The 71,095-nt window shown below is 36.9% G+C and overlaps 5 protein-coding genes across 10 annotated transcripts; 3 read left to right on the top strand and 2 right to left on the bottom strand.

Moving 5' to 3' along the window:
- Positions 1 to 11,712: 11,712 nt before the first annotated feature.
- LOC104086280 (transcription factor TGA1) lies at positions 11,713 to 16,713 on the top strand. The gene is made up of 9 exons (XM_009590519.4): positions 11,713 to 12,060; positions 13,656 to 13,823; positions 13,909 to 13,986; positions 14,121 to 14,180; positions 14,269 to 14,346; positions 14,457 to 14,514; positions 14,911 to 15,182; positions 15,846 to 16,073; positions 16,167 to 16,713. The coding sequence occupies exons 2-9, from the start codon at positions 13,659 to 13,661 to the stop codon at positions 16,317 to 16,319; spliced, it is 1,092 nt and encodes a 363-aa protein (XP_009588814.1). The 5' UTR covers positions 11,713 to 12,060; positions 13,656 to 13,658; the 3' UTR covers positions 16,320 to 16,713.
- Positions 16,714 to 17,558: 845 nt separating this feature from the next.
- On the top strand, positions 17,559 to 24,231 carry LOC104086269 (uncharacterized). Of its 2 annotated transcripts, none has more exons than XM_009590502.4 (5): positions 17,559 to 17,986; positions 19,411 to 19,485; positions 20,786 to 20,925; positions 22,493 to 22,630; positions 23,769 to 24,231. In XM_009590502.4, exons 1-5 carry the CDS (start codon positions 17,713 to 17,715, stop codon positions 23,976 to 23,978), a joined length of 837 nt encoding a protein of 278 aa, XP_009588797.1. In that variant the 5' UTR covers positions 17,559 to 17,712; the 3' UTR covers positions 23,979 to 24,231. The 2 variants fall into 2 exon arrangements, with proteins under 2 accessions (XP_009588797.1, XP_009588804.1); XM_009590509.4 differs by lacking the exon at positions 23,769 to 24,231 and adding an exon at positions 23,111 to 23,258 and having other exon boundaries at positions 17,600 to 17,986.
- Positions 24,232 to 24,625: 394 nt separating this feature from the next.
- Positions 24,626 to 29,296, bottom strand: LOC104086248 (phosphopantothenate--cysteine ligase 2-like). Of its 5 annotated transcripts, none has more exons than XM_009590468.4 (11): positions 29,223 to 29,289; positions 28,741 to 28,853; positions 28,201 to 28,373; positions 27,959 to 28,082; positions 27,830 to 27,874; positions 27,627 to 27,712; positions 27,121 to 27,173; positions 26,981 to 27,040; positions 26,715 to 26,816; positions 26,401 to 26,520; positions 24,626 to 25,157 (listed from the first exon to the last, which is right to left on the bottom strand). In XM_009590468.4, the coding sequence occupies exons 3-11, from the start codon at positions 28,346 to 28,348 to the stop codon at positions 24,918 to 24,920; spliced, it is 978 nt and encodes a 325-aa protein (XP_009588763.1). In that variant the 5' UTR covers positions 28,349 to 28,373; positions 28,741 to 28,853; positions 29,223 to 29,289; the 3' UTR covers positions 24,626 to 24,917. The 5 variants fall into 5 exon arrangements, with proteins under 5 accessions (XP_009588763.1, XP_009588772.1, XP_009588776.1 ...); XM_009590477.3 differs by lacking the exon at positions 29,223 to 29,289 and adding an exon at positions 29,081 to 29,216; XM_009590481.4 differs by lacking the exon at positions 28,741 to 28,853 and having other exon boundaries at positions 29,223 to 29,296.
- A 25,261-nt stretch (positions 29,297 to 54,557) lies between these two features.
- LOC104086241 (ATP synthase delta chain, chloroplastic) lies at positions 54,558 to 55,582 on the bottom strand. Its single transcript, XM_009590459.4, has one exon. It carries the CDS (start codon positions 55,435 to 55,437, stop codon positions 54,691 to 54,693), a length of 747 nt encoding a protein of 248 aa, XP_009588754.1. The 5' UTR covers positions 55,438 to 55,582; the 3' UTR covers positions 54,558 to 54,690.
- A 1,893-nt stretch (positions 55,583 to 57,475) lies between these two features.
- LOC138902975 (uncharacterized protein YGR130C-like) lies at positions 57,476 to 59,469 on the top strand. Its single transcript, XM_070190882.1, has 3 exons — positions 57,476 to 57,506; positions 57,790 to 58,532; positions 58,735 to 59,469. The coding sequence occupies exons 1-3, from the start codon at positions 57,476 to 57,478 to the stop codon at positions 59,467 to 59,469; spliced, it is 1,509 nt and encodes a 502-aa protein (XP_070046983.1).
- Positions 59,470 to 71,095: the final 11,626 nt, after the last annotated feature.

Below are 71,095 nucleotides of genomic sequence, written 5' to 3'. Positions count from 1 at the left end.
CCATCAGACTTACCCGATTCAAAGCATGTTAGGCCTCGTTGAAAAGAGAGGCGGGCCCCACCGCATTCATCAGTGATTGATCCTCTTCGGTCACCAAGGACCGAAGGTAACTGGCAATCCCCATAAGGGGAGAAACAATTCGGGTATCCTCAAGCATAGAGAGCACTATCTTCCGCCTGCGGTTGGGATCGACACTCGAGGCTGGGGATTAGTCCACTTGTTTGTGAACCGATGAAGGCTCGGCAAGACCCGACCATGACGCTTTCTTTGGTATCGTCATTCCATCAAAACCGGTAACGTCCTCCGAGGCAGCTGACTCGAGCCCATCCAGAAAACCGTGAATATCGGTCGACTCCTGAATGCTTTCGTAAGACCGACCTTCCAACATGCTGGCCTCTCGAATCATGGCATCCGAAATCTGAGGGGATCCACTAATATTAACTGTCCCGAGCTCATCCCTCAAAATATCTTCTACTGCTTGAGAAATCCTACCCTCGGTCTCCCCTCCAATCATCTTAGCTCGAGAAGGGATAATCTCGGCTTTTTCTTATTCTAGGATTATGGCCAGGATTCCTTGATTTGATTCCGCTAATTCGGAAGACTATTGAATCACAACATTAGCCCGTACACAGGCTAAATCCTATTCTCCTTCTTCGGGCTCGTCCCTTAAATGGCAGACCATTTCCGAAGGCATGACACTAGAGCCCCCCTTTGGCTTGCGAGATCTCTTAGTTGGTTTTTTCTTTTCCAAGCTCGGGGAGCTCAGTACATTTTTTCTCTTCCTTTCACTAACCTACTTCGGGGCAGGAACCTCTTCATCACCAGATGGGGGCCTCATGGCTACATCCTTCCTGAGTCCTACAAAAAAAAGAGGGGAATAAGCAAATAAAGAAGAGCAAATAACAGACAAATCGAGAAAGAGACTTACCATGACTACCGGCCTCCCATCGACCCCTTGATAATTCGACCCAAGCATACTCGTAGTATGATCTCTGCAGCACCAGACCTTCAACCCATTATTTAAGATCCGGAATCGGTTCCGGCATCCGAACTACGGCTGTGATGAGAAAAGAAAAATGGATCAACAAATTGAAAGACAATCACAAAATTAAAATGAACAAAGGGAAATGTTTACTCACGGTTCATATTCCATTTCTGAGGAAACGACAAGTCATCTGCAGGGATCAGGTCCGAGGTTTTAATTCGGACAAAACGGCCCATCCAACCCCGATTGCGAGTCTCATCAATACTTGAGAATGACGCTTTATTTTCTCTGCGAGCAAGCTTGATTAACCCTCCTCGGTAAATACGGGGATTATAAAGGCGCATAAGGTAATCTAGGATGAAGACACGCCCCTCGATCTTGCTCGAGAAAAATCAGATAAGAATCACTATCCTCCAAAAGGAAGGATGGATCTGGCCAAGGGTCATATCGTACCTCTTGTAAACACTTAATAACCCTTCCACATGGGTAGTAATTGATTCGTCGTGCGATGGGATTACTACGAGCTTATTATCCCAGTTGCATTCTTGTATGACTTTCTCGAGAACTTTCTCGGTAATCGAACATCGGTACCTCAACATCGACTCACATCGGCCCGGTACCGGAGAAGGCTTTTCAATTTTAAAATCACCTACAGTTGAACACCCCAACGGAATGAATTTCTCAGGGCGAGGCTCCTCCACGCCTTCGCCACCGGCGGGTCGAGATGAAGAAGCGACCTCTTTTTGCAGAATGGTTTTAGACGCTTTTGCCATCTATAAATTCTGTGGATGAAGATCGGAAGTATTTGGTGTTTAGAGAAGGAATTTGCAGAGAAAATCATAAATTTGCAGACGAAAAACTCAGAAGATGCAAAAAGGAACTTAGGAGATCCAAAGGTCTGAAAATGAAAAATAGAGAAGATAGGGGCTATTTATAGATTGGGCAATGGCGGTTCAATATCAGCAGTGATCGACTATCGTATGACACGCATTTAATATTTTGGTAACTGAACCGACATGACATCTATCACGTACGTCATGGTCAGTCTCGATGCAAACGTTAGTATATATCTAGTCAAGTCATTGAAAAATCATATCGTTTCTCGTCACATCCTTCCCGAGAAACGAGGGGACTATCTGTATACGGTCAAACTAATTTTCGACCTTCGTATGTGTATACGGTCAAGTCGGTTTGCGACCTTCGTATGATTAGTCAAGATTAGAACATAGTGGACCGAGGAGCGTCTCTGTAATATCATGACGAGATCTGCAGCCAGGTCACCGAGCTCATGTCTGGGAACCAATCGAGTTCCGAGCTTGAAGCCATTGTCGAGTTCGAGCCAATATCGAGATATAATGTGAAACGGGGTTATCAAGCTTAAGAGCAAGAGACCAACCAATACCGAGCCCGAATCAATATCGAGCTCAAGTCAAGATCAAGCCAAGGGACAAGAGCCGTTACAGCCGCACTAGGGGAGAGAATCTCGGCGGGAATCAGGGAGAAGCTAATCTATCATGGGTTCCCCATTATGTATTTTAATTATATCCAAAGTAGGATCCCTCCACTATAAGAAGAATGGCTATTATTTCTGTAAGAGGATAGATATCATCAAGGCATTCATACAATATAACTCAGATACTATTGAGACACTCTCATTTTGGGAGATTATCCTTTTGAGCTTTATACATTGATTCATCTAGCTTATCCATAAATCATTCTCCATTTCATTCTTTACGGCCAATATTCAGTATTTCTACTTACTTTTACGATTTGTGTCAAGTTATACCACATACCCTTAGAACTACATACAAATTCAACTCTATCCGTTTTTCGAGTAATCAATCTTTTAGGTGATTTGGTTGGTAGTGCAAAAATTTATACACACTATTAGTATATGAAAGTTAAACGAGATCATCTCGAAGACATTTCATTAATAAATAAATAAAACCAAAAGAATATTCAGTACTATGCATGTGATAACTGATCAGAATCTATCCATTTTCTTTTATATCCGACACCAACCATTTGTAGTTAAGACTCATAGAATCATCAATCATGTACTCGAGAAAAACATCATCCACCACATAAATATTCCATAGTTCTATCACCCAAAAATGTCTCTACTGGCTATTTCTTAATTAAATGTGGAGCATTATTGGGTGCGTTGGGTGGGGTGGGGGGTTGGGGGGGGGGGGTTCAAGAATAGCAGTGTACGTAATTTACGTGTCACATGGAATCATGAGCCGAAATTCTTTAACTTTGATTTGAACAATTGTGTCTAAATATTCGTAAATTATGTAAGTTCATTGGGTATTAGTATCCAGAAGGTATAAGAAGATAAATGTGTAAAATTCACTACTGATCAGCGATCACCTTCGATATATTATTCAATAAATCAAATTGTTAATTACGTTTAGCAAACCCTGTCTGTCTTATTAGAGAATACAACACTTGTTCCTTATCTGTTATGTAAGGATTTCCAAAGGGGATTAATAGTCTTGAGCTATTCCACTCATTATTTAGGGTTGGATTATCAAATTCTTTTATATGGTATTGGATTCATATTTTGGTGAGCACTTTTGCACAATCGCTCTCTCATATTATCTTCTACCATTCTGGGCTTCTCTATCTCAACTCAATCCACGGAATTGCTCTTCGCTTTTTTTCACTCTCCATTTTGCCCATCAAGTCACTAGTATTGTTCTCCGTTGTTCTGATATTAAAATTTGATAGGAATAAAATGTTATTCCTTTCCTCCACAGAGAAAACCTTTCTCCCAAGTCACTCCATAAGAGTCATTTGTTATCTTTCTTTGATTCCAGATCAAAGATTAATTTCATCTTTAATTTTTATTTAGATTATATATTTATATTATATTAAGTAGATTGTAGATTTCGATATATATTTATCATATCATGACTTCATGTACTAAATATTGACTCACTCATTAGCCGTACTCTATGTATAGGCTAACTTCTATTAAGCCTAAAATCATGTTTTGAATTGGATTCTCATATTGTTTTACAAATCCCTACTTCGGCTACAAGGAAAAAATGAAAGAGAGCAAAATGAGGAGAAGTAAATTTAAGTTTTGTGGTTTAAGTGCCTTTGCCACTTTAGAAAGGCACTTTAGAATAAGGTTGTCCCACAAACGAAGTTTGTCCCACAAACGAAGAAAGCAACACGAATGGCTCAAAATGATTCGTCTCCTCTCTCCACCAAAATCAGTAACTAAGCTAGTACTTCTAGTCCAAACAGAATATGAAACCAAGAATATTTTAAAAGAGGAAATGGACGACTTAGAAGGGAGAATCACCTGTAAATTGCTCAAATTCTATACCTAACTTGGAGCAACAATGCATCCATAGATCTCTGTCACCTAGTAGCGAAGTCAGAAATTTCGATAAGAATATTTAGCAACTGAATTGAAGTCTAGCGATAAGTGTGTGTATATATATATATATATATATATATATATACTACTACTAAAAAAAATTTAGCGACTGAATTGAAGTCTATATTTTTTACCATGGCTAGCGGTAGAGGTGACCGGAGTCTTTCGGTCTTAATTGATTAATAGCAACATGAATTAGGACGTTGCTAACATGGAGTATTCTACATGGGCTGAAGTGAAAATGAAAAGAACCATGTTGATATTTGTGGTCTAGTTATTAATTAAGTGTATGTATAATATGTGTATAATCGCGTATAATATATAATTTGTATGCATCGATCAGGAGAAATAAATAATGAATCCAACCGATTATTTATGTACAAATCCCTTTGTTGATCTGTATATTCTCTCGAACTATTGTAATGGAATAGAACTCTACTTTAAAATTATGAGGGTTAGATGATGGATATTTACGAGTGTATTTTATTGATCTTTCAAGTTTCAAGTACCTTAAGCTAGATTAGTTGTCACAAAAAAAGTACTCCCTCCGTTCTAGTTTATGTGAATTTATTTCATTTTTGGTCCGTTCAAAAAAGAATGATCCCTTTCTAAATTTGAAAATAATTTTGCTTAAACTTACCATTCTACCCTTAATGAGAAGCTTTTATAACCACACAAATACTCTGGACCCCTTTTTGACTTGTTTAAGACCACAAATTCCAAAAGTCTTTATTTTTTTTTTAATTCCGTGCCGAACTGAGTGAGTAAAGCTTTTTTGCCCTAACATCTGGAGTATATTTTAAACTTTCTCGAAAATGATTCGGCGCTTTTCATCTTTATGTTTAACTCCCAAGCCAATTGACTATTCTTTTAATAATAAATTATAAAACCCTATTCACATGAATGTGGGGAAGGGTACAATGAAAGTGGGGCCACCTTATAATATACTACTAATTTAATAAAAAGCGAAACTACTAAAGATCATGAAAATAAACTAAAGAAACTACCTTGTTTTGTTGCAGAGATTCTAAAAGAAGAAAAAATAAACTTTTTTTCAAGTTGATGGAGCGTGAAAACAAACTCAAAATTGTTTTAATCGGAAAGTTTCCTCAATTATATGGCTTCAATAATTCTTTTACCTATTTTCACAAAGCTAAAGATGATGCACTTTTATCTATTTTATTATATTTTTAATACATCCTTTTACATGTAGACGCATATATATATTTTAATAATTGGTGACCGTGAGACTTAAATCTAGTACCAACTTTGATACCTTATTGAATTATGTAATTATTACCCAGACTAGTTAGTTTGTTACTGTAATGATCGTTTTGTTATTCTAGTTCTTGGGGCAACATTCAGTGTTTGTGTACTGTCCATACCTCCAATTTTGATAGTAAAGTCTAATTAATTACCCCAAAAAAGTTATAAAACAGAATATGCTATCGTTTGATAGTTAATGTATATTCAACATCCACTGATCCTTTTGTTTTAAGATATTTCAGTTAACAGTGAGATATATAGTTTAACTTTAATTAGTAACACTGAGTGGCCAACTCTTTCAGTGGTGATCTTTCAGACCAATAATGTTATGCCATTAAAAAAAAACAGGAACTGATCAAAAAATCCAAAAAAGAAAAGGAAAAAAAGTCATGCATTACTCAATAATGGTAGGCATTGAGTATTTTAATAAGACATGATAACTTGGCATTCCTTCTTTTCTTTCCCTCCCCCACCTCAGGACTTTTTAACACTTATATTTCTTGTCATATATTCATTTTTCTTTTAATATGTTATTGCTAATCTGATGCAGAAACTTTACATTAGCTCCTTTTTGAATCACCAAAGACCCTGAAAATTAAAGAAATAAGGTATTTACAATTAGGTCTAGGATATACTAGTACAGTCAAATCTCTCTATCACATTCTCGTTTGTTCCGAATATTTTTGGATGTTATAGCGAAGTACTGTTATAGAGAACATATATTATAACATAACATAAAAATTGGTTCCGAAAAAGCTTTACTTTTATAGAGAAGTGTTGTTATATAGGGATGTTGTTATAGATAAGTCTGACTGTATTTGTTTTCCGTATGATGATGTATACTGTGTATGTATTACTTCTACTATTATGCAACACGTACAAGCTTTTAGCTAGGGATTGTATTAGTGTTTTCTCCATATTTTTCGTATTTCATAGGTCCAATACTTGGATCCTGTACATAAAAAGAGTTTAGTGTATTGAGCTGCTCTTTTATCATGAATCTTTAAATCATTAAAACAAAATAGATTGACAAAAAAATAGATGAATACTACTAATACGTTTTTATATTTTTATATATACTTCCCCTTTCTTTCTTGGAGTCCTTCCTAAAGTAACGTCCAAAATATTATTAGTATATAACCTTAGGGACATTGGGGATGAAAAGATTTAGAAACCAATAGTATTATATATTTTGTTATAAAATGTTACACATAATCTTAAAAGTGCCAAGTACGTACAGATAATCACTAGCTAGTCTAATTAAGTACATAATGATCTCAATCTGATTATAAATTTCAGAGTAACTTTGGTTCTGAATGGGATAGGATCCTTATCGTAACCTTTTGGAACATGAAAGGAAAAAACAATTTTGATATGAGCTTTCGTTAGTTGTCTTTCCAAAAGGTTGGATAACTGGTTGTCAGCTCTAATAACTAGTTAATTAGGATCCACGTTTTAGTGGCTTTCTCGTATAGGAAGAGCCACCTCTCTCTATCAAAGGAAAAAGGATATTTTGAAAAATTAGATGTGGTCAATAAATCAATCATGGAGTTTTCTCAAGACCAAATATAAAAGCTAAAGAACTTGTCAGTATCCGACTTAAAAGAGTTATAACGCGTTTGCTTTAAAACTCTGAAAAATTATTTATTGTAGAAATTATTTCGTATTAAATAATTGAGAAACTTTTCTTTTTTAGTCTAGTAAAAAAGAAAAATAGTCTAACTCAACCCCGAAAGTTAACTCAAGGATTGACAACAACTCGTTCCCTCAACCAACGTGGGACAATCTAACATCCTCGAATGTCCGGTACTAATTAATTGAAGCGTGGACAACGTTACCTGCGACCCAATATTGGATAAATCAAGAGTAAAGATATTGGATCTGATTTTGATACCATATTGAAATGTTTAATCATCTCATTTAAAAGTTTAAATTGTAAAGACAATATATTTTTAAATGAGATAGTCATACACTTCATCATGCTATTGGAGCACACAGAAATCCTAGGGTTAAGTCTCACCCCACCCATTATCCACCCAAAAAGTAAATTACGTGTTTGACCCATGAAAATGATCGAAGCATGTATGTGAGGGGCACGATGATGATGCAATTAATTAAGAAACAAAAGTATAGTTTTGCTAACCGCTTAATCTTTTAGATGAAATGGTCATACACTACAAGTATTTGGTTGAAAATTAATTTTTATAAAGTATTGCTTATTTTTTTTTACGAGAACTCTTCTTTAAGCTTTTTTGTATCAACTGACATTTCAATGAATCGTGTATATTAACATATGGAGAAGAGTTGGCGCCCATGCAAAATAATGGGTTGACGAAAAGTTGGCGATGAGGTATTCACAATAATTTGAATGCTTTGCCTTTACTCTTTAGAGCGGGAGGAAAATGACAAAAGAAAGAAAGCAAGAAGAAGATGAAGGAAGAAGGAAAAGTTTCCATGAAAGATAGATTACCACGTAAAATATAATAGTATATGATTTAGGAGAGATTAAAAATATGGAATATAAAAGCAAATCTTGAGACGGAATGGAGATGTACTTCAGTTTAACTCGAAAATAGCAACAGCAATCATTGTAATTATGTTAAGAAGATCGCTCATAGATTGTAGTGCGATAGACTTCAAAAGTAATTTTAATTTGACGGGTTCAACTTTGAGAATTCTTAATACTTAATTTAATATATTTTTAAATTTATGGGTTCAAAAAATATTACGTTAGGTTGAACCAATAGCACTAAGGTTACATTCACTACTGTCAAATACCTCCAATAAATCAAAGCTTTTCGGGGCATTTTTGGCCCGTCCTTCTCATGCTCCGTGACAACGGCGGTATCCCTAATAGAGGGACCATTCTTCGTCACTAGTCATGGCGTGGCAGTCTACTTGCAATTGCAAAAACTCTCACTGTACGGCTCTGCAAGATACTAAAGCTATCCTTTTCCAAAAATCATTGTTTTCAGACTTTTCCTATTAATTATTCCATAGCTAGGAGAAGGACGTAATCTCAGCTTTGGCTGCAGTCTAGAATGGCTTACCAAAAGAGCATAAATCAACAGAATAAGCAAATGCTGCCCATTTTTAAACCAATCAAATAGTCAGAAAGAATCAGTTCCTGCCCCACAATTATCACAGCAACACATAATCAAGAAATGACAAAAGCACAATTGTAACATAATGGTCTATTTTACAAACTATAGCGCTACGGACAGTGAGACCTTGTTATACTAATTTTGGGGTTAGCTAGGACTAGCTCATCGTATAGCCCTTAAATCAACATAATTCCCTTATTTCCTTTCTTTTTTCCGTTGTTATAAGACGTAAGATTATATTATTCTCTGCCCCAAAGAGAATAGTAAGATTCGGAATGAGAGAATCAAAATTTCTTGTTTTTGTTGTGAAGTTAGACTTAATATTTATATATATATATATATATATATATATATATATATATATATAATTTTCTTGTAGTATCATCCCAGGGGACAAAGTAGAGTAGTAGCGTTGGCCGTCGAGTTCATCTGAACCCAGTACTTTCGACGCGAAGCATAAATATTCACTAAAATTGCAAGTGATAAGTCTGAACCAATAATTTCAAAATACAATAAGTTCAATGCTAATTAAGAACCTTTAAATATTAAACTCAGAGAGGACGGCTTAAATGGCCTAAAGCCAAACTCAAATGAGAAAGGCTTTTCCTATTAGTCCCTTGCTTTATCGGCCTTACCTTTCAGTCGCCCAAATCATATCAAGTAATATAGAAAGAAACTCATGAATATAAATGAAAAGGGCAACGTGGAAAAAAAAAAAAAGATTTGAAACTTCTCACTCTAACAAGAAAATCGAATTTCACAAACTAAAGAGAAGTTTGTATTAGTTTAGATATTTCATACTAAGTAGTAACTAGTAAGTAACACTATAATATCTACATCTTAATCTCACACAAATTAGAGTCAATTATATAAATTATCACTTCTTTCTTTGAGCTCAATACAATATCATCATCATACTAAATAAAAGAAAAACTACTTCAGAATAATTTAAAATAAACTAAAGATCGTATAGGTATAAGCCAAAGAAATTTTAAAATATAGCGGAGACAAGCAATTAACATGTTGGAACCTCGCTGCAATGTGCGACTCCTCCTTTAATTTTCTCTGTTTATGCAATAAGAAATGAAACATAGATTAAATTAAAAGTATATTTGAAGAGATAACTGTTGATGCTGAGTTAGTTAATAATGATTTATATTGGACCAAAAATCGCCTGTTTCTGAAAAGATTTTTTTTTTTTTTTTGTCAAAGACATTGAAGTTGATTTCACGTTGTGTCAAGTCCACCTTTTAATTCTTTTTTCATCAAATTGCCTTTGCTTTTGTCTCCTAATCGCTGTCAATCTCAGTTGATGATTTTAGTTTTACAAGTGGGATTATTCTAAAAGTTACTTTGTTAGCTTCCTGATCTTGAAATGTTAATTTTAATAATTCTTCTTTCATTAAGTTTCACTTTTTATTTGACAAAATACTACTTGATTTATTTTAAATTTAACTTCTGTAACAACTTAAAATATTTTTTATACTATCATGTCATCTAAATTACTCTATATGAATAACAGCATAGTTAAATTCTTTTTAATCTTTTCCATCTTTTTCTTGTTTTAGGTGCCGAAAGTGGTTACACCATTATTACATATGTGGAACACCTCACCATAACTATTCCCCTCGTCAACCAAGTGGTTTCTTTACTATTTCATTGGATAAGTAAAAGATTTTGAATTAGGTATGGGGTAAATCATAACCAACTTCAGTGCAACTTTATGAATATATGATACGACAAAAAATATGAGAAAGGAAAAGAAACTAACTTCTCAAATATTGTTGCTATCAATGAAGAATTGATCTACTGCTAAACAAAGCTGATTTCCAGTTGCACAAGTCCTTATACTCGTTCGAATAGAAAATTTGATATATCAGAAAAATTATCAAGATCTTTGTATAATACTCCACTTGAGTTTTGGATCATCCCATTTTCATATAATATAACCTTCATGTTTCTTAACAATTTCTTAGCAGATAAGACATCCACTTTTTTGTTATCACACCTAGACTAGATATAAGAATTTAAATTGTAATCGACCCCAACCTTGTTCAAAAAACATAAATTTTAATTAAGAAACATGATCAATAATATTTACATATCCGACTTTAACTTATTTTGGACCGAGAGTGCTATTTGTATATTATGCCCCTTTATAATTTATAATTTATGAAAATAATATTTTTAGATCTCTTATATATAAAAGACAAATCTCTTACGTGTAAAAGTAAATCTTCCATGTGTAAAAAAAAGAGGTAGGATCATAAAACTAAAAACAAACTTGTAAAGAGCCACAAGATCAATTGACCCGGACTGAGACGTGTAATTGTTTTTGTATATATATAAGAACAAGCTCTACCGCGCCACCCAGCCTAGTGGTGCAATCTTCTTTAACAAGGGCAGGAAGATGATAATAAGCCAAATGGGGTTTCTCTTTATTCCTTTAAAAATGATTTTAGATAAAAAAAAGAAAAATCTTTAGGCGAAATAAGCCATGAGAAACACCTAGCGAAACAAGGGGTTCATATTCTATGGTGGATCCAACAAGTATAACTTGGTGTTTCGAGGTCCAACCTTATCTATACGTTACTATATAAGTGTAAAAATAAGTATATATAAGGTTACATATACATTTTATAACTCAATGTTCCGGGATCGAATTTTGTATATATGTGCTAAAAAATAAGTATATGTAGAGTTAATTATATGTTTTTAAAACTTACATTTTCAATTCAGAATTCATTGCTAGGGCAGAGCTAGAGTATTAGGTAGAGTACTAAGTTTCCCCGCTAGCCATATAGTGATTGGTGCAGATTGGGGGGGTGTTTAGGTTCGTTAAAGTCTCTTGGGAAATAGTTGTCTCGCATTCTCAAAACTGTGCGTATATTAAACAGTACAATACAATCTGGATGCTTAGCGATACGAGTTTATAAATATGCCTAGTCCGTCTTCGTGGGTGTGCGTCTGTATGTATTATATTTTGATAATGATATAAAGCTTTCAGAAAATTGACAAGCATTTTCAAAAGGCAGTCTAACTTCTTTAATACTTTATTTTTTCTTTCTTTATAGTACTTTAATCTTAGTTTATAAATTATACACTATTTCATTTGTCTGTTATTGTTTCCTCTGCCTTTATCCAGCTGCCCCTAAATGCCACTTTTTTTCTTCTTTCTTGTATAACCATGATTGGTTTCTTATAGTTTCTGAAACTTTCATTAGCTTCAATTCTATAATTTGATTTGAAGATTACCTAAGAACCAGTAGCTGTTCTAATTTGCAGAGGAGTTGCTTCATATTGATGAACAGGTTGATCCTTTAATCTGTTCTAAATACAGTTCTTTCTCAATTACTTGCAGCTCATCTCTTGTACTTCTTTTTATTAGTATTGTTTTACCTGGAACAGTTGAATTCTTGGATATATATGATTGTCTCTACAGTCTCAACACACACACACACACACACAGCAGAGTGATATATAGTAATAGATGCAAGTGTAATGCATGTGTGTGCTTTTTACAATAATACTGTTATTTGTATTACTAGGTTTTTGTTGTTTTTCTTTTCTGTTCATTGATACATGAAATAATCTGGAGCATACAATTTCTTAGACGAATATTTGGTCAAGCTCTGATTTTTCTAAGTGTGTTGAGCAGCATGTTCTAATATACACTCAAGTTCTCTAATAAGAGGTTTTTTATCACGATTTCTTAAAGTGTATCTTGGTATATTTGACAATTGAGCAAATTTTTCAGCTAAATTATTGTGTTCCTATTCTAGTGTTTGAGAATATTCCCAAATAGTCATATGCCTTCATTGTGTTCCTTTTTGATGGATTTTCTTACTGGAAATTGGAATCCCTCTTTCTTTTTCCACTTCAGGAGGGGGTTGGTGGGTTGAGTTGAGGTTATACAGTAAACTGCAATTTCTTAAAGACAAAAATTTAGATGTGGTTTTAGAGGCATCTTCCCTACAAGTCTTTCCAGTTAGGTTTTGTACATAACAGGGCGTAGCAGGAAGCGCTCACTGTTCATGGAGCACTCGGTCGCCTGGCAGACTAGAAAAAATGAACAAAAAGTAGTTAAGTCACCTTCAGGCTTTCTTATTCCAGGAAAGTATGTAGTTGCAAAAATCAAAATAGTAGTTCTAAAATGTTGGCCCTATTAATTTGTTGTAGGTCATGAGCATGTAACTTGTTTTGAATTTCTCTTTATTTTATATAAGCCCTTTCCTTAAGGTTATTTTTGAATTGTGTCCACTGCAGTAACGAGTTTACGTCCATCCCTGGTTGGGTACAGTTTCCTTTCGATTTCTCCCTTGTAGCTGTTACCCGAATTCGCGCAAGTGTGTCCACACCCCCCAAACTTACTTGATGAGGAATCCTTTCTCGCGAACAAACACAACCCCTACACACACCTAGGAGCACCCCTTCCTGCATATCCATACATGCAAAACAACTCTGCAATTCATGATCATTTCCCTTTGGTGAAGGAAATTAAAACATAAACTTCAAATGATATCTTTGAAGGTCGAACTTCGCCAAAGCAATAACAGTTTTCCAGTATCTTCTGTCTGATTATTTCTTCACTAGTGATAATCCAAATGTGACTGTCCCTAATATGTTTAAGTAATATTCATTTTTTGGTTGGAAATTCAACTACAGTATATATCATGTCATAAAGCTATAGTAGATACCTTGTTCTTTCAAGTATGCCGAGAGATTTCTTTGATAGAATTGCTACACTCTGGTGGCTTAGAAGTGCCTCATGTAGCTCATAAGATATCTGTTTTGTTTCTTGTCCTATCATTTCTCAGTTTCTTACACATGGATTTTCTGCTTGCTACTTTCTCTGCTGTAATCTCAAATTCGTGTCTAAGTTATATAATTTCTCTTTTTCATTTAGTCAATGAACATGAGTTCTCCATCAACACAATTTGCCCCCACGACAAGGATGGGCATATTCGAACCTTTCCACCATATGAGTATGTGGGAAGACGCATTTAGAGGTGAGATTATGCCCGGAACTGGTGCTTGTATGGTCGCACAGCCAAATGACAGGGTAGATGACAAGGTAAAGCAGCATATATGCATCTTCTGGCTAATAAAATCCAAGTTTTTGCAGTTATCCGACTGATATTTACTCGTGGTTATTGTAGTCTGGGTATACTTCAAGCGAACAACTTATACCCTCGGGATCTGAGGATAATCAAGCTGGAAAGAGTGTTTCAGACAAGGTGGGCTCAATAGATCTTTCCCTATTTGTCTCACTTCTGGATTATCATGCGCTACAAGTTGAAACAAATTAATAGATAAACAAAAATTGCATCTGATATGTCAAGGCTAAGTATATCTTTATATTGTAAGATAGGTACAACGGCGTCTAGCACAGAATCGTGAAGCTGCCCGTAAAAGCCGTATGAGGAAAAAGGTAAGGGAAAATTGTACTCATAATATTCCTCGCAGTACACATATTTGAAGAACTTCTGTCTTGATTTTTTCCAACTCTTTTTTTACAGGCTTATGTTCAGCAGCTTGAAACAAGCCGTATGAAACTAGCACAACTTGAAATGGAGCTTGAGAGAGCTCGACAGCAAGTCAGTGAAATCCTCTCCTGCACATTTTTCTAACTCGTAAAAAAAATCTATCTGTGAACCATTATGGATACACTTGAGATTCTCTAACATCACGTAATGAACAATTGCAGGGATTGTACGTTTTAGGTTCAAATGGTAACATGGGGTTGAGTGCAACAATTAATCCAGGTTTGCAGATGCTAGAGTTGTCCCTTAATAGTTCATTGTTCATAAGTAGTTTAACTTATTAATTATTATTGTTCCTTTAAAATCATAATGTCAACTCAGCCAGACCTGCTCAATCCTCGTTCGTAAAATAATAGACTACTTCCACTGTTCATTAGCTTATGTTATGCACTGGTGTCTAGATAAAATCTTCACAATGTCTGTAGAAATGGTAAATTGATTACTTTTAGCTGATAATCGCATGCTACTAAGACAAGAATATTGCCTCACTTCCTCTGATGGTTCAGGTGGCTCATTAAGCACCCGTTTAAGACTGGTTTCTCGAATATCATGTTACTTTCTTGACAAACAGCTTGTATCTCTCTTTGACTTTGTTCCTAACCGGTGCTGCCAATGCAGGAATAGCTGCATTTGAGATAGAATACGGCCTCTGGGTCGAAAAGCAACAGAAAAAGAACATAGAGTTGAGGAATGTTTTGCAATCCCATGTAAGCGAAATGGAGCTTCAGTTGCTGGTAGAAAGTGTCTTAAGCCACTACTACAATCTCTTCCGAATCAAAGCTGATGCGGCCAAAGCTGATGTGTTTTACTTAATGTCTGGGATGTGGAGAACTTCAGTAGAGCGCTTTTTCCTCTGGATTGGAGGATTCAAACCATCAGAACTCATCAATGTATGTAGCCCCTGGTGCATTTTCACTTAGTAGTGTTTGATTTATTATAGTTCTCATAGTGTAGGTCATATATAAATATCCTGAAATAGTTATATAAATGTCTCGGGGTAACCATTTTGCCAATCTATGTTTAAAGAGTCTCCCCAATTTATGCTCATGTTACAGCTTTTGTTCGGCTTCTACCATGTCTATTTTCACATATTTATCCTTGCTGCATAGTGTGAAATTCTCATCTAATGATGTTTAGATCTAGTTGCATCCCTAATATCCATTTAGATATTTTGCTGAATCTACACTACTGATATCTATCTTGAATAAAACTCAAAAAAGTCAATCCTCTTTTCGACTAGTAATAACAATGGACAAAGAAGCATATTCAAAATCTCTGAACGGAAATCACCTCCATTAGTCTCATACATTTCTTTTCATCTCTTATTTGTGCACTTGTTTTAAATGATTAGTACTCGATATCTTGAATATTCATACTCTACGGAGATTCTTTGTCCTGATTATCAGATGGTAAGTGTTAGTATCCTCATTTACATGTACGCAACGCAACACTAGCAAGATTACTCCCATGAGCACTATCCATTAGTATTTAAATTCACTTGTGTTATTTCTTAAATAAATATGAGAGTTCTCATTGTACGTCAATTTTTATAGGTCGTGATGCCACAACTTGAGCCATTGAGTGATCAACAGATCGTTAAAATCTGTAATCTGCGACACTGTTGTCAGCAAGCTGAGGATGCTCTTACTCAAGGAATGGATAAACTTCAGCAAACTCTGGCCCAGAGCATCTTAACGATGACAACAGGAATGGGAAGTTACAGTTCCCAGATGGTTTCTAGTATGGAAAAGTTAGAAGCACTGGAGAGTTTTGTTAACCAGGTAAGGTAACACCTTTTATTATTTAATAGCACGGCGGAATTACCATAGTCATCTTGATACTTATCAAATGATAATGTTCATATCTATCAACAGGCCGATCACCTTCGACACCAAACACTACAACAAATGTCTCATATCTTGACTACACGCCAAACAGCTAGGGGATTACTCGCTTTTGGGGAGTATCTTCAACGTCTTCGTGCTCTGAGCTCGCTTTGGGCTGCCCGTCCTCGTGAACCTACCTAACCTGTTATGACAAAGCAGATGAACATAACTAGGTTACCAGAGCTGTACACGGAAAAATGTAATCACATCTTGCTGTTTTCATACTCTGAAATGCATATTCTTGAGGTAACATGGCAAGTTTTAAGAATCTATGTACATAGGAAGGGGGATCGATGTGTATAATTCTAGAATAATTTGCCTGCTGGATGCTTTTAAGTACTTCATGAGAGTAGGAAAACCTTAACTATGAAATTCAGAGAATTCTCAAAGTGTGATTTTTACATATGGTGAAAACTCAAATGTACTGCTAAGAGATGGTGAATATCCATTGATTCATAGTTATTCAAGATACTACTATTGATGTATTAAGGACAGTTTTCTCCTACTTATAACTTTGAAATAGTAGGTTTACCAACTTCTTAGTTCTCATATAGTCATAATATAGGCAGTGGTGTATCTAATTTTGCAACTAATAAAATATCCAGAAAACTTTATCATTATTGCAAGTTTAAATTTGCTCTTTCATGAAGTTGTATTTAGTACCTCAAATTGACATATGATTATTCACTGTTAGCCAGTATGATGAATTTGTTTGGATTAGTAGTATTGTGTGCCTAGCTCTTGAGAATTTCAAGTGTACAATCTCCATTTATCGAATGCCAGAAACTTTTTTTCTTTCCGAATCCACAAAGAGCAACTTCAATTTTATTGATTCAATATTATAGAAGATAAGCTTTGAAACACTAAAACGAAAAATCAAATACACTTTGCAGATACTAGACAATTAACTAAAGGTCTAATTTGGTGATTATGTTTTTCGATCTATATTGGTTACAGGAATTTAAAAAGGAAATAAACACAATAAATGTCCCGATAATGAAGAAATTTTCAAAAACAATATTGGAGTTGTGGAAGAAAGAGAGAAAATAAAGTTCATGGATTTAAGGTATATACACTGACAGTGTAAATATTTTATTTTATATAATCACATGTGATAACATAGCATGTAAGTTGGCTGTCACTTTTACCATGTTACTGAATACTTATTATTGATATTTACTTATAATTACCAAGTGATTAGATTATGTAAATAATTTATAAATTATAGGCCATCCGTGCATAGAAATTAAGCTCCAAACAAAAAATAAGAAAAAGAAAAACACAGGAATAAATGTAAAGCTGGAGGGTACAACTGTCATTAGTTAATTTTCCCTCCAACTGTAACGAAATAAACCGTCCACAAATCTGATGGCAAAAAACAGGAAGAAAAATACGTAAATAAATAAAATTAGATTCACAAAAGATTCATTTTTTTTTTTTGGTAACTAAAGATTCATTTCTCTACTCCATTGAAGGAATAAATTTCAAAAAAACTCTAGAAGACAAACGGATTTTAGCTGAAAATTTCAAAGTTATGAGCAATTTGAGATCAATATGTAGACCACAAGCTGTGTATTTTTCAATAACCTGTTGTTGGAGAGACATATTGGGTAAATCAGCAGCTAGGGTTTCAACCCGAAGCTCTAATTCAGCTCCTCAATGGATGAAACCGTCGGTGCTGCAATCGTCATGGTACAGTACTTCGAGAAGAATTGAAACATGGGATTATCGATTGAATCAGCAGAGGAAAACTGTGACTACCTCTGCTTACAATTGGAACGACTCCAAGTCTCCCTATGAAACTCTCGGTATATAACTTTTGGTTTTAGTTTTCTGTTTCCAGGATTTTTATTCATATTTAATTATTTCGATTTAACGGTGTAAGGTATTTTTACAGGATTAGTGTAGTTTAATCTGTAATATTTTCTAGGTTAATGACTTAGCACTTATTATGGACAGTTACATGTAGTTACCTGTGTATTTTCTATGTTGCTGATATAACACTTACTATAGACATTACCTCTACTTGCATGTACTTTAGGTTACTGATCTAGCACTTATAACACACGAAAAAGCCAAGGGGATTCAATATCTACTATATATACATAAAAAGTAATTTTAACCTTGTATAAACAGCTGGTGAAGGGTGAACCCCCTTCTGCCCCCCTAGCTCCGCTCATGCTTACTATAGACAGTTACCTGTAGTTGGCTTTTAAATGACCTAGTAGGTGTAAAATATTTTTACACTAGTTGTGTATAAAAGTTATACTCTTAGTTTGCTTGGATTTAACTTATATACAAGAGAGAGTGTAAAAACAAAAATTTGCAGAGTAACTGAAGGTTAATTGGTTATGGAGAGTTCTTTACTATATATTCTAGGTTACTAATCCATATTTTGAATAGATACTTGTAATTAGTTTCCAAGTAAGCTGCTTGTGTAAATATTATTCAGATTGTCCATTTCAAACAAAATTCCAGTTCAAAAATATTATTCAGATTGTAAAGGTTGAGCTCGATTTGACGGCGACAACAATGAGAAAATATCTTATAGAAAAAGCAAGGAAGAATTAAAGCGCTATAAGGATATCTTGGATTTTGAAATAGAAGGTAGAAAGTATTGATGCTTTCTGTTGAAATATGTATTTGAATTGGACTTGGTTAGAAACATTTATGTTGTTTTAAATACCTGAACTTTAGCGAAGTATAGAGGATCTAGGAGTTGCAAAACTGCGTTGAAATGAAATTGTTAGTCTGCTAGCTCTAGTAAACATAATAGAACAACCAGGAAGCTGGAAAAAGCAAATTGCAGATGATACATCTTTGTAAGAAACTGTCAATTTCTGTAGAAAATCGTTCTTAACTAACACAGTGCAAGTTCATATTTCATGTGTTCTATGTGTATGAGTGTTCAACTTTTAATCTTTTCGTTCCTTGCCTTTCCTATATTTTTTTTCCTGCTTTTGGTGTTTATTCAATCCAGCTTCATAAAGAACATCTTCATCTTGAGATATGTGTATAGAAGGTGTGATATTCCTATACGAGCAACCTCGTTCCAGCTTATCAAGTTTCTATGGAGTGTCTATACAGTACCTAGATGCTATACTGGTTTAGTAATAAGACACTCTGCAGCTACCTTTTAATCCCCTTCCTTTTAGGTCCCTTTCCCTCTCACTTTGGCATTGCGATGCTTTTGCATTATTTGCAAAAACTGATGCAATGTTTCTGTTTACAGAACTTGAAAGGGATGCAGATGAAGAACAAATAAAGGTGGCATATAGATGTTTGGCGAAGTTTTACCATCCAGATGGTTTGTGCTTAATCTATAGTTGTCATTTTAGTGCAGTCCTCATACATACATTTTCCTTTGCTTACTTTTTTCTGGTATCAGCATCAGTATATTGTACACTTGTATTTGACTGATGATAGTTAGACTGTACATAAAAGAATTTGTTTGATACACTACTCCTTGATATGCAATTCATGCCATTGAATAGAAAGAAAGAACGGTATCTTTAGTATCTATTCATGCGCTTGTATAGGAAGAAAAAGACTCTGTCAATACATATGCTTGTATATATGTGCGTATATGTGGCAAGTTGGTTCTCCGTCCAGATATTTGGACACTATTATCTAGAGAGCTTTCTTATAACATTATATTCAAGTTGTATGCTCATCTTCAATTAGTAGAGCTTTGATGTGATATTACACTTCCACTCTTCCTCCCGATTCCCACTCCTCCCACCCCCACCCCCCCAAAAAAAAAGGAAATCCCCTCTCAAGCTTATGTCTTGAGTTGTCATCACTAGTAAGATGCCTTTCTACTTCTTTTTTTCTGTACTAGGCCTTAGATAGAATCTTTCTTTAGCTTTGGAACTGATTTATATGATGTGTTTTTGTATTAGTTAATGACCCATTCCTGTAACATAAAAGCCGTATTTGATAAGTCCAAAGCAGGCCTGTCAGCGAAGCTAATTCACGAATTGATGTTAGGAAATATTTTTTTGCGTGCCACGAGATCGTTTCCATAAATATTTGATTTATTGAGGTGTTCCATTACAGTTTCTCACAAGTGGAAAATGGACATATTGTAGATAAGATTTTGGTAGGCATAGAACTAATGGCAGTTGCTCATAGGATACATTTAATAATCATATAAATTCCTATTCCTAGCTCAACCGGTTTGGTCAAAATGCTACAGTTGTGTGAACGTCCATTATCTCTATCTCGAAATCTCAAATGAACAAAACTTCAGTAAGCTGAGTCCTCTTGCCCGGTTAGGCTGTTGAAATTCAAAATTTAAGAAAAACAATAATCTAGTAAAAAATGTTGGATGTTATAGGACCACAAACTTCAAGTGGTTTAATTCTTACGCCTCAATGGAGGGATAAATTATGATGGTTTTATATTTTACTTTCCTTCTGAATTGAGCATGGGTGGAGTGATCTCCTTGTTCTGTGTAAAAAGAAATACAGAAAAAGAAAACAATGGTTGCCGTCTCTTGAGGGTCAATCTTGTTAATTTCTTGTTGCTTCAGAGTATTGATTTCCTAGAGCCCTTCTACAGGCTTTTCTCTTCTATATGAAACTAACTTCTGTTTCTATTCCAAGTTTATAATGGCAGAGGGACTCTTGAGGCAGGAGAAACTGCTGAAGCTCGATTCATTAAGATTCAAGCTGCTTATGAGCTGCTTATAGATAAAGACGAACGGAGAAAATATGATAGTGACAATCGAGTGAACCCCATGAAGGTGAAAATTTACAATAATATTGATAGTTGTTAATTTTTTATCTTTTCATCAATAAACAAAGAGAAGAATGGTTATCACCCAGATAGTGTCATTTATAAATCTGAAACGGGCTACACTTGAATGACTCTGTTCTGTTAGACATATAGCCTCTTGTGATGCGTGAAAGCAAATTTTGCTAGCCTGAAAGAACATAATTATAGTGTACTTCTTTTAATATATTTCATCTTGCTTCCTTCTTGAAACATCTGAATGATTGTTTTACGGTGCAAACTACCAACTTCGAGCATGGAAGGAGAAATGTATATAAAAATGAGAAATTAAGAACTTCTTAAACACATATTCCTTATGCTTATTGTGGATGTTGTCTGATCTTGCACTGAATTAGTACCTTTAATTATTGACACCTATCAGTTAGTCGTTGCCGAATTTTCCAAATCCAGCTCCTTTAGAATAGATTTTTCCAGTCATGAAATATATGACATCTACATTCGTATAGGCAGACAGACGCGCATGCCCTTCACTCTTTGCGAGAGTTTTGGCGTCTGGAGTGCAACATTAACTATTATAAATGAATTCAAATAAATGCAAATGAAACCACATACTTGTTGGGTAGGTATAGGACTGGACAAGTAAAATGCGCTGTAGAAGTGGAATCAGAGACGGATCCAGAATTTAAATCTTATGGGTTCAATTTTAAGATTTTTAACATTGAATCCATTATATTTTTAAAGTTATGGGATCATATCTACTATTTTCGCAATTTTAATGAATTTTTACATATAAATTTTTACTCCGCGTCGAAAGTTATGGGTTCAGTTGAACCCGTAACTAGTAGGCTGCATCCGCCTCTGAGTGGAATTCAGTAGGATAGGCCAAAATTGGACTAGATTATCATAGAGGGAGAAGCATTGGCTTTTTGTTCTTTTGGGTGTTTTCTGTAGAGCACATAGACTTGTGGATTATAACATGTGTATAGTGCTCTTCTGTATATTGTTTGGGTTCTGGGGTTACCCTTGTGTTAATAAAATCTTTGTTTTTTCAAAAGCAAATGCGAAAAAAGAAGTGTGTTATGTTCTTGTAACATTGGCACCTTTCTTTTTTTTTTTTTGTTTTTTTTTTTGGGGAGAGGGGGCTGTAATTGAACTATTTATTATTCAATCCGTCTCCTTCGGTGTAATTAGAATCCCAACTGTTCTTACAATTATCTATTCAGGTCCTATTGAATTCCTGTCCAAATCTCCTAGTTGCTTGAGAATGGACAGAACTCAGAAGTCCCTTTCTTTCTTTTTTTTATTTTTTTTATTTTTTGCTTTGTGTTGGTTGAATAGGTCTTCAGAGCAGACATAATTTTCCAATACTAAGATTAGTGATTTTGCAAAAATTTTAGTGTTGTTAGTCACAGCATGATTATCGCCATAGCATTTGCTTATCAGATGGTGCTGGATTTGTTTATATTTTTTGCTGCCAATGGAAGTTTCCAGAATGTGGTTCTATTTGTCTCTAGCTTCTGGCCTGCAGTATCTTCCATTGTCTGAAACTGACATGATGCACTTCCATTATTCATCAGGCATCTGAAGCATGGGTGGAGTGGGTTATGAAAAAGCGAAAAGCATTTGACCAGCGGGGTGATATGGCCATTGCTGCATGGGTTGAACAACAGCAGCTAGAATTAAATCTGAAGGTCCGCCGTCTTGCTCGTTCAAAGGTATCGAGCTGCTATTGGTACATTCTTTGCATTTCTGAGCGCATTTAGAGTCGTCTATAAGTGCTTTTGCCTGTGTTATCCTTGTTAACTTATGCAATGAATTTTTATGTTGGTGATGCACTGATGATGTCACTTCAACATATGTACGTACTACTATCATATATTTGGATGGTCTGAAGAGATTGAAATAGCATTATCTTCATTAAACACGACTTTTAGCATGCAGAGGAAGCATGTTATTTTATTGGATGGAAGTTTAGCTGGTTTGGTGATCCACTTTCTTGCTGTGAACCAGATCTGCATTTGATGTATGCTTTAACTACCCTGGAACATTTGCATCAACATAGTCCACATGTACTTGGCGCATTGATTTTTCCCCAGCGCAATGTCTTTCTATCGTTGCCACAGAGGTGGATTATAGCTAATAGGGGGAACTATCAGCTAGTATACTTAACTAATCCACTTGCCTTACACTATCAGGGGCGGATGTACGCTATAAGTTGCGGTTGCAGACGAACCGAGTAGTTTCTCAAACCCTATGTGTCAAGCAGCAACAACAACAACAACAACAAACCCAATGAGTTCCCACAAGTGGGGTTTGGGTAGGGTAGTATGTACGCAGACCTTACCCCTACCCTGGGAGGGCTGAGAGGCTGATTCCAATAGACTCTCGGCTAGAGAGTGGAATTTGTGTCAAGAAATCTACTAAATATGTATTAATATTAAACTTGGGATGCAGTAACTCAAATGGTCACTGGGTTCAGTGGCATACCAACCCATAAAGTTCAAATCCTGGATACGCCTCTGAACACTATTGCCTCTTTATGAGCATTAAAAGGCTAAATTTATGCATGGCATGCTTGATCAGTTCATCAATCTTTGCTTCTTTTCCTCTCAGCTCCTCTCCTCTCACTGTAGTAATGGATATTCGTCATTTGGTGAACTAACATTAGCCATACACGAGCAGGTCACTTAATCTGGCATTATACAATACATGTGATATATCAAGCAGTCTTGATTAGCTTGCTGTTGCTCAAGCCTTATGTCCTTTTCTCCATTCCACTCTTGGGACTATAGATATAGTCCAGATCCCTTTCCAATTGTCATCTAAAATTTTATTTGACAAATGGACTTTCAGATGGATCCTGACGAAGAAAGGAGAATTATCGCTAAAGAGAAAAAGGCATCCTTGGAGAACTTTAATAATACTTTGAAACGGCATACACTTGTCTTACGGAAAAGAGATATAATGCGGAGAAAAGCAGAGGAAGAAAAGAAAATGATCATTAGCAGGCTTCTTGCTGCTGAAGGTCTGGAGCTTGAAGAGGAGGATGATAAAAATCTGTAGAATATGCGATGTGATGAGTATTGGTTCTCCTCCATTCACCTGGTGAAGAATTCAGTGTTTGGAAAGTTGCTTGAGTTTAAACAATGTATTGTACAATAGAGGAGAAGAAAAAGTTGTATATATGATCTCCCCCATCTGTGGCTGTACAAATGAACGAATAGTATCTTTGTAACTTATTATTCAGATAAACACCAATCATAGGCTGACGTTGTATTATACGGTACTTGGCAAGGTTGCAGAATTCGGTCTTCTATTTGTCCTCGTTGACTCCTTATCTATGCCTTTCATAGATACTATATCTCTTTCTACTAACACTGCTGCCCGTTATTAGCAAACAAGGATCCTGATAGTCCAATCAAATCTTGTATAGTATTGGTCCGTCTTTTCACTTCAAGATTTTAGCTGCGAGATAGTAGGTGGAGGTAACAGGTATCTAGTGGAATAGTCGAGATACACATAAGTTCATCCAAACACTTCCGTTATATGAGATTCGTACAACTTTAGGAGTTAAAGGGTGGTTCAGATTACCGCATTAGCTGTATGATTCAGAGGCTAACAACACAGTAATAAACATCTATCATATAGAAGTACATCATGCCCTGAGAAAAGGGAGTAATATGGTGCTGCTGACTTCTAAATGGGAAGAATTTAGCCAAAATTGAAGAACATATTTTGCTAATAAATCCAGTAGAACAGCTTCTTTTTCTTTGACGAAATTTATTCTTTAACAAAGAAAAAAAAACTGCACAATTGGAACACAACTAAAAGGCACCCCTTGTTCTTTTTCTTCTTTCAAGAGAGCCTGTGGTGGTTGGGTGGAAAGATATCTCTCTTTTTAAACAGCTGGTTACAAAACTGTTGCACGGATGTACTACAATCTCCTTGAAAAGAAGTCAGATTCCAGTGATCCGCGATATATCATTGGTCAGTCCTTAGAGATCATGCATCAGGATGCTTGATGTATGACCAATGCCTATCCACAACAAGCTTAATCAATGGATTCTCAACATCAGCACCAGCCTGAGTTTTGTCCCGACGAACTGTGATTTTTTCCTGCTCCGTGACAACTATAACTTCCTCTTTACGGGTTGAAAGTTCATTAGCTACCACCATATGCATCTTGTACTTTTTGAGGGCCATATCAGCCTTTCCTAAAAGGATATCTGTATCTGTCTCCAGCTGTCGAGAAGCACATGTTGAAATCAGTATTTGAACTATGTGACAAGTAGAGCTATACGAGTCACATACATATATACACATATATTGTGAGAGAAAAAAACAGTGCTTTGATCTAATCAAAGGTCAAGGATATACTTGACTACTCTAATTCCTATAAAACAAAGATTTGACATCTGACTGCTGGATTTGATTATAAAATTTGTCGTCGTATCTCATCCAATTAACAACAGTCATACAAGGTAACTCAATGACAAATACCATGTTATGGAACAAGTGATAAACTATTGACAATCATGTATCTTGATTAACCTAAGACTTTACCAAATGGTTAAAAGTTCTAATTTGTAACTCAAAAGGTATATGCATTATTCTAAACATAAAAAAGTTGCTAAGCAAGATTAGACTACTAATTTCACATCCACCTAACATAAAAAAGTTGCTAAGCAAGATTAGACTACTAATTTCACATCCACCAAATATATGTAAGTATATCACGTCCCCTCCCCAACCACCACTAAGGCACCAACACCAAAAAGACCACATATTTCAACTCTAAGACCTGATGAGGATGTTGGAACAGAAGAAACTATGCACTCCTTTCGTTCATAGTTTATGTGAAGATTCTGACTATGCATGCAGGTTGAGTTAGTTCGACTTTATACGTTCTTTTATTGTTTAACAAAAGGGTATAATTGTTAAGACTCCATATGTAAACTTGATAGGAAAAAGAACACATTATAGTCAAAATTTGAACTGCTTAGTGAGTTTTCAACTCTTGAAACTTGTAAACGACACAGAATATAAGTATTTGTAAATGTATGTCAAATGAAAAATTGGAACACCCGAGACATGTACAATGGAGCTGCATGAATAAGATGAGGGAGTATGACACTTATCTTATTTAGTCCCAGGCAGCAGCGGCATATCATATGCACAATTAAAAGGGTACCCCGGTGCACAAAGCATCCCCCATACACGAAGGGGCCGGGGAAGGGCCTTGGGTGTAATGTAGGCAGCCTACCTTGATGCAAGCATCAATGGCCGACTCCACGGCTCGAACCCGTGACCTATAGGTCACACGGAGACAAATTTACCGTTGTTCCAAGGCTCCCCTTCAACCATATCATATGCACAATTATTCCCAATATATATTTGACATGGTTATTGTACAGTCACCATACTTTTACAGGTACAGCAGACACCAAGATTATGGTCAAGGAAACTCAAGAGATGACCAGCTAACCTTGAAGGATATACAGAAGGCCACAGGTGCCCACTCATTTCTGAGCACATAAAGCATTTTTGGTACTTGAGCAAGCCGCATGTCCAAAGGACCAGATCCTGACTGGATCTTATGCACCGTCTGTAAAGCAAATACCAGAAGATGTGAGAAGAACTGAAATGAGATGACATGTTATATATCTACCATTTTTGGTATTGAAACAAAAGAGGGAGGAGACAAGAAAGAAGATATCCAGAAATTCACAAAGATTGAACTGCATCCAACCATTTCAAACTGCAAATTCAACCAAAACAAAGAAGAATTGAAATGATTACCATGCTCTCCCATGGTACATAGAAGTCAGAAACTGCAGCTGCAAGATAGAACATAGCACTAGGCCCACGGCTCCTTAAAGAGACAGCAATCAGCCGAAGAATCTGCTTAATACAGATAACATTTAATACTCTTTTAAGGCACTCATACAGTATAATAGAGATGGTGCATGAAGCTTGTTCAAAGTTGAAGTTTCTAAGACACCAAATAGATGCATCAATCTACTAACAATGACCTACTTATCAGAAAAAAAAATCTTGAACATTACCTGCAAATACTCAAAAATTGTTGTAAACGGTAATTTCAACAAGAAGCCCCCGTTAACTGCCTGCAATTAAAAATTCTTAAGGTTAATTGTTGTCAAAAGTAAGTGAAATAGTGAAATGAACAATCAACAAAAATACTTACAGAACGATTTTCAGAAATGGCTCTCTTCACCACTTCAGCATGCGATGGGTCCACTGAGATAGCGCCATTAAGAAAATGTAAGTGAGACTTAAAAGTATGAGATGGTCAATAACAACAGACAAGTTCAAATTATTCCAAGAAATGCAATAAATATTCTCCCAGTAACCCTAACCAGCCAGGAAAACACACAACATCACTGTAAAGAAAAAGGAAGATTAATATGAACAAAAGTTACTCTTCAAACTACATCACATCAAGAATTACATTTCCTCCTTATGATTCTCTCCATCTATTTTATTAGGATCTGCTGCACCTCTATAACATAAAGTACGAAAAGGTATTGAGCAATTAGATATTATTAAAATGAGCCTATATAATTAATATAGAATATTTTATTAAACTCACCATGCAGTTCTATGCTGCTAGGAATCTAGAAAGTATGGATATCTGTTAAAATGGACAAATGGTGTCCGTCAGTATTAGGCATAAATGAAAAACTAACAGACCTTGAATACTTGAATGATCAGTTGAAGTAAAACACTCGAGCAATGGATCATCAGGCAGCGATCTGCAAAATGGCTGGCAAGTTCCCCTGCATATGCAGAGTTTCATGGCTTTAAAAATCCGGTCAGGAGCATATACTATTTTTCAAAGGGAAGAATCATGATCGAGATAATGGTAATATATAGCAATGCACTTGAATACAAACCTACGGTAAAGAAAGATGACAGAATAACCAGCCTTCAGAAAGTACCTGCAATTCCAGTTTAATTTGAATGTAAAACGTATGTGAACAAAATGTGTGATAAAAGACGTAAGTATGTGTTTCAAGATATACTCTGTGGAAGCTGCTCCTCTATGACCAGAGCTAAAGTTGTCAATATAACGAACACATCGCTTCTCCAAAGGAACAGTTGTACCACCGGAAGTCACACACACCACCCTGTTTATTTTTCCATTTTCTGAACATGACGACAAAAACAAAGTCAATAATTAAAGTCAGGCGTTGTCATTGTCCAGATTGTGGAAAAGGAAGTTGAAACAATACAAGATATGAAAGCTGAATGTAAGCAAATTTGCCTGATGATGAAGAATTCCGGTCAACAAATTCCTTCAATTTTGTTTCTATTTCAGCAGCATCTTTTAGTGGTGGAGCTGACTCAAAGAAGGCCTTGATTTTAAGTGTTGCTGTTTCTGGTACATCATCGTTGCCATTCATCGAGTTCATGGCAATCCTTGCAGAGATTGTTTATCTACAATTTGACAATCCGCCAAGATCACAACTTCAGAACAACCCATTCATCAATGAAAAGACGATCAATAACAGAAAATTTCCAAGATAAGGAAGCTAGATATCCTCATCAACTCAGACCACAACTCTACAACAATTCAAATGGGGAAAAGAAGGGATAATAAAATGTGCTTATGATTAGATTTCATCCCCTCAATTAGCTAATATTAAAAAACTAACAAGTGATAATAGAAATAACGTGTAGAACAAACCTGATTTAGTAATGGCTTAGATTAAAGAATTAAGCTTTTAAAAAATGTACCTCTTTAAATCTCCTAATTTTCAAATCACCACTAGAAGACGAAACAAAGGACAGGAATTATCCCTACCAATTACACTTCAACTTGGAATGGGATAGGCCCAAGTAGAGCACAATGGATATAAATGATTCAAATAGCTGACTCCAACTAGTTTGTCATCGAGCTGTAGTTAAAGTTTGCACCTTGTGAAAAAAAAAAAGAGAAAAACATTCAAATTTGATACATCAAATAATTCAAAATTATTAAGAAATGATATTAAGTTCCTACACTTCAATTGATCTAAGACATGAACTTTAAATTATTAATTGCTCGAAAAACAAAAAAATACTAACACCAACATAAAATTCAGCCAGAACTAAGATTTTACCAAAGATTCACATTTCTCTAAAAAATTATTAAAAGTTTTCACCTGATGTAATGGAGAAGAAAGAAGACAGATAAAAACCCCAAATTTTGATAGAACCAGATAGTTAAGCAATCAAAACTGAAAGATTCTTAGTATAAATATACAAATTTGAGTGAAATTGGGCAATTGGGTTTTAGTATTTTACCCTTTCGGTGTCAGTTGAGAAGAAATTCAGAAATGGGAAGTTGGACGGTGAAATGAAATATATATATATATATATATATATATATATATATATATATATATATATATATATATGAAGAAGAAAGAAATATATAGTTGAGCCAAAAGCGTAAATTATTTAAGAGTGTTAAAAAATATGGCAGATAATAATTGTTATAATTAATAGCCGCCAGTTCCCGCCAACCGCTTGGTCAGATTTTGAGGGCTATCTACAAACTACAATTTGTTGTTCTCAACTTTGAACTGATATTATCGTTTTAGTATTTTTTTAAATAAAAGTACGAGTTTAATAAATAAATACAGAAGGGAGATATGCCCTATGAAAACCTTATTAAACCTCTAATTTCAAGAAAACATAATAGGAAAACCAAATATTTTTGTGAAATTAAAATTACATTAAATATAAATAATTAAGTGATTCTATTGGATTATGTCAAAAAATGGAAACTAGTTACTATTCATTAGGTTTTATCATTTCACACTTCTTCTGCATTTTGTGTATTAGTTATGCATATACGATACAGCATTATTAACTCTTCATTTCCCGTTGTAGAGTTACTTGAAATATTTTTGTGAAATTAAAATTATATTAAATATAAACAATTTAGTGATTCTATTGGATTATTTCAAAAAAAAATGGAAACTAGTTTCTACTTATTAGGTTTATCATTTCACAAGATAAAACTGATACAAATCATTCAAATTTTTAGAAATTTTTAAAAATATGCAAATATGATTATGAAAGTAAAGTTGTTTCATATTAGATTATAGGATGAGAATGAAAAGGCAGTATACACCAAAAAGCCCGACATCCATTCTACATAAAGTGTCGTTACTTAGTAGTGGGGAGTAGAGGGGGCTATAACAAGGCGCAGACACCTCAAATAATTAGGTCTAATGTATAATTTTGAAAACTTTGGGGACCGATCTATAAGTCTTTACTCTTATTTCGGTGCTTTTTCTTTCTTGTTTGTTTCTAACTTTTGTAAATATGCCAGTCATGATCTATGTAAACTCTAACTTTCACTCTTAAACTATTTACCAGCATTTATATTCTTGAAGAAAAAGATAGCGAGTCAGTGAGAAGACTTTGTTAGTATTGACTCTCAATTGTTGGTATGTAAGATCAACAACCAACTAAGATTCAACCATAACTTATGGTGGCGTTTGGACATAAATTGTTTAAAACTTTTAAAAAAAAAGAGTATTTGAAGATGAGATGAAAAATAATTTTTAGAAGTAGGAATTGAGTTTGGATATATATTTTACTTGAAAAGAAGTTAAAGTTTTGTGAGTAGAAAACTTTAAAACTTGAAAAATACTTGTAACGACCCGACCGGTTATTTTGGGCATTAGCATTCCGTTTAGCTATTTGGTGTAACGACCCGAATGATCGGTTTGTGAATTAACATCCCGTTCGGCGGCGTAAGGTCTCGAGCAGCTTCGTATTATGTGTCATGACTTGCGTGTGTGGCCTAGTTCAGTTTTCGGATGATTCGAGATCAATTTGGACGAAGGATTCCTGTTTTAGAAGCTTAAGCCGTAAGAGTTGCCCGGAGTCTTGACTTTTACGTAGACGACTTCGAAATATCGTTTTGATGATTCCAATAGTTTCATATGGCGATTTTGGACTTAGGCGTGCGTCCGGATTTGGAGGTCAGTAGGGTAATTTGAAGCATTTCGCGAAATTTGGAAAGTTGAAGTTTTGGAAGGTTAAAAGGTTTGACCGAGAGTTGAACTTGGTGATATCGGGTCGAAATGTGATTTCGAGAGTTAGATAGCTCTGTTATGTCATTTGAAACTTGCATGCAAAAATTGAGGTCATTCCAGGTTGATTTGATATGTTTCAGCGCGAGTTTTGGAAGTTAGAAGATTTAAACATTTATAAGTTCGATTTGTGGTGCGATTCGTAGTTTTGACGTTGTTTGATGTGATTTTAGACCTCGAGTGGGTCCGTGTTATGTTAAGGGAACTTGTTGGTATATTTCGATGGGGTCCCGGGGGCCTCGGGCGTGTTTCGGATGGGCTACGGGTCATTTAGTAATTGTTTTGGATGGCTGATCTAATATCTGATCTCCCTTATACGCGATCGCGAAGTTCAAGCCGCGTTCGCGTAGGCTATGCTGGGACTAACCATTTTCCTTCTTCGCATTCGCAGTGTGTGGTCCACGATCGCGTAAGTGTGAGTTTGGCAGATCCGCATTCGCGCAGCACAACCCTAGCAGCTGGTATATTTTCTCCTTCGCAATCGCATGTACTCGTTCGCGATCGCGTAGTACATTTCTTGAGGCAATAGCTGGGCCCTTCTTCGCCATCACATGCTTTTGTTCGCGATCGCATAATACATTTCTGGGCACTAGTCATTCCTTCTTCGCGATCGTGATTTGTAAATCGCTCAGCAACAAAATATATTTTCCAAAATTGTGGGTTTTGTTCATTTTTTATCTTTTGAGCTAGAGACCTCGGATTTGAGCGATTTTTGAGAGGTTCTTCACGTGGTTATTTGGGTAAGTGATCTTTACCCGGTTTTGATTTTATTTCATAGTTTTATCTTTGTTGTCTTCATTAAATTAGAGAATTAAGTTGGAAGTTTGGGGGAAATTTGTAAAATCTTTCAAAAGTGTAAAATGATGATTTGAAGGACGAATTGATATCGGAATTTGATAATTTTGGTATGCTTGAACTCGTATCGCAATGGGTGTTCGGGTTTTGTAAATTTTATCGGATTCCGAGGTGCGGTCCTGGGGGTTGACGTTTGGGTTGACTTTTTAATTTTATTAAGGATTGAAGCTTTATTATTCGGAATTATTTCCTATGAGTTTTATTTATGATTTGAAGTTATTTTGGCTAGATTTGAACCGTCCGAAGATTGTGTCACTCGAGAAGGTCATTTTAGAGTAACGGTCTAGCTTCTTTAAGGTAAGTATCTTGCCTAACTTTGTGTGGGTGAAACTACCCCTTAGTATTTGAGTCATTTGTGCTAATTGTGTCACGTGAAGCCCGTGTACGCGAGGTGACGAATACGTGCTCGGATTTATTTGTAGAAATTTGACCGTTTAGGACTCTTAGATTCTTATGTTCATTAGATATGAAATTGTTTTGCCATGTTAAATCCCCCATTTACTAAATTCACCCTTACATGTCTTATTTAGAATTAATTATTTCATGTTCTACCCTTATTGCCGATTAAACTCCTATGTGCCTTAACTAAAGTTGTTGCCTCTTTTATTGACATGCTATTTTTTCCGTACTTGTTTATCCTTAATTGAAGTTATTATTATCTTTTCCGTAATTGCTTATCTTTAATTGAGTTTGTTGTATCTCTTCCGTAATTGCTAAACCTTAAATGAAGTTTTGTTATCCCTTTTCATTGTTGACTTATCCTTAGTTGGAATCATTGATTCATATTATCTCTCTTATCGTCGAATTGTACTTTTGTGGAATCCTTGCTACACATTATCTCTTCCTTGTTGAGATATTCTTGTTGAGACCATTATTCTCTGTTGTGTCTTTCTTTGTGAGCTCGTTCTACCGTTTTCTTGTATTCTGAAGTTCCTGAGTTGATTTACTTGTCGTATCCTCGTGTTATTATTGTTGTTGCTGTTGTATTCAGTGTTGTCGAGCCGAGGGCTATACGTGGTTATGATATTGAAACTGTTTTGAGGAAATATTGTGGTATATGGGCACGTATTGTGAAAGTCATTTTGTTGAGTTGTTATGTTTTGGCACACATGTTGTTGTTGAGAGGATTGTTATGGTGTTTGCACAAGGTTTATGCCGTGCTATTGTTATGATGTTTGCACGAGGTTTCTGCGGTGGTGTTGTTATTATTGATACGCATGCAGTGGTATAAGGTCTGGGTGTTGAAACGCATGCGGTGAGATAAGGTGGGCTTGATACGCGTGGCTAGTAGGGGAATTACTAGAAGCCATGCGGTGTGATAATAAGGTGGGCTAAAATGCGGGATTCTATTTCGAGTAAAATAATTTTCAAAACTAAATGTAAAGGCTCCCGCGGTAATATAAAAAAAATTTGTGATTTATTTTATGATTTGAGACTACGAGGCGGTACCTCGGTAGTGACTCCTGTTGACATTTCTCCATTCTTTTGTACTTGTCTTGGATTGTTGTTTCCTTAGCATACTATTAATTATCTTTCTCCGTATTGCATTATTGCTTAGTTCTGTGTAGTTAATCTTGTTGTACTATTCGTTATTTTAATTTCATTGTTGTCTTTATTACACTGTACATTTTGTGGTGATCGTGTCTTATGTTCCATTCATTGTCTCTACTCTTACATGTTGACTTGAATTGTGGTAGAAAGCTTGCATAAGCATACACTTAAATAAATCACCCATATCGGTCTAAGAAGATGAATCCCGATGTTTTGACCATTTACATGTACTCCCATGTACTTGCCTTATGTGTGAGAGTTATCATGTTAGCACGTGAGTTGTCCGTGCAGTCATGAGTCATGATTATTGTTGGCACATGAGATATGAATTGCAATGTAGACACAAGATGCCGAGTGATTAGGGTTCACGAGTTGGGACCCGTGATTTGTGATTTTGTGGTTTGGTACCTCGTGGAAATTCTTGGGTAAACCTGGTGTGAAAGCGGTTGTTCCTATTGAGTTGTCACTTATTTTCCTTTATTTGGTTTCACCGGATTGATTTGTATTCAGCTTACTCTACAGTGTTATTACATGTTGTGTCTCGTTGCTAACTGTTGCCTTTAGTCCCCATTACAAACATTGTATTATTATTGACATCATGCCTAGCTTTATATTGATATTGTTCCCTGTTAGTTCTACATTTATACTTGTTCAGGTGTTTAGTCCAATGGGTGTCTTGCCTGTCCCTCGTTACTACTCCATCGAGGTTAGTCTTGATACTTACTAGGTACCATTGTGGTGTACTCATACTACATTTTTGCATATTTTTGTCCAGATCTGCGATGCCTCGGTTATTGTTTATTATTATCTAGCTGGTCGAGCATTGTTATGGAGAATCAAGGTAAACCTGTCGTCGCGTTCACAGGCCTCAGAGTCACTTTCTGAAATTGTACTTGTACTGTTTAATTCTATTTTGAACAGTTGTATCTAGGGATTTTCTAGCAACTTAGTAGAGATTATACCTTGTACTACCAGTTTTGGGATTGTAAGTTGTGTATAAAGAATTTTATTTCATATTTATCAGTTGATGGTTGAATTCTTCTATTAATTCAGTAAGTGTTAGGTTAACTGATCTTAGAGACTAGGTGCTATCACGATATCCTACAGAGGAAAATTAGGATCGTGACATTTGGTGTCTTGATTTGCCTTGTATATTGTATTATGACTTGTGTGTATCGTCGATGTTGGTTTGCACGTGTTTTGGGATTAGTTTGGAGGAATGAATTTCATGTTTGGAGCTTTAAGTGGAAGAGTTGACCAAGTTTGACTTTTAGTATTTGACCCTAGAATGGAGTTGTGATGGTTCCCTTAGGTCGGAATGGTGATTTTGGACTCGGGCATATGCCCGGATTTGCATTTGAATAATTCTAGAAGGTTTTGGCACTAATTGGCAAAAGTTAAAAATTTGAAAATTTAAAATGTTCATATTTTGACCGAGAGTTGACTTTGATGATATCGGGTTTGAATTGTGGTCCTAGAAATTTCAATAGCTTCGTTATGTCATTTGGGACTTCGTGCAAAATTTGAGCTCGTTTCGAGTTAATTTGATATGGATCGGCACGAGTTTTGAAAGTTGAAGAGATTTAAAGTTCATCAAGTTTGATTTTAGGTGTGATTCATCATTTCGATATTGTTATGTGTGATTTGAGGCCTCGAGTATGTCTGTGTTATGTACGGGACTTGTTGGTATATTCGGACGGGGTCCCGAGTGGCTCGGATAAGTTTCGGACGAGGTTAAGATCATTTAGTCTCATGTTGCAATTGGTTGAGGTTGTTGGTTCTGGTGTTGCGCACCTGCGAGTGGTATTGCGCACGTGCGGTGGTCGCAAAAGCGGAATTGTTATCACACTTGCGAAAATGGTTTGTGTTTGGAGCTATCACAGATGCGAAAGGGCGAATAGGTCACAGAAGCAAAAATGCAGTGCAAGAGAAGAAGTTGTGGTCACACCTGCGTGTACGTAGAAGCGAGATGTCTTGCGCAGGTGCGATGGCGATATCCAGTGATTTGTTTAGTAGAAGCTCAATGTTGGTCGCAAAGGCGATGCCGCAGAAGCGGGAATTTTTTCGCAAATGCGAACACGCCTGGGCAGAACCTATATTTCGAGGTCTTGGTTCTTTATCGCATCTTTGGGATTTTGAAGCTCGATTTGGCGACTTTGGAGAGGAATTTCACCACATGTATTGGGGTAAACATTCTTGAATTGCTTGTGATTATGTTTCATGCATTAATATTCGTTTTAGGTGTTTGGCCATTGATTTTGAAAGAGAAATTGGAAGAATTGTCTATAATTTCATTAAATGAATTTTCGAGTTTTGAACAACGATTCGGAGTCGGATTTGAGTGAAATTAGTATGGTTGGACTCGTACTTGAATGGGTTGTCGGATTTTTTGAGTTTTGTCGGGTTACGAGGTACGAGCCCGGATTTGACTTTTTGGTTGACTTTGAGTAAATGTGTAAAGATTCTACCTTTATCGATTGAGTTTGCTTCCTATGGCATTATTTGATTATTTTGAGTTTCTTTTGGCTAGTTTCGAGCCGCTCGGAAGATGATTTGAGCTGGATGGCGCTTCTACTGTATCGATTTGGCTTGTTTGAGGTACGTGTTGTAACACCCGGTACATTTGGACTAGGTGCGAATATGCTAAATGGGTATTAATTTGATATTTTAGACATATGAAGTCCTAGCGGGATGAGTATGGTTGAAAATAGTTATTTTGAAATCAAGACGGAGAGTGAGGTACATAAGATTCGATAAAATCAACTCGGTTTATGGAAGGTCTGTCTTCTAGAAGGATTGCGTAAACTTTCGTTGGGAATATGGGAAACTGCAAAACACGAAAGTTATATCCCTTTGAAATAGATTTCCAACGATATATTGTGGAGCCCGAACGGATCTCTATGCAAAAGGTTATGTGTGTTTTACAGAGCAGTGCGCAATATGCGCGACCAGTTGCGCGCCTAGATGGTCACGTGCACGGCCGTGCACTTGTGGCAGTGCTACTGCCATTTTGCGCGTTCAGGTGCGCGGCCAGGCCTTCATGTGCATGGGGGCACACCCGGGGGTCATTTTTAAAGCCCTACTTCGTCCCCCACAACCCAAAACACAAAAACTTGCTCTAGAAAGGGAATCTCTCAAGAACCTAACTCCTCAAAGGTCCCTCCACCATCCAAGGTAAGTTCTAATGATGATTTTAGGTTGATTTCAATTCTCTGACACCTTATTAATATGGGTAAACCTTCCAAATCATTAAATATTCTATTGGGGCATCATTGTTGGGAGAAAAAACCCTATAACTCGAATTCAAGAGGATTGAACTTCAAAAAGGTAATGTCTTCACCCTCTAGTTGATTATACCATTGGATTAATGATTATAGACTCTATGTTCATGAGATAGGAGTTGATGGATTTGATAGAAAATCATCAACGGTTACAGGTTTGGGTTGTTCATTGTTGATTATTGATTAACGGTGTTGTTTATCTTATGGGTGATGAACAATGATATTGATTATAACAATTTGAGGTTTTAGAATTTATCTAGGAGCAAGAGAATGGGTTGTTGGGTGTAAAAATACCATTAATGAGGGCTATGAAGCTTTATACCAAGTGTTTGATAAAATGCCTATATGACCAAAACATGAGTATTATTGCTAATATGGTATCCCTTTTGACTTGTATTGATATAGATTAAAGTTGAAAGGGTTGGCGAATGTTGTATTATGCTCAAGAGTAGGAAGTTAAGGTATGTGAGGCTAACTCTCTATGTTTGGGAATGTTAATGATTCTCTCTACACTACGTTTCTTCTACGACATTACTAATTGCCCCAGAAATATAGTTAAGCAAGTTGCAGAACTTCTATTATATAGCTTCATAACTCATTCATGACTTTCATTTTGAACGTTGTGAGCTCAGTGCATAATCAATATAGACTTGGTTTGATGCCCATGAGTCTCAGTCTAGATTTCTCAACATGTCATAAACAATTGAAGTTTCAGTTTTCATAATCAGTTCAAGAATACATGTCTCAGTCTAGTGCTATTCAGTATTCCAGTATCATGTAACTCAATATGATTCAGTATTTCAGCATCACATATTGCAGTATGATTCTCAGTTCCTGAATATAAATCCATGAATGTTGAACACCTGTATTTGGGCCTGAGGCCATAGGTTATATGCTTTATACATATTTGGGCCTGAGGACATAGTTTATACTTTATGCAAGTTTGGGCCTGAGGCCATAGTTAATGCTTTATGCATTTTTGGGCTTGGGCCTGAGGCCGTAGCTTGTGCAGATATATATTGGGCTCGAGGCCGTAGTTTAATCAGATAAACAGGTTGTTCATCATTTAGAAGAGGGAGTATTCATATCCTTACTTCCTTTGTTCAGTTCAGTTATCAGTTATTAGTTATCATTTCAGTTTCACTTTCAATATTATCAATTATCAATTCACACTTATCATCTTAATTTCAGTTTCAATATTTATAATTCTTTCTTTCAGTTGCTTTGCATACCAGTGCAATTCAAATGTACTAACGTCCATTTTTTTAGGGGCCCGCATCTCACGATGCAGGTAATGATTTACAGGTTGACGATTCAGAGCGCTAGGATTCTCGTACCAGCTATTAGGTGATCCCCAGTTCTTTTGGGGCATTATCATTACCTTACAGTTTTCAGTATTTCCAGACAGTCAGTGTTTTCAGTACTTCATTAGAGGCTTCATAGACTAGAGTAACAGTTAGACAGAGTCGCGGGCTTTTTATGTTAAGCTATGTTGGTTACAAATATGTTTCAGAATTGTATTAGTATTTCCGCACTTTGATTTATATCATCCAGACTTTCAATATATCAGCATGTGTTAGTTTATCTTCCGCATTTAGTATGTTATGATATCACATGTTGATTCAGCCAGCCAGTTTGTTCGCTCGGTCGCATATAGTCAGACGACGAGTGCATTGTTACGTCTAGGCCCAGGTTCGGGGCGTGATAAGTGTTTTGCCTAACTTTGTCGAGGGAATTTTACCGACTAATTGCCATTTTTTTCTATATGCAGGGGTGATACATATAAGAGGTGACGAGTGTATATGCATGTGCCAGGGTTAATCATACTCGGGGGGTAAATTATATGATTAGTTGTGCCTTGTAGAATTATGTGACCTTCTTGTTTCATATCTTACTTGACTTCTAGATTACTAAGAATATAAAATTAAATGTTAGAAATCGAGATTTAGCTTATTATAACATGATTAAAATTTGACGAATATTTGTGAAACCATTGATGTGTTAAATTCGGTCATCACTATGTTTAATCATTAATACATTGCTGCGACCGTTATTCTTGAGATATTGGATTCTATAATTGAGTTAAAGATCATTTTTGAGACTTGCCGAAATACATGAATAATAAAGTACTTGAGGTATATTGAATTGTTATTGTCTTGAAAGTTGTGATTGATGTTCATTTGGAATATTCGCTTAAACACTCTCCTTGATGTTATTCATGCTTCCTACCTTGCTTGTCATTGGCATACATATGCTTAACGTAAAGCACGAAGGGTGATGCCGTGCCATTACATATATATTATCATCTGAGGAAGAGTTTAAAGCATGAAGAGTGATACCGTGCCATTTTATTTACATTATCATGTGAGGATGAGAGTAACAACACGAAGGGTGATGTCGTTCCGTTTTATTTATGTTATCATGCTCTCATTTACATTAACATGTGAGGATGAGTGTAAAAGCACAAAGGGTGATGCCGTGCCATTTTATTTATATTATCATGGGTTCATGGCATGAAGGGTGTTTCCGTGCAGACGAGGACGGGGGACATGCATTACGTTGTGATATCTTTTCCTTGTGTATAGGTTCATGCCTTTACCTTGAGCTGTTACTGTTGTATATATATTTTCTATGTGACTTGTCATTGTTGTTCTGTCTTATTCTATATCTCAATTGTTGTTGTGTTGCCCGTACCTTCTATTTTTTTAATTTGCAAATATCATGTTTTCCTTCTTGTTGTTATATCTACATCCATGTCGTTTCTCATTTGTTGCACTTTCGTATAAGCTTTCTATCATGTTAATTATTCATGTCTTCTAGTTGTTATCTCATAAAGATCATGCTTTCCCTCTTGTTTGTTATATCTACACCTAGGCCTTCTACCATGCTAGTTAGTGAAATTTATATTCTTCTTTCCTAATTGCTGTCATTATTTATATGCCTTCTACCTAGTCTGTTACCATTGCACATATGTACTGCCTTGTTCCTTATTGCTACCTGTGTATTTTTCACTTTCTCATTATTGTTATTGGCATTTCTTTTACCCGGTTGGTACTGTTATACGTATATTTGGTGAGGATGAGATAAATGCACGAAGGGTGTTATCGTGCCATTGACTTGATACCTTGAGTACATTTCTCACACTATGAAAGTTATGAATTTACTCTCGTGGTTTATTGGTTATCTCTCTAAGGAAAGGATTGGTCGAGATATTGGGAAATATTAAATTGTGATCTCTTCTAGTACTCATTTATTGCTTCGCATATTCGTTTCGTGTACTCTTTTCTGTTATATTGTAGTATTGTTCTATTGCTAGTTTACTGTACATGTTTTGTCAGTGAGTATCTTTTAACTAAAAAGCATTGTCACTACTTCATCGAGGTTAGTCAAGATACTTACTGAGTACATGGGGTCGGTTGTACTCATACTACACTTCTACACCTTGCGTGCAGATCTTGGAGTAGAGCTACGGTGGATGATGGGAGTCGATTCTGAAGATATTCATGACCTCCAGGCGTGGCTACCACTTGTCCCTGGGTAGTTTTAAAATTGAATCATGTTTATGTACATTTCGAACAAAAGTTGTATCCATTTCATATCAGTTTTTGCAATAATTCAGTCTTAGTAGCTCATGACTTGTACTACAAGTCCTTGGAATATTGTATGGAAATCCAGATGTAGCATTTTAATCCTCTTTATTTTATTAGAATTGTGTTAACTGTCAATTGGCTGACCTAACGGGTTGGGTTAGGTGCCATCATTGTGATCAACTAATTTTTGACTATATTTGAATTTTTATCACCTTCTACTGTGTAAATATTTTTAGAAATTTAATATATATTTTATTAGCTTTGTGAATTTTTTTTATATATAGGGTAAAAATTAAAAATAATTTAAAAGGTCAATTATTACTATTAATATTTTTTTATCTTTATTTTAAATATAATAAATTAAAAACCGAAAAAAAAATTAAATATTTTTTAAAATTTTCGGATTTGAATAAAAATATAGGAAAAGTAGAAGTATGGAATTAAAAAGTAAAAGTAAAAGTAGGCGGAAATTATTTAATAAAAAGTAGAAGAAAGTGGAAAATTAAAAACAAAATAAAAGTAAAAGATTGTAAAAATTTAAAATAATTAAAAGTAAAAGAAAGTTGGAATTAAAAAATAAAAGTAAATGTAGCTGAAATTTATTTATAAAAAAAAGTAAAAGAGAGTGAAAATTAAAAAAAAAGTAAAATAAGTGAAAAATAAAAATAAAAAGGAAAAAAAGTGGGAATTTAAATATACTAAAAGTAAAAAAGTGAGAAATAAAAAAATAAAAGTAAAGGAAAGTGAGGAATTATTATTTTTTTTTTAAAAAGAAAGAAAAATGGGAAGTGGGAATTCTTTTTAATTAAAATATAATAAAAATAAAATCTAAAAAAATTCCGAATATTTTTCTATAAATAGAAGAGAAATGTGAGGAGAAAAAAAGGGGGAGAAGGAAAAAAAATAGAGAGGAGAGAATTGAGAGAGAGATTTGGAGAGTGAGATTTGGTAAAATGCACAATAGGTTTAAAATATGTAATAAGTTAGATAATTAGGCCAAGTATTAATTGTTAAGCGACCGTGCTAAAATCACGGAACTCGGGAGTGCCTCATACCTTCTTCCGGGTTAACAGAATTCCTTACCCGATATTCTGTATTCGCGAACTATAAATAGAGTCAATTTTTTCGATCTGGGATTTTAAAATAAACTAGTGACTTGGGACACCATAATAATTATCTCAAGTAGCGAACTCTGATTAAATAAATAATCCCATTTTGAATAATGCCACTTAAATTGGAAAAACTCCCCTACCCCTTATCCCTCGGGAAAAAGGAGGCGTGACAGCTCTGGCGACTCTGCTGAGGGTACGAACCCAGAATCTTTGGTTCAGGGTTCAGAATTCGAGCTTAGAATAATTGTTATACTTATTTTTTTTATTATCTGATTTTTTATGTATTTGAGCTTAATGTGCTAAATGTCAATTTTTACCGCTTTGATATTGTTTGAATTGTATATAAAAATATTGTGAAACCCTTATTCTCTCTGAGTTTTCTAAATCTTCTAGGTAGTGCACGTCGGCGTGACTTCTTTTCTGTTAGTGTCATACCCAATTTAAAACGAGGATCGGATCAGTTACAAAGCCGGATGGCCTTTTGGTTATCGGTATGTTCCCTCCCTCCTCCCCCCCCCCTCCCCCTCCCCGGCTCGAGTTGTCCGATTGGGTAAGCCAGGTCTAGAATAATACACCCAGGTTTTAAACTTAGAATGACATAGCCTCATGTCGGATCCCTAGTAGGTACGTTTGTTTGCATCACGTGCATTTGACTTTAGGGACTTAACATAGGGGGTGGGTCCATCTAGGATATGTGTACCTAATTTAAAAGACCATCCTGATGCATTTTACGTGCTACTTGTACATTTATTTGTTTCGGCTTGCATGTTGATCGGCTTCTAGAATAAGAAAATCAAGAAAAAACAAGAGTGAGGTAGGAGAGAAAAACACCCACACCCGGTTATGAAAATCCCGATATTCAAAATATCCTGAAACTCTGCCGAAATATTGAAAAACAAAATAAGAGAAAAGTCATTTCAAAATAAGTCATATTTTCCCGTGCGTCAAAACTTACCGAACTACGCGGGTCTGATTCTCACCGGATGTGAGATACGTAGGCAAACCTTATCGGTTCCGGCCCCAAATTTTAAAAATTCAAAATATTTCCTTTAATTCCTTCTTTAGAAGTCTTTCCTTCGAAAATTCCAAATAAAAGAAAAATATTTTAAAGCCAAAATAATATTTTCTTTCTTTTTAGAAGTGTCTCATTTGAAAAACAAAATCAAATCAAAATCCAAAAATATGTTATTTTTTTAGAAGTCTTTCTCCCAATAAATAAATAAAAATAAATCAAAATTCAAAAAAAAATATTTTCTTTCTTTTAAAATTTATCAAAAAATAAAAAAATAAAAAAATAAAAATCCAAAACTATTTTCTTTCTTGTTTAGAAGTCTTTCTTTCAAAAATTTTGAATTAAAAAAGAGACAAAATTCTAAATCCAAAATATTTTCCTTGTAAGGAGCTTTTGTGGTATGATTTTCAAAAAAAAAAAAACAGATTGATGAATAAATTAGAAAAAAAGTTAGCTTATTTACTTTATTTCTGGTATTCCCGAACTACGCAAGATCTAATTCATGCGGCGTCATGATACGTAGGCAATATTTATTGGATTCGATCATAGCCATTAAATAAACTAAGTGAAAAACAAATAGAAAAAAAATAAAAATAAAAGAGTGACAAAAAAATAACAAACAAAACAAAGAGCGAAAAAAAAAAAAGAAAAACACGAGTGAAATATCCAAAAAGAGAACCCTGTGTCCAGTTTGAAAAGAAAACCGCGGAAAGTTTCGGTGAATTTTATGTCAAATGGCGTGAGCAAGCTGCCAGGGTAAAGCCTCCAATGGACGAAATAGAAATGACTACGGTCTTCCTACAGGCCCAAGAGACGGACTACATCCAGAACATGATGTCCGATATGGTAATCCATTCGCTGAGGCTATCAAAATTGGGGAGATGATCGAAAATGGTTTAAAAAATGGGTCGAATCTTGAGTTATGCTGCCTTTAAGGCCACATCACAGGCCGTTGCACCGCCTCCCTATGCGGTGATGAACGCACAACCTTACATGAGCCACAACATTATACACAAATCAAGCTCCACCTCCTAGAAATGCCCGTCCCTACCAAGCTCCATATAATCCCCAACAAAATGTTCCCCAATACAATCCTCGCCCAAGAGATCCTCCCAAAAGAAACCAGTTCAACTCTATTGGTGAATCATACTCTAGCTTGTTCCAAAAGTTAGTCAGTCTAGGTCTGCTACAGCCAGTGGCCCCGAACCGACCAAACCCTGAGTCCCCCTTGCACCGAGCTGATGCTAAATGTGAATACCACTCTGGAGCAGTGAGACATGATATTGAAGATTGTTGGACTCTTAAAAGACTAGTGGAAGACCTCATTGAGATCAAGGCAATAGTTCTTAGGGATGAAGAGGCCTCTAATATGATGAACAATCCTCTGCCTACTTACACCAATGGGCCAGTAGTTGGAATGATTTGTGAAGATGAGGAATTTGATCCGGCACTGAAGGCATTGCAGCCATTGCCGAGGCAGAAGAAAAGCCAAAAAACAGTCGCCAAGCCTGAAAGTTCCCAATGAGACAGGAGTTTCGGTAGCCAGTCTTGCTAACCTTTCTGTGTCCGGATTATCTCAGGGTTTGATCCGGATGTTTTACTTTATTTTCTTACTTTCCGATGTAAATCCTTATATCTTTAAAATTCAAAAAAAATCAAAAAGAAAATCAAATGAAATTAATATTTCATTGTCCAAAAATGTCTCCTTTCTTAATTTTGTCACTTTTTCTTGTTCTCTTTTCAGTTCTGTTAATGCAAATTTTAATAACATGACATGCTTGCGTACTTCATGCCAGATTCTAAAATGTTGTGAGACCTTGAAATAATGAATCAAGAAGCAGAATGTTTTGAAGGCAAGGCTTGTAAGAAAATAAATAGAAAGTTAGAACGAAGTTGAGATTCTCTCTCTTTGGATCATTGTTGAAGCCGAGATTGAGGATAAAGATTGGGTCAAAAACCGATTTGAATTTCGTAGTTTGCCACAGGCAGTTGTACCAACAAAGAATGGCTCGTGTTTACAGTAAGAAAGTGCGGCCCAAGAAATTTGAAAAAGGACAACTCATTCTGAGACGTATCATCCCACATCATGAAGAAGCTAGAGGAAAATTGGCTCCAAATTGGAAAGGTCCATACATTGTAACGAGAGTACTGCAAAAGGGAGCATTGTACCTGGGAAGAATCGAAGGAAATGACCCCGAGACAACTGTCAATGCAGACGCGATCAAAAGGTATTATGTTTGACCCTTTTACGGAACTTTAATGCTCTCCGATTGGGATGACGAAGGCTTTCATTCTTGATACCCAAACACTATAAACCCTTTGCAAACCCTTTGAGCCGGTTACCTTTTCTTTGATTACCCTCTTTGGAACCTGAAAATGTTATATATATATATATATATATATATATATATATAAAAGACAAAAGAATATGAAATGAAAAATGAAAAAAAGAAAAAGGAAAGGAAAAAAAAAGAGAAAACAAAATAAAATAGAAGAAAAAGCAAAAGAAAAGAAAATAAAAAACAAAGGTCCTTGAACTACGTTCGACTTGATTCCGAAAGGATACGTAGGCAGCCTCCATCTGGGGTTCAGTCACACCAAAATAAAAATCCGCATTTTCTCAAAAGTTGAAACTGGGGCACATGATTCGGCGATAGTTTTGCTTGAAAAGTTCCAAAGTTGTATTTCAATCCGATTTCTTTTCACTCAAATCCTTTCCAAGTCCTCTCGATCAATTGGCAGGAATGTTCAAGAATTGGAGGATATAATCACTGGGATCTGATACAATCAAATGAGAGAAATGAAATGAGCGAGTCTTATTGGTGAAAACCCTCGCGGGCACCGTAAGGCGATAGTAAGCAGAGAAATTGAAAATGAGAGAGTCTTGTTAGTGAAAACTCGCAAAGAGCACTATAAGGCGATGGTGAGAAGAGAAATGAGAGATATCAATGTTTCTCGGTTGCGAGGCAAAAGTTGTGATGAATTTCTGAGAGTTGGATGGTTTACGCGGGTCAGGCATCCAGTCGAAAAGGCATGTCATGTTCATTGAAGTTCGCATGTACTCCAGATAAGTCCTTTCCTTTCCCCGAAAGGGATGTCTCTCATCTAAATTCATTGTCCATTTCATTGTTTATTTTTCTTTGAATCCCTTTCGGTTTAACTCTGTTTCGAAACTAAGACAAATAAGGGATGGTAAGACTGATTTACAAGGTTCTCATTTGATACAAACTAATATGCAAAAGGCACCCAGCCTTGGTCAGGGCATCAAGTCGACTGCGACTGGCAATGATGGTCGATGCCTCGAAGTCAAAGACTCTTGAAACAAGAAAAGAAAATTCAAATGCCCATAAAGGCAAAATAAAGTTGAAAAGGTTAAGTTCCATGTGGCTAACCATCTTGGCAAATTTTGAAAAGCCAAAGGTTCCCCAACGCTCTGAAGTTAAATTTAGAGGAAATAAGTAAAAAGTCTACAATGGCAAAATGAAGCTGAAAAAGGTTAAGTCCTACGCGATCAACCATCATGGTAAAGTTTTAGAAAAGCCAAGGGTTATCCGGGGCCAGAAATGAAGTCGGTGTTCAGAAACAACCAGTTGCAGTTGAAAGTACCATCAAAGAAGACGGGTCGAGATCAAGTGACTGAAGCACTCAAGGCCGCAAAACCAACCACCAATTCAAACTGGCAAATTGGTCTTTGTTTGAACCACAGGAAACAGGTGCAATCCAAAGCAACCTTGCAAGAAGTAGGTGCAACCAAAAAAAAAACACGCGGAGACTGAAATAGCTCTGCAACAACAACCACTCCAAAAAAGGGAAGTCTTCTCCAAATTCTTTCCCGCATTTTACTCATTCTCTTTTAAATTAAAAAACTATATGATGAAAAGAAAGAAAAGAAAGAAAATTGGAAATCATGGTAGTATAAGGTGTCCACTCCCTAGTATACTTTTCCAACAAAGGGTCTCCACTCCCTAGTTGATGTTTTTAGACATAGGGTCTCTACTCCCTAGTCTATTTTCCAACATAGGGTCTCAACTCCCTAGTTGATGTTTTTAGACATAGGGTCTCCACTCCCTAATCTGCTTTTCCAACATAGGGTCTCCACTCCCTAGTTGATGATTATTTTAGACATAGGGTCTCCATTCCCTAGTCTCTTTTCCAACATAGGGTCTCCACTCCCTAGTTGATGGTTTTTGGACATAGGGTCTCTATTCCCTAGTATCTTTTCCAACATAGGGCCTTCACTCCCGAATTGATATTTTTTTTAGACATAGGGTCTCCACTCCCTAGTCTCCTTTTTCCAATATAGGGTCTCCACTCCATTGTTGATGATTATTTTAGACATAGTGTCTCCACTCCCTAGTTGATGATTATTTTAGACATAGGGTCTCCACTCCCTAGTCTACTTTTCCAATATAGGGTCTTCACTCCCTAGTTGATAGTTTAGACATAGGGTCTCCACTCCCTAGTTGATGATATTTTAGACATAGGGTCCCCATTCCCTAGTTGCCCTTTCTAACATAGGGTCTTTACTCCCTAGTCTCTTTTCCAACATATAGTCTCTACTCTATAGTTGATATTATTTTAGACGTAGGGTTTTCACTCCCTAGTCTCTTTTCCAACATAGGGTCTCCACTCCCTAGTTAATGTTATTTTAGACATAGGGTCTCTACTCCCTATCTCTTTTCCAACATAGGGTCTCCACTCCCTAATTGATTTTATTTTAGACATAGGGTCTCCTTTCTAACATAGGGTCTCCACTCCCTAGTATCTTTTCCAACATATGGTCTCCACTCCCTAGTTGAAGTTATTTTAGATATAGGGTCTCCACTGCCTAGTCGCTTTTCCAACATAGGGTCTCCACTCACTAGCTAAATTTTATTTTTAGACATAGGGTCTCCACTCCCTAGTCTATTTTCCAATATAGGGTCTACACTCCCTAGTTGAAATCTTTGTAAACATAGGGTATCCACTCCCTAGTCTCTTTTCCAACATAGGGTCTCCACTCCCTAGTTAATGATATTATAGACATAGGGTTTCCATTCCCTAGTCGCCCTTTCCAACATAGGGTCTCCACTCCCTAGTTGATGTTAATTTGGACATAGGGTCTCCACTCCCTAGTCTCTTTTCAAACATAGAGTCTTCACTCTCTAGTTGATGTTATTTTAGACGTAGGGTCTCCACTCCCTAGTCGATTTTCCAATATAAGGTCTCCATTCCCTAGTCAATTTTCCAACATAGGGTCTCCACTCCCTAGTTGATTTTATTTTAGACATAGGGTCTCCACTCCCTAGTCTCATTTCCAACATAGGGTCTCAACTCCCTAGTTGATGTTATTTTAGGCATAGGGTATCCACTCCCTAGTCTTCTTTCCAACATAGGGTTTCCACTCCCTTGTTGATGTTATTTTAGACATAGGGTCTCCACTCCCTGGTCTTCTTTCTAACATAGGGTCTCTACTCCCTAGTTGATTTTATTTTTAGTCATAGGGTCTCCACTCCCTACTCTCTTTTCCAACATAGGGTCTTCACTCCCTAGTTGATTTTATTTTAGACATAGGGTCTCCACTCCCTAGTCGTCTTTTTCAACATGGCTTGAGTTGGGTTAAAAGCACGGAATGTATTTGCACCATCACCGTCTTCAAATAAAATATTTTCTACGGTAGCACCATGAATGGCGCATAGCAAAGCAACGCCCAATACACCGGCAATAGGGTATTCACTCCCTAGTTAATGATATTTTAGACATAGGGTCTCCACTCCCTAGTCTTTTTTCCAACATAGGGTCTCCGCTCCCTAGTTGATTTTTATTTTTAGACATAGGGTCTCCACTCCTTAGTATTCTTTTCCACCATAGGGTCTCCACTCTCTAGTTGATTTTTATTTTTAGACATAGGGTCTTCATTCCCTAGATTTTTTTTCAACATAGGGTTTCCATTACCTAGTTGATTTTATTTCAGACATAGGGTCTCCACTCCCTAGTCTCCTTTCAAACATAGGGTCTCAACTCCCTAGTTGATGTTCTTCTTTCCAACATAGGGTCTCCACTCCCTAGTTGATGTTATTTTAGACATAGGGTCTCCACTCCCTAGTCTCCTTTCCAACATAGGGGCTCCACTCCCTAGTTGATGTTATTTTAGACATAGGGTATCCACTTCCTAGTGTCCTTTCCAACATAGGGTCTCCACTCCCTAGTTGATGTTATTTTAGACATAGGTTCTCCACTCCCTAGTCTCCTTTCCAATATAGGGTCTCCACTCCCTAGTTGATGTTATTTTAGACATAGGGTCTCCGCTCCCTAGTCTATTTTCCAACATAAGGTCTTCACTCACTAGTTGATTTTATTTTTAGACATAGGGTCTCCATTCCCTAATCTCTTTTCCAACATAGGGTCTCCACTCCCTAGTTGATTTTATTTTAGACATAGGGTCTCCACTCCCTAGTCGTCTTTTCCAACATAGGGTATACACTCCCTAATTGATGATATTTTAGACATAGGGTTTCCACTCCCTAGTCTCTTTTCCAACATAGGGTCACCAATCCCTAGTTGATTTTTATTTTTAGACATAGGGTCTCTACTCCCTAGTTATTGTTTCCAACACAAGGTCTCCACTCCCTAGTTGATTTTTAGTTTTAGACATTTGGTCTCCACTCCCTAGATTTGTTTTTACAACATAGGATTTCCATTTCCTAGTTGATTTTATTTTAGACATAGGGTCTCCACTCCCTAGTCGCCCTTTCCAACATAGGGTGTCCATTACCTAGTTGATTTTATTTTAGACATAGGGTCTTCATTCCCTAGCGTGTTTTTCAACATAGGGTCTTCACTCCCTAGTTGATTTTATTTTAGACATAGGATTTCCACTCCCTAGTCTCTTTTCCAATATAGGGTCTCCACTCCCTAGTTGATGATTATTTTAGACATAGGATCTCCACTCCCTAGTCTCTTTTCCAACATAGAGGCTCCACTCCCTAGTTGATAATTTTTAGACATAGGGCCTCCACTTTCTAGTCATTTTTCTAATATCGGGTCTCCACTCCCTAGTTGATTTTATTTTAGACATAGGGTCTCCACTCCCTAATCGCCTTTTCCAACATAGGGTCTTCACTCCCTAGTTAATTTTATTTTAGACATAGGGTCTCCACTTTCTAGTCACTCTTTCCAATATAGGGTCTCCACTCTCTAGTGTCTTTTCCAACATAGGGTCTCCACTCCCTAGTTGATGTTATTTTGGACATAGTGTCTCCACTTCCTAGTCTCTTTTCCAACATAGGGTCTCCACTCCCTTGTTGATGTTATTTTAGACATAGGGTCTCCACTCCCTGGTCTTCTTTCCAACATAGGGTCTCTACTCCCTAGTTGATTTTATTTTATACATAGGGTATCCACTCCTTAGTCTCTTTTCCGACATAGGGTCTCCAATCCCTATTTGATTTGATCTTAAATGCACGGTACATCACTCCCTGATATCATTGCCAATATAGGGTATACCATTCCTTGGCCACATTTTCCCAACATAGGGTCTCTACTCCCGCCAATATAGGGTATACCATTTCCTGGCCATATTTTCCCAACATAAGGTACACTAATCCTTAGTTGAGACATCCTTTTGACAATAAAGGAACACCATCCAAAAAAGAATCAGTATGATGTTTTCGGGGTACACCACCCAAACCTTTTATTACTTTCAATAAAGAAGTAGTTTAGAAGTTTGTTACAATAACTCACAAAATTTTTCTAGTACAAACTGGGGCAGAAAAATTTTGTTCGTTTGTTTCTTTTGGTGTCTGAGTAGGTTTTACCTCGAGGCACTGGGTTCGAGATGACCAAAAGAAGAAATCTCAATTCAGAATAAAAGAAAAGAAAAAGATAAGTGAATCCAAAATGCAAAAGCAGTTGAAAAGATGTGGAATACTCAAGACATGACTGAAGCTACGAGCATTGGAGTCCCGTTTTGATTAGAAGAAGCTATAGAACAATGAACTAGCACCTACAACTACCAAGCATCAAGGTTTACATTAGAGTCTACATGAAGAACCAGTCAAGACTCAAGATCAAGTTTCAGAAGACTCATAGATAGGAATCTCGTAACTCATAACTGATAGGTTTGTTTAGTTTCTCCTTTTATTTTGATATAATAGTAGGACCGCAGACCAGAGCCTCGACGGAACCTCACTTGACTCTTCAAGTCATCATTCAATCATTCTCCTTGAACTATACGCGACCTGATTCCCCTATAACCCGGGATATGTGGGCTGTCCAAAACTATGACTTGGTTGCGCCCTATCTTTTATTTTTTTTTCCTTTTGAATAACGGTTTGGTAAAAAATTAGTCACATGGCTCACCTAGTCTTTGCGTGAAAACTCTTCATGTTTTCAAGCAAAGAGAGGCAGCTGTGAGCACCTAATTTTTGACTATATTTCAATTTTTATCACTTTCTACAGTGTAAATATTTTTAAAAATATAATATATATATATATATTTTTTAGCCTTGTGAAATATTTTTTATATATAGGGTAAAAATTAAAGATAATTTAAAAGGTCAATTATTACTATTAATATTATTTTTATTTTTATTTTTATCTTTATTTGAAATAAAATAAATTTAAAACCTGAAAGTTTTATATATTTTTTTAAAATTTTTGGATTTAAATAAAACAATAGGAAATTAAAAGTACGGAATTAAAAAGTAAAAGTAAAAGTAGGTGAAAATTATTTAATAAAAAGTAAAAGAAAGTGAAAAATTTAAAAAATAAAAGTAAAAGAATGTGAATATTTAAAAAAATGAAAAGTAAAAAAAAGTTGGAATTAAAAAATAAAAGTAAATGTAGCTGAATTTGTTTAAAAAAAAAAAGTAAAAGAGAGTGAAAATTAAAAAAAAGAAAAGAAAAGTAAAATAAGTGAAAAATAAAAAAAGAAAAGTAAAAAAAAGTGGAAATTTTAAATATAATAAAAGTAAAAAATGAGAAATTTAAAAATAAAAGTAAAGGAAAGTGAGAAATTTTTTTTTTTTAAAAGGAAGAAAAATGAGAAGTGAGAATTCTTTTTAATTAAAAAATAATAAAATAAAAACAAAATTTGAAAAAATTTAGAATATTTTTCTATAAATAGAAGAGAAATGTGAGGAGAAAAAAAAGGGGAGAGAAGGAGAAAAAAATGGGGGAAAGGGGAGATTTGGAGAGAAATGTTTTTGATTCTTGTACGCTAAGGAAAATTCTATTCGTGTCATTCTTTCTTCGTCTTTCTTTCGAAAAAATCAGCAGCTTCATCTTCCTAAAGCCACCAGCCCTTGATCACTTTTGAGCCATCATTAACCCCCCTCCCCCCTCAAAAAAAGCTCTAAAAATAGCCACTAAATCGTCGGTTTTGCAAAGTCGATTGAAGTTGCAAGTTGAGATTTTCCGCTCGAGTTTTCCGCGGTCCGAAGGATTCAGTTGAGAGTTATCCGATTATTGAGTGGTGTAATTTAAATCCACAATCATCAATACAAAGGTTCACTTCTCTTTCTATTTTGTTTTCTCATTAATGTTCTGGGTCACTCTGTTTTAATTTAACTTTGAGTATGACTTGGTCGAGTTTGCATATGAGTGTGCTAAGATTAATTTGTTCTCATGTTGAGTATTTGTTAAGATTAGTTTATTGTCCTTTTTGGTTGTTCATATGGTTAATCTTATTGATGAATATGTATTAATTTGTTAATTTTCTTGTTTATTCAATGAAGTAATGACTTTCCATTTTAGCATGCTTTAGTTTCATTTTGATCTCCTATGTTAGTGATTAAATTGGTTATGTCCGTATCTATTTATTCATACCATAAATTTAGTCTAGTTTCAAATATTGGTTAGCAGTAAAATTATAAGAGATTAGGTTGGGCCATAATTGGTGTAAGACTTTAATTGTACTTTCCCGACGTATTTATGGGCTAATTGTTATCCAGGACTAAAAATAAATAAACATTCACAAGCTAGCCAACTTTTTCATAATTAATTTACTTCATTTCCTCCACAATAATATCCATACCTCATGACCTTACAATAATCTCAAAATTAGTAATTGAATAATATTCGAACATCGTAGCTTGCTTTAGGCGCGATTAATAATAAATCATCGTGACTATGGGTATGGTTCTCGTGGCATAGTCATGATACGTAAACCCCAATTCAAGTGCGCGTTTCACGCGACTTGACAATAACTTCAAATAATAATAAAATTAACATGTTGTAAATCGCGGGTGTGTTTCACGTGACGCGGTTTGCAATGTGTACCAAAACGACAAGTGTACGACATCGTAGCTTGCTCAAATAAATTCCATAAATACTAAAAGCGGTTAAGCAAATAATTAAAAGTGGTCAAAAGGTTAGATGCACAATAGGTTTAAAACATGTAATGAGTTAGATAATTAGATCAAGTATTAATTGTTAAGCGACCGTGCTAAAATCACGGAACTCAGGAGTGCCTCACACCTTCTCCCGGGTTAACAAAATTTCTTACCCGATCTTCTGTGTTCGCAGACCATAAATATAGTCAATCTCCTCGATTTGGGATTTTAAAATAAACTGGTGACTTGGAACACCATAATAATTATCTCAAATGGCGATTCTGATTAAATAAATAATCTCATTTCGAATAATGTCACTTAAATTGAAAAAAAATTATCTACCCGCTATCCCTCGGGAAAAAGGAGGTGTGACAATCGTAACTAGTGGACTTTAGGTCGTGACATAGTCTAAACTACTTGAAATTTCAAAAAATTTATCGTCAAAAACTGCCCAAAACTGGTAACTCTTTACAACCAAATAATGTTTTTAATTTTTTTTTTTTTGAATAAAAAAGGGAGTCAGATCTTTTGTTTCAATTTACACGATGATAAATCAGCAAAGTGATGCAGGGGTTAAGGCATGACCCACCATTAGTCAATAATCTTGATCCACAAAGTGAAAATGTGGAGTTGGAGCTTTCCAACTTGTAAGCTCTGTGCAACTTACAAAAGAATACAGTACGTCCAATAGTTTCAGTAGGTTAGGTTGTACATGACAAAAAATTGATTATAGCTCTATAGTCTATACATTGCGACCATTAGCAGTCCTTCTAACTTGTCTTATTCTGAAGTTACGACATGCTTCAGCACTCATTCCCAACTAGAATATTCTAAGTTCATTTTTTCAAGTAACAAAATATATCAGTGTACCATATCCTAAACATTCTCCATATAATGGAATTTTTAAAATTGTCACAACAAAACAATACCATATGTTCTATTTTGAGTTTTTGAAAATTTTGAAAGATTGGGTCTGAAAATCCTTCTACAAGTTAACTTCCCTTTGCAAAAAGAGCCCGAAGAATTTTTTTTTTTTAATAAAAAGAACTCAAAATTAAGTTTGCAAGCTAAACTTTTGAAAAAACTTCAAATAAATACTAAACTTCATAGTGTTGAAAAAACGGTTCATAATATTTTAAGTTAGTGAATCTAATCCCAGGATTGGAACTAAAAAAGCCAAAAGTAATTGAAGAGACAAAGAGTTAACTTGGTATTCTCAAATGAAATTGAACTAGAAGTTGAGTTTTAGTAGACTAGTTCCCAAATGATAGACCCTATATTCTATTCAACGGCTTTATTATCAGCCATATTTCCCTTTGAATTTTGATCGTGTGGTTGTAGTTGCGTGAAATTTTAAATCAAATAAAGACTTTTAATTTGTGGTCTAAAACAAGTCATAAATATTTGTGTGACTAAACAAATTATTATTTATAAATATAAGAAAATATCATTGTATTTAGGTAAACTAAAAATACAAATACATCAGATAAATTGAGACACGAAGTATTAGAGAAGCATAATGAATATTTCTAGATATTATTACACAGAAGTTCCAAACCACATGCCAAAAATCCTAAGCTCGCATACATAAGAAAAACAATACTAAACTAAAAAGAAAAACTAAAAATTTATATAGATATTGTTGATTTAGTTTGGTTTCCGTCAAATTTTCATATGTTCAAGCAAATCAAACCAAATATTCTTAGATTTTTTTTATTCTTAGTTAAATCAAAGTACAGATACATTTTTTAGTTTGGTTTGATTTTGCCATTTATCTTGAACACTTACACCGCTAGCTCCTATCATCCAATTTGCATTTGCATACAGTAGCTACTAATATATATTCATCCAAAAATTTAGAACAATACAGTATCTTCCATTTGCCTTTGAAGCAAATTAGATTACAAAATTAATCACCGAAAAAAAATATAATTTTAAAAGCAGAACAATTATACAGCTAGTTGAATATCCCCAATTTCAAGTTGAGCAGCAATATCCTCAAGTTGTTTCTTGACACTCATATCAATCAACTTTGATCCTGAATTTCCGTACCTTATTGTAAATCCAGCTACTAGCGATTCATCAATCACCGTTTTAATCCTCACGTTTTTCGAACCTGTCAATCGCTGTACACCTTTCGCGATCTGAGCCAAATGCTGCGATTCCAATTTCACAACAGAAGTGACCACAGCAAGTTCCGTGTCCGTAAGCGTATTGTACACTTTCTCGAACTCCTTTACAATTTCTTTGATTAGCTCCACGCGCTTCATGTCTACTAAAATGTTCAGGAAATTCGCCACGTGCGGCTGGATGCTCGACGATGAAACGATCTCGTCCACGAGTTCGCGTTTCTTCTCTTCGCCGACAATAGGGCTCACGAAGAAGTTGAACACTGCTTCGTCGTCGAAGATTTTTTCGATTTTTTCGAGGTCGGCGGTGGTTTGTTCTAGGGTTCCGTTCGACTTGGCTATGTCGGCGAGTGCGTTCGCGTAACTTCCGGCAGCGGAAGCCACCATTTTTGCTCCGGCAGCACCACCGCCTCGGCGGGAGGTGCGATTAGAGCGGAGCTTGATGGTTAGTTTCGGGAGCTTGAGGCCGCCGGAAAAGGAGAGCTTTGCCGTCGGTCCGCTGATGATTTGAGTCGGCGGCGGTGACCTGGACTGGAAAGTTATCGGAGTTTGTTGTAGTGCCGCCATTAATCTCGTTTATGCGCTAGAAGAGAGAGAGAGAGAGAGGAGAGTACTGAATTTGAGAGTGAGAAAATGAGAAAAGGGATTATGGAGGGGAATGGACGGTGGAGATTATGGGGGAAGTAGAATCTACGGTGATGAAGGGATAAGATTATCATATATTACCGGTGAAGGATGGCCTCTTATCTGATGGTCTATGGGGATAAGGAGTTGACACGTGTACTTCACATTTGATAGCATTGCTTTCTTTTTGAGCTAAATGGAAGGACTAATTTGTGAAATTTTAGAGTCGGACTTGTTATTTCCGATTATTATTTTTTGTTCATTAGTAGTAGTAGTATTTTTTTTATCACTCGCCAATTATTTATCCTATTACTAATTTTTATTGTCAAAATTATAGAACTCCTTTCCATTATGAAATCGTGTTTATTTAATGTGTTGATTTTTATAAATGTATTAATTTCTCGGTATGTGCATACCAAGTTATATAATGTATAGTTTTATAAAATAATATAAATATTATTAAAATAAAATATAAATATAGATATAGATAGAAGTTTTACATTTTAATTTAAAAAATGTAACGTAGCTGATATGCGGCTACGCCTAGCCGATCATATCATTCCATAAAAAAAATCGAGTGAGGATGTAAATAAGTAGAAAGGGAAATAATTAGGCTTTGAACTTACCTTCTATGGATGGAAGGGGTGACCGAGATAAGTATTAAAAGCTCGAGGACTTGTACCATCCATTCTGGAGTGGTTGGATTCTTTAACAACCCAAGGACTTGGAGCACATCTTTTGTTCTTTCCACTGCTTGAAGTGATTGTTACGACCACAAAGAAACGACAAATCCCAACTACGGATATATACAAGCCAAACCTGCTAAGGGCATTCCATCCAGCACGAAGTTACTTCTTAGCGCATTCGTTTTCTTGCTCGTTAGCGCTTGACTAATAAGATAGAAAGAGTATTTCTTGCTTGTTTAGTAAAGTCTCGCTTTTTGATACGAGTAGGTGCTTGCTAGGACAGGGCACTTTTCATTCTTCGTTCGAAACTATAATATGTTACTACTATATTTTAGTACAATAATATTTGATCCTTACAGCAAAATGTCAAGTATTCGGTAATACATTTATTGGTGTACATGACCTTATTTTATGAGCCTAGTCTACAATGAATAACCTAACCAAGAACTAAATTGTCATATTGTCTATAATTGGACAAGGACAGAAGAATAATCAACTGATTATGTCCCTTCACTTTGGTAAATAAATTGCCCGAATTAAGGACTTAATTTTGAGTATAAAAATAGGCCCTTTACTCCCTTATGTTTCACTCCGTGGTAATTAACATTAGTGCAGTTTCTTATCGAAGCAACCATTCTCATATTTGACTATGTTCTAGCTGTATCAGACGATATCTTCTTCCTCTAGACCATCTCAGAACGTTTTGCCCGTTGTTACTGAGGAACCGACACTGGAACCCTCTCTAAATATGTTCGTCCCTACGGAGTGCCCAACCAGAGCTGATTTCAAGGTTGAGAAAACCCCCTCGGTACCGGATCGGTGCGAGCTGGTCTCGAGATACATATGTTCGGTCACCGACAGTGTCCTCGCCAAGGTCAAGGAGGACTGCAACTAGGTCGATAAGCACGTGGTGGTTCCTACGCCTGAGGAAGCGATCACCACCCACGTGGAGGGTTTTTTTAAGTTTTTACACTTACCCTTTCACGTCGGGTCCTTTAGATCCAATTATTATAGCCTTTTGCAAAAGGTATGAGGTGACTCTCGGGCAGATTCATCCTTCGTTTTGGAGGATTGTAATTCTCCTTCGCTTCTTCGTGAGCAAACTCGAGGGGTGTCCCTTCACCATCGACCACCTGATGCGCCTGTATAGTCCCCGACTCTATTGAGAGGGGCTAATAAAACTTGCCTGATGGGCCAGTAAGGCCTCATTCTCGAGCATCGACGAGGATCGGGACGGAGGCTGGTTGGGCCGATTCGTTCGAGTGAAGACCTCGGACTTAATCTCGACCGAGGACATGCCATTTCCTGAGAAATGGAACATGAAGCGTAAGTATAACCTTGCCTTTAGGATTTTGTTTATCATTTTTCTTTTGCACTTCTTCTTATCGATTCTTTGTGATGCAGTTGTTGCTCGGATGCCGGATGCAGTTCCTCGACTCAAGGAGTGGGTCGAGGGCATCGTGTCGCAAAACCCCTATTCCGAGCGCACGTGGCGCGAACTTTTGAAGGGCCGGTGGGAGGCCCGTGCTCACGGTGAGATTTCTCTACTGAGCGAATCAACACTTAGTTTTCTTAGCTGTATTCGTTCTCACTTTTTCTTCCTTTGTAGGTCTTCCCAAAGATGTCAAAATGAGGCCCCCGCTCGGTAATGAAGACATCCTCTTTGAACCATCTGTTCCGAGGCAAGATAAAGAGAAAAAGAGAAAAATGGCTCCGAGTTCTCCGAACTCCGAGAAGAAAAAATCAAAAAGGAGGCTGGTGCGCAAATCCAAGGAAAGTGCCAGTGACCGGGAGGTCCCAACAGATTCGCTCAATCGACTGAGGGATGAGTCCGAAGTAGAAGAAGAAGCCTCCGAGTTGATGACCCGCGTGAGAAGCGGTACCGAGTTGCCTCAAACCAGGGTAGCCGATGAGAAGGCAGTGGCCGAGGCCTCTGAACTAGGGAAGGACGAGGCCATTTTGCCCCGAGCTGGGGAGGTCGACAAGGAGACCACAGCCAGTACTCCTCGGGCTGAGGAAAATGTCCCGAAGGATGCGCTCGGGGTGATAGATCTTTCAGAATCACCATCATTCACCGACTCTATGATAAATGAGGCCCAGATGCTGAAAGGACGCCCAAATGAGGGGCCTCAAGGGGCGACAGATTCCTTTAACAACTTCTTCGATGGCTTAAATTCTACCGCCTTGGAGGACGTCACCGGTTTAGATGACTTACGGCTACCAAAGAAGATGCCGCCTTCAGGAGCCTGCGGATCTTCTTTGAGTCCGAAATTAGTATACCGGTTCTCAGCCCCGAGTGCAGATCTTGACTGGAAGCGGTCAATCATCATATCCATACCGGAGGATGCCCGGGTTCTCTCCGCCCCCATGAGGGTTGCCAGCTATTTTTGATGCCTGGTGACCGAAGAGGATCAGGCCAAAATAGACGAGGTGGAGGCCCCCTGTCTTTTCAACGAAGCTCAACAGGCATTGAATCGGGTAACTTCGAATGTGTTTTTATTATGTACTTAGATTAAGTTACAAACAATCGTAACATTCTTCTTTGTGTTCGCAGGCCTCGGTGCTTCATCATGAAAATTTTCTCCGATATCGGGAAGAGTTAAACCAACACGAGGCCGAGACCCAGGAGCTTATTGAGAAGAGGGATGCTTACAAGCTCCTTAGTGTGAAGCTCCAGGCCAAGTTAGAAGCGGCTCGGAAGGAGCATGCCGACCTAGTCAAGCAGGTAAGACAAGCATTTGAAGTTAGTGATGATTATTCAGACATAGTGGCTAACGACCTGAACCCGCAGGCTCAAAAGAAACTTGACCATATCGAGCAGCTCCGGGTGGAGGTGAACACGGTGAAAGCTGAGGCCGAAGAATGGAAGAAAAATATGGACCGTCTGGCCTCGGAAAAAGAGACTGCCCATGCACAGTTGGCTTCGACCGAGGTCCAGTTTCGGGCTGCAAAGGAAAAAACCTTGGTACAAGCCAAAAAGATCGAGGAGCTTCAGTCTCAGTTGAACTCGGCTGTCTCCGATCAAGAATATCTAGCCAATGATCTTGATGCGGCCAAGTTAGAGGTTGTCGTGGTCAGGGCCGAGGCCGATGATAGGGTGGCTCAGCACAAGGCCGATGCCGAGGTGACTCAGGACCAAGCGAGGAATATGGTGAAGCACGCAAAGTGGCAATCCCGAAGGGAGGCCCTCGAGGGAGTCCATGCTCGGGATTTTGATTTATTAGCTGAAATCGGCCTTTGTAAAGAATTTGTATCGGGACTGTTCAGCTCTTGTAAAAAGAATTTTTGATATATATATATAAGGCTTTTTCCCTTTCACAACTTTTGAATTTTTCCTTTGCTTTTTTTATTTGTATTCGCAAAGATCAAAATGCCTTAGCACAAAATAGTTAGGTTATGTTCGAAGGTTCGAACAAACCTTACCTTTAACATTATTTTATTTTAAGGCATCGTAGGGATTCGGTGTTACCGAAAACTTTTTCCCAAAGTAGTTTAGGTTTATAATTTGCCGAGGGTAGCTTTTAGAAACGGTTATGAAGAGTTTTTGAAGGCCTTGTTTTTGTTATGGGTCTCGGACGTCTCCGAGTCTTTTTTAATATAATTGTAGTCTTTTCGAATTCGGGCAATGCCAAATAAGCTTTGTACCTTCGGGTTTTGTTATCCCGGCACGGCCGTAGCCCTTTAATTCGGGAAATGCCAAATAAGCTTATGCCCCCAAGGTCTGATGGCTCGGACTGTCCGAGTTTGTTTTCGGGCGACAGTCCCCAAGTGAGAGTGATTGTTCGAACTCGGATTAAGGTGGCCCTTGGGCTCGATATCTTTAGGGGATCGTATGTAGGAAATTCTTCGAGAAATGTAAGAAAAATTTTAAAGGACAAGATGTTTATGCACAAGGAAGAGACTTCTTTTCATTTTTGTGCATAATAGTTACACATGTATACAAGCTTTGTGCCAGGGTCCGAGCAGTCTATGTGGGCACGGTTCATTTGACCGTTTGGACCTTACAATGAATTTTATCGATCGAGACCCTTCAATCTTGAAATCTCTTTCCATGTTAAAGTCGATATCCGAGGGTAATGTCCCCCCAGTATTCGGGGTTGATCGAAGAGAGGCCTTGAATGTTGTTGTGATTATCACCGGCTCGTAGCCGATCTTCAACTTTAAGTTAGCATGATTTTTTAGTTGCCTCGTTAAAAACCTTGTCGGAAAACCCATTTGGGACAAAACGGTTCAAGGAAAAAAGAGTGCAACGTGTGCTTTCAGACCTAAAATCCTGTATCATCCCTTGTTGGTTACCTGCGAGTGTTAGTTTAAAATATAAATAAAATAAAGAACGGGGTCGTACCTTAGCAGTAATATCTTTTCAAGTGAGGTATATTCCAGTTGTTCGGTAGTTGTTCATCGTTCATTGTTCCAAGCTTATAGGATCATTTTCCGGTGATCTCGATAATTTGGTAAGGTTCTTCCTAGTCCGCCCCAAATTTACCTTCGTTCGGATTTCGAGTGCTTAGCGTGACCTTTCTCAGTACCAAATCTCCGGTATTGAAATGTTGAAGGTTGGCCCTTTGATTATAATTTTTTTTGATCCGCTGTTTTTGGGCGGCCAATCGAACAAGGGCGGTTTCCTGCCTTTCATCTAATAGCTCTGGGTTCATACTCATAGCTTCGTCATTCGATTCTTTTGTTGCATATCGGAATCTGGTACTTGGCTCCCCGACCTCGACCGATATCAATGCTTCGGCGCCATAAACCAAAGAAAAAGGGATAGCCCCGGTATTGGACTTCGACGTTGTACGGTATGCCCATAGGACTTCGGGTAATATTTCCTTCCATCTTCCTTTGGCGCCGGTTAACCTTTTTTTACGGTTTTGGAGTATGGTTTTGTTGGTAGATTCAGCTTTCCCATTCCCACTAGGGTGATAGGGTGTCGATAGGATCCTTTTGATCTTGTGGTCTTCACGGAATTTGGTTACTTTGCTTTCGATGAACTGTTTCCCATTATCGCATACAATCTCAGCCGGCATTCTGAATCGGCATATGATGTGGTCCCAAACGAAATCGATGACCTCCTTATCCCTGACCTTCTCTTACGCCTGGGCTTCTACCTATTTAGAAAAATAATCAGTCACAAACAATATAAATTGAGCCTTACCGGGTGCCCACGGGATGGGGCCAATGATGTCCATTCCCCACTTCATGAACGGCCATGGTGACAAAACCGAATGCAACAGCTCCCCGAGTCGATGGATCATCGGAGCTTATCTTTGGCATTCATCACATTTTCGAACGAATTCCTTTGCATCTTTTTCCATGTCGATCCAGTAATAACTGGCTCTGATTATTTTTTGAACTAGCGATTCGGCGCACGAATGATTTCCATAGGTACCTTCGTGGATTTCCCTCAAAATATACTCAGTATCACCCGGCCCTAGACATATTGCAAGTGGGCCATCAAAAGTTCTTCTGAATAAGGTTCCGTCTTCGGACAAGCTATATCGGGTCGCCTTGTACGCAGGGTCCTCGACTCTTTTGGATCCGAGGCCAGTTTATCAGATCTGAGATATTTCACGTACTTATTCCTCCAGTCCCAAGTTAGGCTCGTCGAGTTGATCTCGGCGTGGCCCTCTTCCAATACCGATCTCATAAGTTTTATGACTTCTCCCGAGTTGAACTCATCGTCTTCGACCGACGACCCTAAGTTAGCGAGGGCATCGGCCTCGCTGTTTTGATCCTGAGGTACGTGCTGTAAAGTCCATTCTTTGAACCGATGTAATGTCACATGTAATTTGTCTAAGTACCTTTGCATTCGTTCCTCTCTGACCTCGAATGTTCCGTTGACTTGGTTTACCACAAGGAGGGAGTCGTGCTTGGCTTCGATTACCTATGCACCCAAGCTCTTGGCTAGTTCAAGCCCTGCAATCATGGCCTCATATTCGGCCTCGTTGTTAGTCAATTTCAGAGTCTTAATAGATTGTCTAATTATATTACCTGTTGGCGGCTTTAGTACGATCCCAAGTCTGAACCCTTTTGTGTTTGAGGCATCGTCCGTGAAGAGGGTCCAGATTCCCGAGGAAGTTCCTGAATTAACCAATAACTCTCTTTCTACCTCGAGTATTAGGGCCGGTGTAAAGTCGGCCACAAAGTCTGCCAAAATTTGAGACTTAATGGCGGTCTAAGGTCGATACTCAATATCGTACCCACTTATTTCTACGGCCTATTTGGCCAACCGGCCTGAGAGTTCGGGCTTATGCATAACGTTCCTCAATGGGTAAGTAATTACGACACATAGGAGATGACATTGGAAGTACGGTTTTAGCTTCCTAGAGGCACTTAGCAAAGTGAGCGCCAACTTTTCTAGGTGAGGGTACCTAGTTTCGGCCTCATCTAAGGTCCTGCTAACATAGTATATTGGAAATTGTGTACCTTGCTCTTCCCGAACTAGGACTCCACTTACCGCTATATCCGAGACCGCCAAGTACAAGTACAATTGTTCATCTGTCTTCAGTGTGTGAAGTAGGGCGGGCTCGATAAATACCTCTTGAGTTCCTCCAACGCTCGTTGGCATTCCGAGGTCCACGAGAAGTCGTTCTTCTTCTTCAACAGTGTGAAGAATCGGTTGCTCTTGTCGGACGACCTCAAAATAAATCGCCCCAGGGCGGCTATTCGCCCGGTTAACCTTTGCACGACCTTTACATTGTCCACGACCGTGATATCTTCGATGAATTTGATTTTATCAGGATTGATCTCGATTCCCCGATTGGATACCATGAATCCGAGGAACTTACCCGACCCAACTCCAAACACATATTTTTCTGGGTTCAGCTTCATATTGTACTGCTTCAATATGCTGAAGGTTTCCTGCAAATATTTTAAATGGTCCTCTACTCGCAGGGACTTAACTAACATGTCGTCAATATAAACTTCCATTGATTTCTTATTTTTTCCTCAAACATCCGATTTACTAGGCGTTGGTAAGTAGTACCAGTATTTTTTAATCCAAACGGCATTACGTTATAACTGTATGTGCCGTATTTAGTGATGAAGGAAGTTTTTTCCTAATCACTCGTGTCCATCTGTATTTGGTTGTACTCGGAATAGGTGTTGAGAAAACTAAGGATCTCGTGGACGACTGTGGCATCGATCATACGGTCGATGTTGGGCAAAGGAAAAGAGTCTTTGGGGCATACCTTATTCAAATCTTTGTAGTCTACACACATTCTTAGTTTATTCTTTTTCTTAGGGACTACCACTATGTTTGCTAACTAATCCGGGTATTTAACCTCCCGAATAGACCCTATTTTAAGAAGTTTAGATACCTCATCCTTGATGAAAGCATGCTTGATCTCAGACTGGGGTCTCCTCTTCTGTTTAACCGGGTGAAATTTCGGGTCCAGGCTTAGCTTGTGAGTGGTTATCTCTGGCGGGATTCATGTCATATCGAGGTGGGACCAAGCGAAACAATCTTCATTAGTTATAAGAAATTGAATGAGTTTTATCGTGAGCACGGAGTTTAGACCTGTGCCCAGGTATACCTTTCGATCGGGCAAGCTTTCTCGCAATATGACTTGTTCCAGCTCCTCGACCGTCGATTTAGTGGCGTCGGAATCATCGGGGGCTATAAAAGATCTGGGAACCCCATATTCATCATCCTCGACTTCCTTTTGTTTGTCCGAACCAGCCGAAGATATAGATGCCGGTATCACCTCCTCGACCGCGAATATTTCCTTCGCAGCCGATTGTTCTTCGTAGACTGTTTTGACTGCGTCAGGTGTTGGGAATTTCAATGCCTGGTGCAGTGTCGAGGGCACTGCCCTTATGTTATGGATCCATGGCCTCCCGAATAAAGCATTATACCTCATGTCCCCTTCGATCACATAAAATTTAGTCTCCTGGATGGTCCCGGTGGTGTTTACGGGTAGCGTTATTTCTCCCTTAGTGGTCTCACATGCCATGTTGAATCTGTTCAGAACTCGAACTGCAGACACGATTTAGTCTTGTAGACCGAGCTGCTCCATGACCCTTGATCGAATGATGTTGGCTGAGCTACCTGGATCAATTAATACACGTTTAACCCGAATTTTATTTACGAGTACAGATATTACTAGTACATCATTGTGGGGTTGTATGATCCCTTCAGCATCCTCGTCATCGAAAGATAAAGTTGCCTTGGGTATGTAGTCTCGAGTTCGTTTCTCCCTAGTGATGGATACTTTGGTGCGTTTCAACATCGGCTCCTGTGGGATATCAACCCCTCCGATGATCGTGTTAATGACGTGTTGAGGTTCTTCTTGTTCTTCCTGTTTGTTAGAATCCATGTTCCTGAAATGATTCTTGGCTCGGTCGCTCAAGAACTCCCGAAGGTGCCCATTGTTGAATAGACGGGCCACTTCTTCTCTCAACTGTCGACAATCTTCCGTTCTGTGACCGTGAGTGCATTGATATTTGCACATCTGGTTAGGATCCCTTTGGGTTGGATCATACTGTAGAGGTCGAGACCATTTGGTATCTTTGATGTGCCCGATAGCTGATACAATGGCGGCGGCATCGACATTGAAGTTATATTCCGATAGCCTCGGTGCGTCTTTGGACCTGTCGAAGCCATTTTTGGTCATAAGTCCCCGGCTACTTTGACCTCGATCATTTATCCTTTCGTTTCTCATAGAGTTTCGCCCGGACCCTCTGCTTCTATGATCTCCATTATACGGTTGATACCGATCCCTGTTTGGCCTCATTCGCGATTGATATCTCTCTTGACTCTGTCTAGGGTTCTGACGGGATAAACAGACCCCGAATGGGCCCCGAGTTGATCATCTTCGACTCTGATTTTCGATTGATACAGGTTATGCACGTCGGCCCATGTAAGAGCCGGGTATTCTATTTAGTTCTGCTTTAGCTGCTGTGAAGCCACCGAGCTTCGAATATTAAGTCCCTGAGTGAAAGCTTGAACAACCCAATCATCAGCGACTGGCGGCAGATTCATTCATTCCATTTGAAACTGGGACACAAACTCTCTGAGCATCTCGTTATCCTTCTGTTTGTCTTTGAAAAGGTCTGATTTCCTAGTCTCGACCTTGATGGCACCTGCGTGTGCTTTTACGAAAAAATCTACAAGCATAGCAAATGAGTCAATAGAATTAGGAGGTAAATTGTGATACCATATCATAGCTCCCTTCGACAGGATCTCCCCAATTTTTTTCAACAGAACAGACTCGATCTCATCGTCCTCCAGGTCGTTCCCTTTGATAGCACATGTATAAGAGGTTACATGCTCATTTGGGTCGGTCGTTCCGTTATACTTGGGTATTTCGGGCATACGAAACTTCTTGGGGATCGGCTTCGGAGCCGCGCTCGATAGAAAAGGTTTTTGCATGAACTTCCTGGAATCCAGGCCCATTCAATACCGGAGGTGCTCCTGGGATTTGGTCTACCCTGGAATTGTAGGTTTCCACCTTTTTGTCGTTATCCTCGATCTTCTTCTCCGCTGATTCTATCCGTTTTGTCAGCTCCTCGAGCATTTTTATGATCTCGGGGTTAGCCCCCGATTCGTGTTTGTTCGACCTTTCTATGACTAGTTCATCCCAGTGGGTGACTTCCAGGGGAGGATCGGGCTCAACCCTGCTCGGTGGACGGCTTTGGTTCTGAAACTAAGCTATCGCCGCCTGTTGAGCCTGCAATATTTCGAAGATCACTCGTAGACTGATCCCGTCTCCTTCAACGTTTTGCGTGTTTCGAGTTGCCGATCGGGCTCCACCATGAATGCTATTTTCGGGGTCGGTAGGCAAGTTTGCATCGATAGCCAGATGCGAATTAGCGTCAATCGGATCTGCGATCGGAATTCCAGCGGGATCAGCAGGTGGTATTTCGTTACTAGGCGCTATGTTGTTGTTTTCACCTTGGTGACCGGACTCGTTGTCAACATGCAAAGGTGTTGATTGAGAGTTTGACATTTTTGTATTTTAGCCTGAAATCAAAGACACTTCAAAGAGCAAGTGTAAAGCAGTTTGTGTTATGGAGATTTGTATCAAATGACCACTATTATCCTCAGCCCCATGGTGGGCGCCAAACTGTTTACCCTCAAGATCGGATAACAATTGAATTTATACGCGGTTTAAAGGATACGTGATCTAACTTGATGCAAAATGAGAAATCAGATTAATATTGAAATAAGCAATGAAAAATAAATACAAACCACACAAGTTGAACAATCTTAGCATTGAAGATTAGTCATGCTCGAGTCAGAAATGCTTCTATCGATGCCGGAACAGAGTAACAAGATAATGAGAACTAGAAATAATAATATATTGCTTTGAGATGCGTGTTACAATATGTTGAATGAATTATCAAACCCCCTTTATATAGTAGAGCAGTCCTATTCTAGGTACATTTGTATAAAAGGTAAAAATCTCTTGATTTGCTGATTACCGGTTCCCTGCTGATACGTGGCGAGATTCTCGCCGTAATATCCGTCAGATCGCGGATATTTCGATCTTCTGTTAGTTATCCTCGAGCTTGTTCAAGGCTAAGGTCGACACCGTAAATTTATGTATTTTGCCTTTACTTTAAGTTATTTGCATTCATAGTATAAATTTGTATGCACTATCAATATAATTTAAACACGTGTTACTAGTCTTTCGGGTTTTCATTAATGCTTATTGTAAAAAGTTACATGTAATAAACGTTTAAATCAACACATAAATGTGTAAATATTTCTACAACATCATGCATCGAACTTAACTAAATTCTACTTATTATAGACAATTACTTGTAATTAGATTATACGTAACATGTAGTATTTGTGAAAAAGTTTACACTGTTAGTTATAAATTATAAGATAAATCCTTTATTTAAAGAACATGTAATCTACCTTGTGCAGACGTGTTTAACAACTTTAAGGGAGAGAAAGGATGTTTTCTAGAGAAATTAAGGCAAGATTTAAAGGGATTGATTCCTTGCTAATGTACAAGGCATGATATACTCCGTGAGTTGCCCAAATTCTTCGCCTTCTAGATGACCTCGGGAATATTCAGGTAAAAAGATAATGGTATTCAATTTCAAAAGATTGTTTTTTCTATTTACCTACCATACCCCTAATGGATCAACAGTAGTTCTTCACTTACCTCCACTGTAACTTGAGCCCTGGACCTACTGATTACCTACACTGATTATCAAGTTCAGTTGCATACGATCTATTGTCAAAATTGGCTTGTAAGTGAAGTCTAGAATTATAGTATTAGTTTTGAAACTTTACTTACTGTGTTGATACTTAATTTATATTAATTTTTAACTGGTGTTGGCCTGTTGTATATGTATATATTATTTCTAGAAAAATATTACTTGCACACCCATATGTAAGGAAATCTTTTTGCCATGCGGTGTCATGTGGCACCCTTTCAAAAGGGTGTCTTTATCACTGATGATTAAGTGGAGGCGTGTCACCGAGCCAGTGAAAGGTTAACCATCCAATAATGTTCTCCAATGTTTCTTCTACTTCCTAGTTTTAATTGTACTATAGGACGAGCATCAAGAAGGGAGTGATGGATATATCGTATGTAGAGTACTTGATGAAAGAACAACATGGCTTAACTACTGAAGATGCAAAGGCAACATGTTATGGACATGGTTTCAGACATATGGAAAGATCTCAACAAACAGTGCCTCCCACCAACTCCAATTCCATTCTCCTTTTAAAAGACATGTCTCAACGTGGCCAGAATGATTCCTATGATGTACACTTATGATGAGAATTATTGCCTTCCTGTTCTCGAAGATCATATCAAGTCAATATTTTGTAACAAACATGTGAAAACTCACGATTATGCACATAATCATGAGTTCTATGACTCCATGAAAAATCTTATCCATAATTCGAGGATAAACAGATGGTCAGGCGCTAGGGTTTCTTTCACCTTAAGTATAGCACGAAATTAAGATAATGCATTTGGTTTTTACTTAAGTTAGTTTTACTCAAATCCATAATGCTTAGGGATATGCCTTATCCATTCTAGTTTGATGTGTAGAGGTATTATCCCCTTCCACTTTGTCTATTTCCCTTTTGCCTATTATTTTCGGCAACCTTATTGGTGATTGTTTAAAAATAAAGTTGAATGCTAAAGTTTTGAATGTATTAAGTCAATAGACTTCTCATATATGTTGATGATGAAAGTGTGAATTGATAGAAATCCTCAGAAATTCAAATCTTCTTTCATGGCTAAAAGATATTATTATTGTTGCATTGAAGTTAATAATGTCTTAGATCTACAATGAGATTTGAGTTTATATTGCTGAAAGTTTTATGGCCAACCCGTCAACCTACCATGGTTGACCTATCGTACAGGGTGCATTGTTTTTTAATCAGTCCTATTGTACTGGGTGTATTACAATCTTCTTTATTTTTGACAATTGAAAATCTTCAGAGAGTCAGTTGGTGCACCATTTAAATTTCGATAACTAATTAGCATCCCCCTTGCTATTTTTGCCGTGGCAAAGTTTGAACTTGCGACGTGCGCCTAAACACAAACATCATATGTTGTGTTCTTGCTACTGAACCAAAACCGGGGAGCCTGGGTTTTCTTACAATCTTTTGCCTCTAAAATAGGTGCCTATGGTACTAACCAACTAATTTTCTTTTCTTTAGTTATAATGCTACTACTAGGAGTGCTAACATTGTCAGCTGATCTGGAGGCTTTCATGTCAATGATATACCTCATGCCCAGGATAAGATTCTTTAAATAGCAAAATTAATTAAGACTAGTAAATCCGTTTTGATATATTTTGACAGTTAAATACCAATGGACCTCAATTGCTATAAGCAAAATTTTTATACATTCAATTGAAGCATTCCTCAGAACTTATACTCTTAAATCATGAGGGCTATTCATAAACACATTAATAAATCCTAAAAACATAGTTCAGCAAGAACAGTAGTACACATAAAAGCGCATAACTATTGAAGCAAAGGAAACAAAAGCTTATACCGGAATCGCTTATATGATTTGGCCAAGTTCACCAGCTCCTTTGCGACTTCAAGCTTCGAATGCTCAACCAGGTCATCAACTACCCTTTGCATTGTTGTTAACGGTGTTTAATATTTTTTAAAAAATATATATTTTACGTATAGTAAATAAATAGTAAATAAATTCTATGTATATTTACTATTTGTTATCTAGATAAATCTGTCATCTTTATTTCTTTCGGTAAACAAGAAAATAAATGGAACATATATTTTGTCAGATCTTAGATTTCTGTTAAAAACTAAGTTCTAAAAGCGGTAAAAGGTAAATGTATATAAGTTCTAAAATGAGTAATCAAACAATTAATTAAGCCAGGTATGATTAAAGCGACCGTGCTAAAACCACGGAACTTGGGAGTGCCTCACATATTCTTCCGGGTTAACAGAATTCCTTACTTGATCTTCTGTGTTCGCGGACCATAAATAAGAATCAATTTCCTCGATTTGGGATTTTGAAATAAACTAGTGACTTGGGACACCATAACAAATATTCCAAGTCGCGACTTTGATTAAATAAATAATCTCATTTCGAATAATGTCACTTTAATTGGAAAAACTCCCCTATCTCTCGGAAAAAAGGAGGTGTGACAGCTCTGGCGACTCTGCTGGGGACTAAGAACCCAGAACTTCCGGTTCAGGGTTCAGAATTCGAGCTTGTAAATTGATCTATGCTTGGCTTTATTGATTGTATGATATTATTGTGTTTGTGGGCCTAATGTGCTAATTGCCGCTCATTTAGCGCTTTGATATTATTTGAATTGTATAAACTGTCTTCTTACGCTTCCCTTCTGAGTCTTCTAAAAAATATGGTGCACACGTACGCGTGGCCCACTTTAATGTTAGAGGTCGTGCCAAATAGAACGAGGCTGGATCAGCAACTAAACCGGGTAGACTTTTGTGCTCCCGGTACATTGCTCCTACATCGGCTCTAGTTGTTCGCTTGGGTAAGCCATGTCTAGAACACACACCCAGGTTTAAACCTAGAATAACACAACCTCATGTCGGATCCCTAGTAGGAACATTTATTTGCATTATGTGCATTTGACTTTGGGGACTCAATACAGGGGTTGGGTCCGTCTAGGACAGGCGCACCCGAAATAAAAGACCATCCTGATGCATCTTACATGTTATGTGCGCATTTATTTATTTCGGCTTGCATGCTGATCGGCTAAGGAAAGAAAATCAAGAGAAAAACCAAGAGTGAGGCAAGAGAGAATTCACCCGATTTTGAAAAACCCGGTATTTGGAAGTGTCCCGAAACTCTGCCGAAATTTTTGAAAAAAAAAAGAAAATGAAAAATAAATTTCAAAATGAGTCAATATCATGTTCTCCTAGTTATGTCAAAATGACCGAACTACGCGGGTCTGATTCTCACCTGATGTGAGATACGTAGGCAAATCTCAACGGTTCCGCCCCCCAATTTTAAAAAAATCCAAAAGTATTTTCCTTTACTTCCTTCTTTAGAAAGTTTTTCTTTTAGACCACAATTTTCAAAAAATCCAAAAATATTTTCCTTTACTTCCTTCTTTAGAAAGTCTTTCTTTTAGACCCCAATTTTTAAAGAAATACAAAAATATTTTCTTTTTAATTTCTTCTCAAAATCCAAAAATATTTTCATTTTTCTTTCGAAAATTGAAAAGAAAATTCAAGATTCAAAAATATTTTCTTTTTCTTTAGAAGTATTTCTTTCATAAATTCAAAATAAAAGTCCAAAAATTAAAAAATATTTCATTTCTTCTTTAGAAGTTTTTCTTTCGAAATTCCAGGAAAAAAAATCGAAATTAAAAAAAAAAAATTCTTTCTTCTTTAGAAGTCTTTCTTTTCAAAAATTCTTAAAAAAACAAATAAACAAACAAATCGAAATCCAAAAATATTTTCTTTCTTCTTTATAAGTCTTTCTTTCGAA

This window comes from Nicotiana tomentosiformis, chromosome 12 (genome assembly GCF_000390325.3).
Source record: "Nicotiana tomentosiformis chromosome 12, ASM39032v3, whole genome shotgun sequence".
NCBI classification, from domain to species: domain Eukaryota; kingdom Viridiplantae; phylum Streptophyta; class Magnoliopsida; order Solanales; family Solanaceae; genus Nicotiana; species Nicotiana tomentosiformis.
The sequence above is the reverse complement of the archived record's forward strand: the minus strand, read 5'-3'. Positions and strand labels throughout refer to the sequence as shown.

What these genes read in the sequence shown, in the direction of transcription:
- LOC104086280 (XM_009590519.4), top strand. Translation starts at nt 13,659, where the DNA reads ATGAACATGAGTTCTCCATCAACACAATTTGCCCCCACGACAAGGATG. An exon ending in GAGTGCAACAATTAATCCAG is followed by an intron (nt 14,515 to 14,910) that starts GTTTGCAGATGC and finishes CTGCCAATGCAG; the next exon opens with GAATAGCTGCATTTGAGATA. An exon ending in AACCATCAGAACTCATCAAT is followed by an intron (nt 15,183 to 15,845) that starts GTATGTAGCCCC and finishes CAATTTTTATAG; the next exon opens with GTCGTGATGCCACAACTTGA.
- LOC104086269 (XM_009590502.4), top strand. Translation starts at nt 17,713, where the DNA reads ATGAGCAATTTGAGATCAATATGTAGACCACAAGCTGTGTATTTTTCA. An exon ending in GAAGTTTTACCATCCAGATG is followed by an intron (nt 19,486 to 20,785) that starts GTTTGTGCTTAA and finishes TTCTATTCCAAG; the next exon opens with TTTATAATGGCAGAGGGACT. An exon ending in ATCGAGTGAACCCCATGAAG is followed by an intron (nt 20,926 to 22,492) that starts GTGAAAATTTAC and finishes ATTATTCATCAG; the next exon opens with GCATCTGAAGCATGGGTGGA.
- LOC104086248 (XM_009590481.4), bottom strand. Translation starts at nt 28,348, where the DNA reads ATGAACTCGATGAATGGCAACGATGATGTACCAGAAACAGCAACACTT. An exon ending in CCATTTCTGAAAATCGTTCT is followed by an intron (nt 27,041 to 27,120) that starts GTAAGTATTTTT and finishes TTTTAATTGCAG; the next exon opens with GCAGTTAACGGGGGCTTCTT. An exon ending in ATGTACCATGGGAGAGCATG is followed by an intron (nt 26,521 to 26,714) that starts GTAATCATTTCA and finishes TTTGCTTTACAG; the next exon opens with ACGGTGCATAAGATCCAGTC.
- LOC104086241 (XM_009590459.4), bottom strand. Translation starts at nt 55,437, where the DNA reads ATGGCGGCACTACAACAAACTCCGATAACTTTCCAGTCCAGGTCACCG.
- LOC138902975 (XM_070190882.1), top strand. Translation starts at nt 57,476, where the DNA reads ATGCCATTTCCTGAGAAATGGAACATGAAGC. An exon ending in TGAGAAATGGAACATGAAGC is followed by an intron (nt 57,507 to 57,789) that starts GTAAGTATAACC and finishes CTTCCTTTGTAG; the next exon opens with GTCTTCCCAAAGATGTCAAA. An exon ending in CCATACCGGAGGATGCCCGG is followed by an intron (nt 58,533 to 58,734) that starts GTTCTCTCCGCC and finishes TTGTGTTCGCAG; the next exon opens with GCCTCGGTGCTTCATCATGA.